We start from the raw sequence: 58,668 nt of genomic DNA, 5'->3' as shown, positions 1-58,668 counted from the left end.
CAGTGTCGCAGTGTCTCCTTTGTGCATGTGTGCCCATCGAAGACAGGATCGGGTTCAGTTGTTATGCCCTCCCACAGCGGAATATCCAGCCACCATTCACTGTCTGTGCTTACACATAAAATAAGCCCACTAGACAGGGCATTGGGTAGCAACTGGCACCCTTGAAACTGTACCCTGGTAAGAGTCAGCACCTTAAGGAGAGAAATGGCTAACGAGCAGGGATGGGTTTGGGAGTGCTCAGAATTGAACACCCATGGGAGCGTAGAGACAGGGGCAGCAAGGTGAGGGATGGATGATATTCCTCGTGAAAGTGACATTTTCACAAACTTTCTGTCCCTGCCTGGAATATTTCACTTTGGTTTTCAGCTATTAACCGTAAAGGTAGCCCTGCTCTCCCTCTCTGGCACATCTCCATACCACTTGCAGCACTGTGCCAAGAACGAAAATGTCCCCACAGCCGAGTGATGAGTGTGTGGCTACAAACTGTGAATCAGCTCTCTGAATCAGGCAGATATTCAATAGGAACTGGAGTGGGCCATTCAGCCCACGAGAGCCTGTTCCATCATTTTCTTAGCCATGGCAGCTCTTCACCTTTTTAATACCAGTTCCCTGTCCTCTCTCCATATCCCTCAATCCACTTACTTCCCAAATAAGTATCTATCTCTCTTTTAAATACTTTGATTGATTCTGCATCTATGGCCTTCTAGAGCAGTGTTTTATACAACCCTTCGTATGAAGAAATTATCCCTGATTTCGCTTTTAACCAGCTGAGTTTTAATTTTAAGTTCATATCCCCTTCTTCTGGATTCTTCTAATCCAGGGAAGAATCATTCTCTAACTGCCCCGTCAATCCCCTGATATTCAGGAACACAACACCTAAACCGACCGAGGAACTGGGTCCCAGTAACTATTTATAGTCTGTGAAATCATACTTAACAAACTTGGATTTTTATTGCATTCCACCAGATGTTCAGTGTTCTTCAAATCTTTTGTGCAGCATCACTGAGCTGGTCAGAGCATCTCATCCAGGAAATAACAGCCCAACGCCTCCATGAGAATGGGCTTTTCCATTTTCCAAATTATCCCTAATTGTGTTGTGATTGCTCTCAACCTGGAATCTCTGGTATGTGATTTTTTTTTCCCCCTCCATTTTCTACACCAGCCATCTTTGTTTGCCTTTCTAAGTGAGGTTGTCAATTAGTACTGAATTATGGGCATGTTCGAGCTGTGGACTCACATGCTTTGGAATTGGATTAAGACTACCCAACCCATTTTATGTAGGGCCCTTGTAATGGCAGATAGAAGAGATTAGAACTAGTCTGTGCTGGCTTCAAATCCAGTTCTCAGAGGTGGAGGTATGAATGAGTTTGTATATTGCCCTGCGATGTAGGGTCCCAGTTGCCATACCAACCCACAACCAATTATTACTATTTTTACTCTTGGTTATTACCAACCATTGTTACAGACAATGACACATCCAAATTTACAGTAAATAGAAGAAACTGTAAACTGGATTGTCTGACCAGCTAGGAGGGAGAGGCAATTCAAAGCCTTGAGTCCCAACCAGGAGGGAGAGGCGGTATGGAGCACAGACCTGTCCATGGAGCCCCAACCAGAGAGAAATCAATTTATTTTTTATATTCGTTCACGGGATGTGGACGTCGCTGGCAAGGCCAGCATTTATTGCCCATCCCTAATTTGGAAAATATTGGAGGGGGCAGTGTAATTAAGGCAAACCCTTAATGGTTATTTAAAAGACTACAAAAATAGAAAAAGCACAAAGAAGGAAAGCGATTTGTAGGTAGTCCAAAAATAAAAATGTTTACCAGGAAGGGGAATATTTGAGGGATGGAGGGATGAAGCTATGGTTTATAATAGGAAACTGGACAACCAGGAACACTACAGACGGTTATCCGCAGATCCGACCAAAGAACACACCCACCAGCTCAACAAACTGATCAAGACCTTCGATCCAGACCTTCAAAGCATCCTACGCACTTTCATCCCACGTACTCCCCGCGTGGGAGACTTCTACTGCCTCCCAAAGGTACACAAAGCCGACACACCCGGACGTCCCATCGTATCAGGCAATGGAACCCTGTGTGAGAACCTCTCTGGATACATCGAGGGCATCCTGAAACCCATCGTACAGGAAACCCCCAGCTTCTGTCGGGACACTACAGACTTCCTACAAAAACTCAGCACCCACGGACCAGTTGAACCAGGAACACTTCTCACCACGATGGACGTCTCGGCACTCTACACCAGTATCCCCCACGATGACGGCATCGCTGCGACAGCATCAATACTCAACACCAACAACAGCCAATCTCCAGACGCCATCCTACAACTCATCCGCTTCATCCTGGATCACAATGTCTTCACCTTCGATAACCAGTTCTTTACCCAAACACACGGAACAGCCATGGGGACCAAATTCGCACCCCAATACGCCAACATTTTCATACACAAGTTCGAGCAGGACTTCTTCACTGCACAGGACCTCCAACCAACACTATACACCAGATACATCGACGACATTTTCTTTCTATGGACCCACGGCGAGGAATAACTAAAGAGACTACACGATAACATCAACAAGTTCCATCCCACCATCAAGCTCACCATGGACTACTCCTCAGAATCAGTTTCTTTCTTGGACACACGAATCTCCATCAAAGACGGGCACCTCAGCACCTCACTCTACCGCAAGCCCACGGACAACCTCACGATGCTCCACTTTTCCAGCTTCCACCCTAACCACGTCAAAGAGGCCATCCCCTATGGACAGGCCCTGCGAATACACAGGGTCTGCTCAGACGAGGAGGAACGCGATGGACACCTACAGACGCTGAAAGACGCCCTAGTAAGAACGGGATATGACGCTCGACTCATCGATCGACAGTTCCGACGGGCCACAGCAAAAAATCGCATAGACCTCCTCAGGAGACTAACACGGGACGCAACCAACAGAGTACCCTTTGTCGTCCAGTACTTCCCCGGAGCGGAGAAACTACGCCATGTTCTCCGCAGCCTTCAACATGTCATCAATGACGACGAACACCTCGCTATGGCCATCCTCACACCTCCACTACTCGCCTTTAAACAGCCACCCAACCTCAAACAGACCATCGTTCGCAGCAAATTACCTAGCTTTCAAGAGAACAGCGTCCACGACACCACACAACCCTGCCACGGTAACCTCTGCAAGATATGCCAGATCATCGACACAGATACCACCATCACACGAGAGGACACCACCCACCAGGTGCATGGTTCATACTCCTGTGACTCGGCCAACGTTGTCTACCTCATACGTTGCAGGAAAGGATGCCCCAGAGCATGGTACATTGGCGAGACCATGCAGACGCTACGACAACGGATGAACGGACACCGCGCAACAATCACCAAACAGGAGGGTTCCCTCCCAGTCGGGGAACACTTCAGCAGTCAAGGACATTCAGCCACCGACCTTCGGGTAAGCGTACTCCAAGGCGGCCTTCGAGACACACGACAGCGCAAAATCGTCGAGCAGAAATTGATAGCCAAGTTCCGCACCCATGAGGACGGCCTCAACCGGGATCTTGGGTTCATGTCACGCTACACGTTACCCCACCAGCGAACAAATGTTATCTGTTTTTAATATAACGGGTCAGTTGCTGTCTTTTCTATGTTTCTACCTCTCTATCTCTGTTTTTTTGGGGGTTTTTTTGGTGATTTGTATATTCGGAGACCTTGCAGGTAACACCTGTCTGTCTGCACACTGATTGCCTTGGCAACGGGCAGTTGAAAAAACTGTCTGTAATCATCAAGCATTGTTCTGTGATTTATAAATGCGATTTCATTTCGAGGATTTCATTTCCAACAACGTTCACCTGAGGAAGGAGGAAGCCTCCGAAAGCTTGTGAATTTAAAATAAAATTGCTGGACTATAACTTGGTGTTTTAAAATTGTTTACAATTGTCAACCCCAGTCCATCACCGGCATCTCCACATCATGTTTATAATAGGGCCAGACTTTAGAATGGTGCCAGGATTTAGAATGGAGCCTGAGTTAAGAATGGGTCCAGAGTTTAGAATATGACCAAATTTAGAAAGTGCCAAGGGTTCAGGATGGAGCAAGACTTTAGGTTACAGCCAGGATTTAGGATAAGGCCATACTTCAGAATCATCCCAGAGTTTATAATGGGGCAGAAATTGTTCGGAGCAGCGAACCAACAGTGCTCACTGCTCCATAAATTTATACTAACCCATTAACTTATCGCTGTCTTTACTTCGGACACTGCCTCGAATAGGAAGTGGAGAAGAGCCCAGCGTCAGTTCAGCCGAAGCTAGGACCCATGGGAGAAGCGAGAGGATCGCACTCTCCCCTCAACCAATCAGATTTTTGCAGGCTTTGAACGTGAAAACGAGGAAGTGAAAGGTACAACATTAAAATCATTGTAAAAACAATTATAGACAGCGGGAAAAAAAAGAGAGGGTAAGAAATAATTAAATTAAACAAAAGAGACAGAAGGAAAAAGTTTTTTAAAATTTTACAATTTTTTAATTTAATTTTTTTTTAATGACCAAGAACTATTAAAATAAGGAGTAATAAGATTCCACATTTTTTAAAGTTAATTTTTATTTGTTTAGCAGTCATTAAAACTTGGTTTAGACCCTGGTATTTTTAGCGTGCCTGTTACTTTCCAGCTGTACAGATGAGCAAGTTGGCGCTTTTTCAATGATTTCACTGATTGCAGCCGGCGATATACCTTTAATTCAAAACTGTCATATCGCCAGCGAAGCAGCAGCAACAAGTTCCAGATTTCCACGTTTCACTGCGCATGTGCGGATGCCGGAACTTGCTCCTCCATTTCACCACTAACAACAGTGAGCGTTGTTGAGCTCACCGTTATTTTGAAAGCAATTTCTGCCCCCATGTGTCTAGAATTCAGAATGGTGCCACAGTTTAGAATGGGTGCAGGGTTTAGAATAGGACCAAATTAGAATGGGTATAGAGTTCAGAATGGAGCCATAAATTAGAATAGTGTCAGGGTTTGGAATGTGCCCTGTGTTTAGAAGGGGTTCAGGGTTTAGCTGCTATTTTTCCCAGGCACAGAATAAAACATGATCACCAGAGCAGCACAAAGCTGTGAGTGTTCATGTTTTGCAGGCCAAATAATGCTCTCACTTCATCTACTGTAAATGTGGCTGAGATTACACCTGGAGCTTTTATTTAACCAATAAAGAGACAACTGACCTTTAGTCAAATTGACACAAAGACAAACCAACAAGGGAAATAGTTGGATGGAGCATAGATAGAGAAGGACACACAGATAGAGAGACAAGGTACATATGGATAGAGAGATGAAGACACAGAGATAGAGAGTGACACAGACAGAGGGATAGATAGATAATGATAATGGCATTTCACATCATGTGTGTACAATGCACAAGATCCCAGTCGTTCTCTGACCTTTGAACTTCCTGTTTGTGCAATGAAAAACAACATTTCTGGGATGTGGAGCAGCCTTGCTCCGTCAAACAAACACGACGGCTATAGAGAAACAGCTGCCTCAGCGCATCTCAGGATTTTGCTGCCACCAATGAGAGCATAGGGCCTAGGCAGGAATGTTCCATTGAAACTCTTCCAACACAAAGCTTAACACTTTCATTACTAATGAGAGAAATGGCAGGCTGACAGTTTCTCACTCAGCGTAAGCATTATACATCGGCAACAATTGGAAATACCGCATCAATAGCAAATGGTGCACTGGTATGGAAAAATCACAAAATTCACAAAATCCAGTATATAAGAAGGGGGTCATTCAACCCATCTACCTCATCCTCCCTTAGACCTACAATCCCCCATCACAACACCTAATTGCTTTTTGAATGACTCCAGAGATTGTGCCTCCATTAGCCTACCTGGAGACCATTCCAGGTTTTGTGTGAACCTGACATCAGTCCTGAGCTTGTGCTTTATCAGAGTGCAGCTTGGGATGCTTCTTCTGTCTTGCTGTTTCACTTGACGGTGACTTGGCTCATGGTGATACTCGACTGACCAGGCAGCCGCAAATTCTGACAGGGAGCATTTGAATTTACCACCAGAGGTAAATTAGACACACAGTCAGAAGTTAGTTGGAATTCTTGAACTCTGCTCCTTGAATGAATATTAGGCCCCTTCTGCCAGTTCCATTGGTTCTGGTGCATGTTCAAAATCCCATGACTCCATTCAAAAAAAGAACAGGAAGATCTCCCGATGTCCTGGCCAACATTTTCTCCTTCCTCCAACACTATCAAGAACAGATTAACAGGACTTCATCTCATTGTTGTTTGTGGGAACTTATGTGCCAAATGGCTGTTGTGTTTTCCTAGAGAATAACAATCACTGCACTTCAAAGTAATTCATTGAGTGAAGCATTTTGAGATGGTTCTGAGGGTTATGATAGGGTGCTATATAAATAGAAATCTCTCTTTAATACTCACTGTCCTCCAGATATCAGGAACAGCTTTTGTATTTATGGAACTTTTAAAAATATTTCAGACTCTCTCTGATTTTGTCGTCCATTTCCTTCGGATTTCGAGGGTGTATGCCGTCTAGTCCAGGTCCTCTGTATACCTTCAGTTCCTTGTATTTGCTCTTAACACATTTTACTGATGTCTACCAATATTATAGGTTGCAAGATGCGGGATTTCTCTAGTCTAGAAAACTGACGTGGCAGATTTCTTGGTCCTCTTTAATATTGCTACTCCACATATTCATTAATGGAAGTATGTAGACAAACCCATTCACTCTCGTGGTATAGAATGCAATGAAGCAAATAATTTCCCATTCAGTCGCATTATGCATGATTTATTAGCTGGGTACAATTTTTGAATGCAGGATAATCTGAGGATCTAAGTGATCCTGACAATTGCCTGTATCCATGCCTTCTTGTGAAAGATCTTCTGCATTAACAGTTGTGATTAAAATTAAGTTGACTATTGTTTATTCAGGAGGATTCTTATAAGTGATTAAAGTTAACAAGCCATAGGTACTGACTTGTCTTGTCAGATTACCTCAGTATTTTAATACTTGGAATTATTGTACCGAGGGGGGAAAAAAAAAATTGGATATGGCCTATTATTGGGCGGGGGTAGTGCGATCCGCTATTACCCCACGCCCAATGGCCCGTGTGCAGGCAGGACAAGACTTTCGTGAGGCCTGAGGACTTACCTGCAATCTGCATGGGAAATCAGCGTTGAACGAGGATTCCATGCATTTTGCACTTTCCACTAGCAGGGGGAGCCCCAATCTCTTAAAGTCAGACTGTCTCTTAAAAATCTCTTAAAGGTAGCTGGTACCTGTTATTTGCTGAAAATAACAGTCTGCTGACTGCACCGAATCTGAACGGAGATCAGACATCGCAGACGTAAAACACAGATGCAGGTCCCATGCCTATGTTTACAAATTAATGAGTTATGTTAAAACGTAGAATAAAGGTTGCGCACTACTAAATCCCACATCCTCCAATCTGCATGCCAGACCTCACCAATCTGCCAATCTGAGTTTGTACCAGGCCTGCGAGAGTGCGTGCACCGAGGTTCTCTACTGATGCATAGAGGCCTTGGTGCAAGAGGTGGACAGAAGGAGGAACAGCCTATATCCACAGGGGGAGGGGGGGGCGGGCAAGAGGCCCTCCAGACATATACCCAAAAGGGAGGCAGCGAGGGACGAAGTCAATGTCAGGCACACAGCATCATCAACATGGATGCAGTGCAGGAAGAGGTTCAATGCTTTGACACGAGTGGTTAAGGTGAGTGAGGTCAACTGTCAAATGGCGTCACCTACTAATTACACCACCAGCCACATCCACTGCTCCACGCACTACACCCCCATCAACCACATACCAACAAACTCTTTCCATCAGTACTCAACTCTTCCAACCAGATGCTTCCTCTCACCCCCACATTGCCACTGTTGCAAGCTGCCCACCCACAACTCACCGGCCACACACTGGCAGCTATTCAACCATGACAGGCACATCACCCAGACACACGTCCTGCTTTCTTGCAGGAGAAGGTGGCGCATATCAGGAGACAGCAAGTGGCAGTGACATTTAGCCCCTCGAGCCTGTTCCACCATTCAATGAGATCATGGTGGACCTTTGACCTAACTCCATATACCCGCCTTAGCCCCATATCCCTTAATACCCTTGGTTCACAGAAATCTATCAATCTCAGATTTAGAATTCACAATTGAGCTAGCATCAACTGCCGTTTGCAGAAGAGCGTTCCAAACTTCTTCCACCCTTTGCGTGTAGAAGCATTTCCTAACTTCACTCCTGCACGTCCTGGCTCTAAATGTTAGGCTATATCCCCGTGTCCTACTATTCAAGTATAGGAGACCTCCAAATGTTACAAATGTCTAGGCAGCCAGAAGCAATAATCCAGCCACTAATCTGTAAATCCTGCATGGTCCCTTTAAATACCGCCGGTGGGGGTCCTCCAGGCACTCTTGGACACGTTCAGATGATCGGGTTAAGACTGTGCGTTGAGTTGAGCGTTAAGTCCCAAAATGGTGTCTAAGACTTTAAATCAGTGTTGCACATTGATTGTATCCATTTTCTCCTTACTTTACATGCTTCTGGCGTTCAAACAACGGGCTCTACAGGGCCCAATTTAGCGCCCTGAGTCACTGGGTTAATTACCCATTTCAGGCCAAGAAATTTATCAGTTGAGAGAAGCACAGTGGAGAGGAGTAGATGACAAAGACACCTTTGTTTCAATGATCACAGCCATTATTAGATTGGATATAATTGTTATGAATCCACTTAGGTAACAAAGCCTTTCTGTTGGAACTAAAGCATATCATTATTACCGAGACATTGTGGGATCATTGCAGCTGAGGTAAAGTTGGAATTATCATAAGATCTGCTTAACTGCTCACACTGAATGGAGGGTGTTCCTGATCATTACCAAATAATGACTGTTATTATTTAAGTAAACATGTCTTGCCAATTAGTCTGCCTTAATGTTTCAACATGACTTTTGTACCATTTGGCAATGTTCATTGGCTCACAGATTTGCTGTGGTATTCAGTAATTGTTAATTAATGCCTTTCATTCCTCAGCGTGGGACTGACTGAGTGTGAGATCTGTTTAAACAATGAGCTGATCTGTACCATGGATTTATGGACACTGTTTAAACAAGTGTGTTATCTTCTAAACTGGGTTTTTTTCCCTCCAATTTTCTCCTTTATCTGAAGGTGCTAAGTTATGCCAGAATTCAGGCCCACTAGCATCTGCAGCCAAGTGGCCATTCCCCACATGAGCCTGGACAGTGAGTGTCCATGGATTACTTGAGCAGGGGAGGCGTCACAACTGAGTCTGATCCTGTTCTCACCCAATGTCCATATACTTTCCCATTGCAGCAATTCTTTAAACAGAGATTAAGGATGATTTTGTGTACCTAGACTCTAAATCAGCACAGACCAGGGATCAAATCTGGGACATAAGGCCCATTGCGCATCCTATGCCAATTTGTTAGCCATGGCAGCTCTTTATTTTTTTAATCCCAATCCCAGGTGGTGCATTTATCCACTGAGTGAACTCCTAAACCAGAAATGATAAAATATGCCTCTTAATGTGAAACTGGTATAATGTCCTGGTCAGACCACACCTTGGGTATTGTGTCATGTTCTGGTCCCTGAGACATGGGGTAGACATTCAAGCACTGGAAGCAGTGCAGGGAAGAGCCAAGAGGCTAATCTCTACCTTTAGAGATACGACTTTTGAGGAAAGACTCAAGGTCATTTCCACCTGGTAAGGAGGCATCTGAGAGAGGACCTTTTACAGATGTATATAAATAGTAAACAACATGGAAAACTTAAATTCAAAAAATCACCTTAAACTAAACTTAAACTAAATTGTGATATAGGACAAGGATACACAGGTTCAAACTAATACAAAGCAAATTTAGGACTGATATCAGAAATTCTTCACACAAAGAGTGATCATTGGACCATGAGATTGAGCAGTGGAGACAAAAACCATGGAATCGTTCAAGAAATAATTCCATGCTGTAATTAATGGAGGACCTTTAGGGTCTTTCTGAGTGGATAAACAAAAATAGACCAAATGACCTTCCTCATCCATAATTATTTTGTGATCATAGGATCTAGCGAACAGGGTGTGGATCTGTTTAAATAGTACAGGGCTCTGAGCAGCATCTCTCAAGTAAAGCGAAGGAGCAGTGAGTCCGCACAGTATTCTGTTTCCTAAAGGGACTGAGAGTTTGGGGTGAGTATAACAGGCTGCTGAGGGAAGTGGTTAATAAAGATGAGGAAACAAATTTCCTGCCTCAACAATAATGTGTGAAAATCTCCTTTCTAATAAATCTGAGTAAGATGCTTGCGACAGGGTGATCTGCTTAACTCACACCTCTATCCTCTGCGAGTTCACTGTTTCCCTTGTCAAGATGAGAAAGGAATCTTCTTGTGGAGAATGAAGGAATGGCAGACATATTAAAATTAAAGTGGGCAGACACTCCAATGCAGTACTGAGGAACTGCTCAAAGTGCCTTTCAAAGATTAAAGTACATGACTGGAAAAGAGCCAATTTAAAAGAGATAAGAAGCAAAATGGCCCAGATAAACTGGAAAGAAAAAGCCGCATAAAAGACAGTGCACAAACAATGGGAAACATTCAAACAGGAGATGATTAGGGTACAGACTAGACATACTCCCACGAGAAGTAAAGATTGTGCAGCAAAAGCAAAAGTTCCTTAGATAAGTAGAGAAATTAAAATTAAAATAAAACTTAGAAAAGAAGCATATGACAAATCTGGAGTGATAATACAAAAGAAAACCAAGTTGAATATAGAAAATATAAAAGGGAAGCAAAAAAGACTAGAGGAAGTGTGAAGAAAGACTCGCAGGTGAGATAAAGGGAAAAGATTTTATAATAAAGTAAAAGAATAGTTAAAGACGAGAAAGGAATCTTCTTGTGGAGAATGAAGGAATGGCAGACATATTAAATTAGTACTTTGCCTCGGGTTTACACAGAAGTGTGATAGTGGGAATGGAAGGGTACACTATGGAGGGGGGGTGAAGCAATTAGATAGGATAACTATAGATAAGGAAGTAGTACTGAAAAAATTGGTGGAACTCAATGTGAGAAATGCACCAGTCCTGATGATATACATCTGAAAATGTTGAGGGACGTCAGAGATGAAATAGCAGAGACTCTGACCACAATCTTTCAAACATCCTTGGATATGGAAGTTGTGTCAGAGGACTTGTTGTGTCGGAGGGTTGCCAATGTATTACCTCTGTTCAAAAATGGAGAAAAGGATATAGACCAGTCAGCCTATGGTCAATAGTGGGTAAGCTTCTAGAGGCTAAAAATATGGGATAAAATTAATACTCACCTGGAAAATGTGGGTTAATTAAGGACAGCCAACATGGATCTGTGAAAAGCAAGTCATGTCTGACAAATTTAATGGAGTTCTTTGAGGAAGTAACACAGTGTATTGAATAAAGAAGTGCCATAGATGCGATGTATATGGATTTTAATAAGGTGCAACATAGGAGGCTTGTTGCTAAAATTAAGGCATATGGTACTAAAGGGAGAGTGGAAGCATAGTTAGGAAGTAGACAAAAAATAGAGAGTAGTGGTTAATGGATATTTTTTAGACTGGAGGGATGTATATAGTGGTGTCCCCCAGGGATCATTGTTGGGACCATTGCTCTTCTCGATATGTATAAATGATTTGGACTTGGATATATGGGACACAATATAAAAATTTGCAGAATGCACAAGAATAACTGTGAAGAGGACTATAAGCAACCTTCTGAGAACATAGACAGGTTAGTAATTTGGGCAGATAGAGGTTAGATGAAATTTAATGCAGAGAAATGTGATGCGATACATTTTGGGAGGATGAATAAAGGGAGGACATATACACTAAATGGTCAAACTTTAAAGGGAGTAGAGGAGCAGAGAGACTTAGGGATTCAGATGCACTAATCTTTAAAAGTGGGAGGACAATTTGATAAAGCTGTTAAAAAAGCAAATGTTTATTATGTTTTTATTAAAGGGGTATGAAAGCAAAGAGATAATGCTAAATGTATACAAACCATTGGTTAGGCCACAATTAAAATATTGGGCTGGATTTCTCTTTAATTTACCGACTGTGTTGGGGCAGTAGTAATGGATTTTTCCTCAAATAAAAACTGCACCAGAATTCTCCTCTGAACATCATTTCACTTTAATCCCCTTTGGAAGGCCTTTCCAACATACTTGAATGGGCTCAAGTAGTCTGTCACAAATCCGTCACAAATTATTACCGCTACTATATAAGGGAGGGATCTGAGCTGAGGAATGATATCCCTGAGGCGGATATAGCATCGAGGAGGCCATTTTGTTTGCTACAGATGAATGTTGGTTCTATTTTGCCTTAATGTTGATTTTTAATTATTTGGTGCTCCGAAGGTCTGTCAGGGCTTTTTAGCCCTGTTCAGTCAGCTCTGCAGAAAATACTGTGGGAATCCCTCTATTCCTATGTTGAGGATGAGGAGATTGAAGAGTTGAATTGGAAGCTCCTAGAATGAGACATTGTGGAAGTTGTCTCCTCCCTACAGGCGAATACCTATTCACCAGTCTTTACAGACCAAGATGATCACACTGAAGTTCAGTGCCTCAGAAGACTGTGCTTTCCCCTGGAGGCTATGTGGGGAGAAATGTCAACTGCTGGCTGAAGCCCATTTCCACTAGGGAAACAGTGTTGTCTGTACCAATCAAAGTCACCACTGCCTTGATTTTCTTTTGTGACTGGATCCTTCCAGGCAGCATCAGGTGACCTTTGTCACATTAGTCAGGAAGCAGCTCATTACTGCATCAAGAAGGTGACTGATGCTCTATTCAGGAGGGCTGTGCAATTTATACCCTTCCCAATGGAACCAGAGAAACAAAGAGAATGAGATATCCACTTCTAAAGACTGGCAGGGTGCAAGGAGCAATAGATGGAATATATGCGTCAGTTAAAGCCCCATATGAGAACTCTCTCAATTTTATGAACAGAAAAGGCTTTCATTCTATTAATGTGCAGCTAATGTGTGATGCCAGTTTTGGGCACCTTACTTTAAGAGAGATGTCAACATCATAGAGAAGGTGCAGAAGAGATTATTAAGATGATACCAGGGATGAAAGTCTTTGGTTATGAGGAGGGACTGGAGAAAGTGAAGGTTATTTCTTTAGAACTAAAAAGGTTAAGAGAAAATCTGATAAAGGTGTTCAAAATTGAGAGGGGCTTTGACAATGTAAATCAGGAAAGACTATATCCACTGGCCCATGAGTTGGTAACTAGAGGGCATAAATTTAGCATTATCACCAAAGGAACAAAAGGAGAGGTGAAGACAACTTATATTACGCAGAGGGGTTAGAATGCCCTGCTAGAAACAATGGTGGAAGCAGAATCCATAATAGCTTTTAAAAGGGAAGTGGATAAATATTTGAAAAAGAACATTTTTAAAGAGTATGGACAGGGGAGGGGACTAAATGGATGACTCTGTCACAGAACCAGTACAGGCAGGCTAGACTGAACATCCTCTTTCTGTGCTGGATGATTCTAAGAGTAGGAAAGTCTCCTGATACCCTGGCCAACATTCCTCCCTTAACCAATACCACCAAAAAAACAGATTAACTGGTCAGTTATCTTATTTGTGGTTTTTGGGACCTTGCTGAGTGCAAATTGGCTGCTGCATTTGGCAACATATCAACAGTGACTGCACTTCAAAAAGTAATCAATTGGTTGTGGAGCACTTTGGGATATCCTGAGGATGTGATAAGGCGCTATATAAATGCAAATGTTACATTTAAGGATTTCTTTACTCTTTTGTTACACTAGGTACTTTTTGCTTCCATGTCTCAGACTATCCTTGTAGGTGAGCCCTAGCTCTCTATATCCCAGAGAGAGGGTTTTCATTTGCCCAGATATCTAGGTAAATTCATAATGTGCCCCAGGAACAAACAGAGAACCCTCTTCAGTTTATTTCAGCTACTGGTTTTATCCCAAGCTTTCACACAATCTTCCTTCAAAAGCAAAATACTGTGGATGCTGGAAATCTGAAATTAAAACAGAAAATGCTGGAAATACTCTGCAAGTGAGGCAGCATCTGTGGAGAAAGAGACAGAGTTAACGTTTCAGGATGATGCCCTTTCATCAGAACTGGAAGGAGTTAAAGATTGAACAGTTTTTAAGCAAGTACAGAGCCAGGCAAACAACCTTCCTTGTTTTGGGAAGGTGGCAGATTAAGATTTAGACTTTAACTATCACCAAATTTATTAAACAGTAAAAAAACAAGTGAATACAACTTAGATTTTCACAGTAGCTGTTAAGCTTCGCTCATTGCGAAGTAAAAAAAATAATAGTTTGCAGCGGTTGTTCTAAACTGTTTATTCTTATGTAGCAGTTGTCTTCCCTTTCCCACCATCTAGGAAAGCAATCTAGCCTGACTATCTCTCTTCGCAAACTACAGACTCCCTCATTTGAAAAAAACAGGCTAATAAATACCTCCAGAAAAGTAATCAGCACCAAAATTAAATAACTATCTGTTAAATTCTAAAACGCTGCCTATCACACACTTTCTTGAACAAATCCCAAAAATATTGTATCAGAATTGAGTGGCCTGGTCTCTCCCTTAAACATCTGTCTCAGGAACGGATGCGTTATTGGGTTCTGAATTTCCTTTGTGAAGTTTCTGTGATTCTCTCATCTACAGGTGATGAAGCCTCACTGGTGTCCACACACAGACATAAACATTGCCAGCAGGGAATGCTGGTTAGCAACGAGAAGTAGAAGCTCTGTAAATTTATCTTCCCTCCTCCCCATTTCTAATAGAATACCTGTGTCCACCATTAGACATTTACCAAAAGCAGCTGTGAAAGTAAAATGGAAGAAGTCATGCCAGCGATGACAGGCAATGAATGCAGTGTGAACACAGGAATCAATGGGGCATCTTCATTTCAGTGATAACTATGGTAAGCACTCTTCAATGAAGTAGGGATGGGAGGAGGCTATGCATTCTGAAATACATGGAACAATCTGGAGAGCACATTCAAACTCAGCAGACATGTGACTCTGATGGAATCTGCTGGATTGGCAGTGTGGTAACTGACTGCATGACTGGCAATCAGAATATGCCAAGGCCAAACTCATGGGTCCCTTCTGATTTGAGTGAGTTTTATCTTTAAATTTAAAAAAAACCCAGAAGGGCTAAGGACGTCAGTGAGGATGGAGAGAATAAAACAGACAATGAGGTAAATCAGGAAGTGGTGATGCCAAGCTTGGGTTTTAAAAGCCTGCAGGTTGTAAGAGGAATTAATGTGTTGCCCTTAGCCATTCAATTAAGTATTACAGATTGGGAAAATTAGCACTATTGTGCAATGAGACAGGGGAATTGGTACCATCAGGGTGTGAAGCGGATAGACTCCTACACTGCATTCGGTGACATAGACTCAGAGGCAGCTCGTTATTAATGAAATGTTACAGGGGAAATCAGGAGATAAACGGGGATTAAAGTTTAGTTTGCCAAAATCAGGTTTCAAATCAGGCGTCTCTGCCGGTAGAGCCTGATAAAGGAACATTTAATGTTAGCTGCGTTGTTCGGGCGGCTGCTGTGACCCCTCCTATTGAGTCGGATCGGCGTTTACCTCCTTATCTCGGGACTTCACACCATCTGCGGCTGAAGCGATTTGTGGCAGCAGCTTCTAGCCGATTAATCGGAGATTGTGGCCAGGTATCGGGTGAGCCGTCTGGTTGAAGCTGAGGTTGGGGAGGTGTGACCCAGTCTGAGCTGGAGGGGATTGAAGGATTTGGGGTCCTTCCCACTAAAAAACAGCTTGTAGGAATCTTTAGGCTCAAAACCTCTTCCTATTCCCTCCCTGCTCAGTTGCTTTGGGCTGGGTGACCCTCACTGGACACTGCCCTGTTAGGGAGGGGTCTGGACCATTGTTTCCAACAGTTCAGTTTGCTTTATACTGATTTCTCCAGGTTACTGCATGTACACCTTTTTGAATTAGATGGGGTTTAGTTCTCAATTTGAAGGAGGTGAAGCCAATGTCGTGTTTGTGTTTATAGAACTTGGAAGGTCCCTATTGGAAAAAGGGAAATGTCTGAAAAAATCGAGGAGCTGCAGAAAAGGGAATCCAAGTACATCCTAACCCGTAAGTGGACCAAGGCAGTTTGTTCGAGGTTATTGGGAAGGTCTGAGATTCAATCTCTGGTGTAGCTAAATTGGATCATCTCAGCACAGAAGGTGTTACAGTTTGTCTTGAATATCCTTTGTAGTGTTCCCAACGCTCCAGGATTGACCTGGAGTCTCCAAAAATTGAAAATTTATCTCCAGGACAGGACTGTGAGCAAGCAGTGAGAAAAATCATTGGGACATTAAGTATTTTTTCCTTTTTTCTTTAAACACTTTTTCACTTATTAGTTATAAAAATATTGGGGGGGAGAGGCTGTTTAACTGAGAATCAAGAATCATCCAATCCAGTAACAAAGTCTGTTTGTTTGTTTGCTTTCCAATTGGTGTGGGAAGGGGGGGGCACTGTGAGGATTGACATGTTGGGTGACCAATGGTGGGAGTGTGGGGGTGGAGTGGTTGGAGGCAAGAGGTCATGTGAAAACCTCCAGGAAAAAGTCCAACCAGAGTTGACAACTCTAATTCTCAGGCTGGGAAAGAAAGATTCTGTAATTCCTATGCTTAATGACTGTCTAGGGAATGCATATCTGTGGATGCACTTTCATGTATCAGTGCTGGGTGAGTTCTCTGATGTACTAATAACTGGCCAGCCTGGGCTGCATTTGAACCTAGGTCAAAGGCCAGTGCTCTAACTGAATGCAACCCCTGGGGAATCATTTGATAGTTGTGTGCTTTTTTTAAAAAAAAGTGGCTAATGAGCATTATCCCAGTATTTTTCTGGTAAACTGGGGGAAAAGGAGATTTAATGGATATTCATAAAGCTATGAAGGGTCCTCGGGCTGGGGAGTTAGTGATGAGAGCCCATCAATTTAAAATCTTCACCAACAGAGGGAGGAGGGAGGTTAGGAGAAAGTTCTTTATGCAGAGTTATTGGAGCGTTGAATACTTTGCCACTGGGAGTAGTTGAAATAGGCTATCATATCTTTCAAGGGAAAAGTGGATAAACACATGAAGCAGAGGAAGGTATTGGTGCGTGGGGAGAGAGCAGGGCAGTGGGATTAACTTTGTACCAATTCTTTGCTAAAGCAATCCAATCACAAAGGACTGAATGGCCTCTTCCATTTATGGTCCTATGGATTCCCTAGTAGTAAAGTTGGATTGTGTGTGAACAAGTTCTCATGTGTGTGTGTGTGTCTATAATTGATGCCTTCAGAACCACTTTACCAGAATTACTGGCTCCAGTCTATCCAAGGAGCCCCAACAAAGCCCGGGAAAGGCTCTTCTGTGGTGGATACAACACTGTCCCTCGCCGGCCTTGTCGCTTCCTCCATTCTGAACTCTTCTTCCTCCCAGTTTTCTCCCAAAGACTCCAGTTTCATCTTCTGGCATGAGATCCCTGAAGTGAAGCAGAGTGGCCTGTTGGGTGTAGTTACTGCCCAGGAGCTCAAGGTGCAGGAGGTGAGTGTAAAACCAAGTGAGGGGTGGGGATGAAGGTGGGGATGGGGAGAGCGGAAGGGGTTGGGGACAAGGGATGGTCCAGCAGCTATGAATTAACTGCTGGATGTATATGGTCCTTTTAGTCGCTAAGGAAATGGAGTTCCTTTGTAAGTTTGTGTTTTAGGATTGGCACCGTAGTCAAGGGAAAAGACACCATTGTTGCTTTGATGCTCGAAATAATCAGGTTGATGGAATGATAACATCTTTGAGGCATTTACTTGAACATAAAAGAAAACATCCTTATAACCCAGAAACCTTTGTGTTCGAGTTTTTATTCATCGTGCTGCCACACAGGATGAGGGTGAATCGAACTTCATGAACAGACCTTGTGCATGAGACTATCTTTCCAAGAGCTTGCTGAGAAAAATTTGGAAGGAATATTTTAAAATGGTTAACTGAGTTTGTACGTTGTGTAAATTTGATTTTCATGCACAGAATCTCTCTTTGCTTCTAGATTAATTTACCAAGTAAAATGATACATAGAACAAGTGTTTAGCCTGAATCAACTGCAACCACCACAACCATTTTACATAGTGCCTTTAACCTAAAAGAAATATCCCAATGAGTTTTCACAGATAGGTGTACAGGAAAAGGAAAGATTGGGAAAGGTGGCTGAAAATTTATTCAATGAATTAGGCTTTGAGGAAGTTTTTAAAGGAGGAAAGAAATATTTAGGGAAGGTATTCTCGAGAGTAGGACCAAGAGGCTGAAGGCCCTGCCACCAATGGTGGGTTGAAGGCATAAAGGTCAGAGGAACACGGCATTCAGGGGAGGTGGAATGTAGAGATGAGCCATGGATGGATTAAGGATGAGAATTTTAAATCAAGGTGGATGGGAAGCCAATATAATTGTGTGTGTGGTGTGTATATTTGGCCAAGTTGGAGTTTATGGAGGGTTTATTCCCACACTAATGGTTTGATAGTTTCTGCTATTCAGATTGGCAGCAGATGTGGACATCCAAGGTATTCTCTAGTTAACAATCTGCTGTGATTGAGGTTGACTGTTAAGACCTAGGCTACAAAAACCCAAACACAGAAAAGGAGCAGTTTTCGAGTCTTGAATAAAAGTTTTTACAGGGGTAGAACGTGAACTGTAACAGTTGGATCCGTATGAATTCAGTTACTGGTCCAGACCGTCCCTGAAATGAACTAAATTTGAGGAAAAAATAAATTCTGATTTGTGATTCTGTTCCTACAATGTGTAGCTGAGTGGCACTGATGTCATTCAGCAAGGCTGGGGTCCATGAAACTCTACTAAATGATGCTGTCTACGCTGTTTCATCTCTTCAGGCAATGTTTGAAGTTATTACCTCGGAGGCATCTTACCTGCGCAGTTTGACGGTGGCTGTCAATCATTTCAGTAAATGTCCTGAGCTGTTGGACACGCTGACTCTCACAGACAGGCACACGCTGTTCTCCAACGTGCTGGAGGTGAAGGATGCAAGTGAAAGGTGTGTGCAGCACAGCTTACTAGATCCTAGTTAATCCTCCAGAAACCACATTTGAAAACGATTTTGCAATGAATGAAAAGGTGTCTGCCAGAACCAAGCAAAATAAACTTAATTGAAACACAGGCCACCATCTCCCTGGTAGTTCAGAGGGTAAAGGCCTCAACATTGTGTAGTCCTACACCGTGCAGACCAACAGGTTCAACTCCTGGTCTGTACAGAGTTAGCTGGGCAGTGGTAAGGGTTCCACAGTCCACCGCAGTGCCCCTCGGCACTTCAGTGATCCCCTCCCCGCACCGAAGTGCATGTGTTGGGAAGGGATCTTGCTGGGCTGTGATACCCTCCGCAGTTGAATAGTCCACCAACATTCCCTGTTTCAGTTCAAACATCACTGGTCACTTGCGTGAGGTTACGAAAGTCTGCAGGCACCCTTGGAACTGGATCCTAGCAAGAGTCTGTGCCTTTAGGAGAGGGGAAGAATTGATGGAATAATGGATTTAAATACCAGTAAGGGGAGAGCTGACTGGCCAGCCAGCGTATTTTGGTTATGAGGAAATTCTTCACAAACCATTGTTACTGGGTTTCCTCATTCACGCAGTAAATGGTGTTGCCTGTAGTATGCTGCTTGGTGCATGTGCTGCATATTTATCTGCACGCTTAGTCTGCTGGCTAAACTTGCTATAATTTGTTGTTGGACAGGTTTCTGTTGGACCTAGAGGCACGTCTGGAGGAGAACATCTTTTTAAGAGACATCAGTGATGTTGTGCTGCGGCATTGCACCGATTTTCGCAGAGTCTACATCCCATACGTCACCAATCAGATGTACCAGGAGAAGGTGATGCAGCAGCTCATGTGAGTGAACCTCACTCGCAATATTCTGCTCTGAGCTTTTCCATTAATTTAATGGACCCTGAGAACAGACACCCCCCACCCTTCGGGCCATGTGCACTGCAAGAGTCTAGTCTAAAGCTCTAAAGCTACTAAGTTGTGTCAGAGCTCAGAAGCAGGTCAGACTTGCTCTTCTCCTGTTATGTTTAAAAAATGCCCAGCCACTTCTGTACTGTCCACATACACGCAAACTCTTAACAAGTAACTAAATTCTGCACTGCCCTTCTTCTCTTACCCTCTCTTTCCCCCCTCCCCAAGTTGCACCACACAACCCTCTGGATCTCCTCCTTCTCCTCCCCCACACACTTTCACTTGTGTTGCGTGACTGACCATTCAACAGACCGAGTTCTAGTCTCTCAGTCCCAAGACCATCAGGTTTCAAACTGAATGAGGAGATTTCAGTGTAATGTGCTATGGGCAAAAGTGGCAAGTGAATATCTGATAAAGCCACTAACCAACTGGTCAGTGAATGCCAGATAGTTAGACAAGTCTAAAATCAGGTAGAATTGCTGTTTCAAAATATGCTGCATTCTGATATAGTGAGTGTAATCCAGTGTGTTGCCCTTGCCCCTCTGCTTGTTTCCCTGACAGGCAGAATGTGGAATTTGTCCAGGTCCTAAAGAAACTGGAGGAACAGCCAGTGTGTCAGCGGCAGCTGCTGAAATCCTTCCTGATCCTGCCGTTCCAACGAATCACACGGCTGAAGATCCTGCTTGAGGTAACAGCCAATGATCTTCAGTAGCATTTTGTGCCCCCCCCCCACCAAAAACTTTCAGGGTGCAACACCTGATTTTCACCTCATAGTTCCTGTACTCACTGGCACTTCAATTTTAATTGGCTGTATGTTTTAAAGTGCTTGAGTTCGGCATCAATCCACCTAGGCGTGAAGAACGTTTCCAGTTGGGCACTGCAAAGGCTGCTCGTTCTGTCAGCACATGGTCCACTTACCTCAATCTATGGCGAACAACCAGTGAGCAAAGTGTGTGGACTGTATTAGCAGCTGCTCATAAACGAGTTGGAAACTTCCTTCTATCTTGGGGTGGGTGGGGGGGGGGTTGAGGCAAAATTCTGAAGTTTACTGCTAACTTGAAAGTCCCTGTGAGGGAGAAAAACTGATTCGGATTGTGAGAAAAGTACACCTTGGTGATTTAAGATTTTTAGCCCATTTCTCTTGGCAATTTTTTGATATCCCATCATTTGCTTTAACTATAGAGTAATGAGTAGGTTAGGGATAGAGTTGGTTTCACTGCTTTTATGTTGGATTTCTGCTTAAAACATTTCAAAGTCTTGAGGCTTTTTTCTCCCCTCCCTGGAGTGTTGGACTTGCACTGAATTCTGTGTCTACTCCATCAATATTTAAATAAGTAGTTGCTGAGATGAACCATGCGAGTCGGCTGCTGTTATCTGCAGTGGAGACATTTGCCACTATTTAATGCAAGTCAAATCTTTGGGCTGCATATAATTCTATTCCTGGCCAGAATGGCGATTCCCTCCAACCTGTTGGCTGAGATAGTGGTGTCAATCCTCACTTAAAATCTTTGGTCTACGCTGGAGGGAGGGGAATTGGTAGAACCCAACCTGTATTGGCCTTCCACTAATCAATCATTTTTGGTTTCTTCCAGAATATCTTAATGTTGACTTCACCAGAGTGTCCAATAACAGAATCAGTCGGGCAAGCTGTGGAAGCGATCAGGGAGGTGAGGCTCGTTGGTTTTTGTTTGGAGATCCCTCAGGCAATAGGACAATCCCAACTGGTCTCTTGCGAACTGAGACTCAAATGTTCTTGTAGGTCCTGCTGCCAAAGAGACTGGAAGCAATGTTGTTATGTCATTTGCAGTGGCCAGATGATCACGAGCAAAGGCCTGCATCATGATCTCGGCAATCACTTGAGGTCATGATGCCCAAAATCCCCAAATCATGCTACACGGGTGACTGAAAGCTCAAATGTTACTACAGCAACACACTTGATACTGTAGCATCCGATTTACTGAAGCCATTTGAAAATGGCTGTATTATAAAATCTGGTATTTTTAGTTTGACCTTGCCACTGGGTACATGAGACCCATGGATCGGGCATTTGTGTTTCACAAGACCGTGCGCAGTGTCGGAATACTGAAGCTAAGCTACTTTGAAACCTCCCTGTAGCCAGATGTTGATGTTTTTAAGGTTGTCAGGAGAGTGACTACTTCATGAGCAAGGTAACCCTGTGGGGTAGGAGGGATTGGTGGATGTAATGCTCCAACCATGGGAGGTGGTAATGTGGCTGGGGTTGTTTATTTTTATTCGTTCATGGGATGTGGGCGTCGCTGGCAAGGCCAGCATTTATTGCCCATCCCTAATTGCCCTTGAGAAGGTGGTGGTGAGCCGCCTTCTTGAACCGCTGCAGTCCATGTGGTGAAGGTTCTCCCACAGTGCTGTTAGGTAGGGATTTCCAGGATTTTGACCCAGCGACGATGAAGGAACGGTGATATATTTCCAAGTCTGGATGGTGTGTGACTTGGAGGAGACTGTGCAGGTGGTGGTGTTCCTATGTGCCTGCTGCCCTTGTCCTTCTATGTGGTGGCGGTGCTGTTGAAGAAGCCTTGGCGAGTTGCTGCAGTACGTCCCATGGATGGTACACACTGCAGCCACGATGTGCCGATGGTGAAGGAGTGAATGTTTAGGGTGGTGGATTGGGGTGCCAATCAAGCGGGCTGCTTTGTCCTGGATGGTGTTGAGCTTGTGGGTTGGAGGAAGGTAACATTCTTCTGTTTCTCCTGCAGATAGTGCATGAATGTAACGAAAATATAAAGATGATGAGACAGATTGAGGAGCTGGTCTCTCTGGAGAAGCAGCTGGAATTTGCCAGTACCAAGGTGTGCATTAGCAGAGTGCAGTGTGATATGAAATGAACTGAGGGAGCTGCTTGGCATTTCTAATATATTGTGTCGACAAAGCTTTGATATCCAATTAATTGCAACCTGTAGACAATAAATACATGACACAAGGAAGCCCGTTAACAAAATGCATTGATTCCTCTCTGTCATCTTAAAATCTTGTTGAAAAGGGTGGGGAATATTTGGTTACAAAACAGTAGATGCTGGAGATACTTAGCAAGTCAGGCACAGCATTTGTGGAGAGAAGCAATGATCCAGGCAATTGTCATTTATCAGAACCCATATTTGGTTCTTGACTTTTGCAGTCTTTTTAAAAGAAAATTGGCATCTTTATTACTGAGCCACAGTGAGTGAGGTTTGAGTTGAGGTCACTCCCTCCTGACTACTGTGCATCCAACACTGATCAGAAGAAACTTAAACTAACTTTTTTTTTTAAAAAACAATTCCCGATAGCCATATTGGATCATAACCTTTGGGGATTGTGAAGGGTTGATATCAAAGGTGACTCCATTTGAATTGGTTAATTCCTGACCAACCTGAAAGATGTGACCTGCCATTTATGTACACCAAGGCACAACAGTCCAAATTTTGAGGTTGGAGGGAAGTGGGGACAGTAGGAATGAAGGTAGGGGCTATGTTCAGTGTTGAAATGATGAGATGTCAACAATGGTGACCAAAATGAATTCCTTTCTCGAAATTAATCCAAATGACCCTGAGTTGCCTGGGTGAGACGAGCCCAGAGTGTATGGGGTGGGGAATGTGTAGAGAATTGAGATGTTTAGTTTTTCAGGTTTCATACAGTTACCGGTAATGAGTCACTCCTTCTCCTACCCTCCAGTCTCTTGCTCTTATCTCCCGAACACGCTTCCTGGTCAAAGAAGGTGAACTCGATGAGATATTTGGCCCTGAATCTGGACACAAAACTGGAAATGCAGCCAAATCTATTTATCTTCATCTGTTTAATGATCTCTTGTTGCTGTCTAGAAAAGAGTAAGTGTCTAAATACTTTTCTATTTTACATTTGCTTCTTCGTGACTATATTCACCTTTTCATTTCTGCATTTTGTCCAAAGTATATTAGGAAATGTTATGTTGGGAATATCACTGTTGTGACTTCCTAGTGTTGCTTATGTTTGGTATTGGAATACGGGGTACAGCTTTATCAACCCAAGCTGAAAGGTAATTCCTTGGAGATTCCTGAAAGTGTTTAAGGTACAAAGTGAATCTACTCCCGCTTGGCTCAATTTTTAAAAATTAATTCTCTGGATATGGGTGTCCAGCAGGACCAGGACCCCTGGCTGATAGCTATCCAGTGACTCCTGCTGGAAATATGCATTGGAGTTACTTGAGGACAGAATGAAGCTTGGCAATGATGTTGCCCATTGTTGAAAGCCTGCTGGCACTCTGAGGATTACACATAAACGGTCACTGAAACCGGACCCCAGCAGAAGTCAATACCTCCCAGTAGGGGAAAAAGTTAGAGGGAAAAATTGGTGAGGGGGGCAGTGTGTGGTGGGGGGGGGGGTAGCATTTGCAGTTCAGGGGTAAGTTAGATGCAAAATAAACACCTTCTATTCTGCCCAGTCTCAACCGTGCTCTCAACTGTACTAGTGACCTTCCCATTTCTCTCTCCAGCTGTATTTGTGGCATCTGAGACCGGCATTGAAGAATCGTTTGGAGTTTGTGCTCCTGGCATGGAGTCTTACCTGATGCAAATGGGGAATTCAGGCGTGTGTGCTCTGTGATTTCTCCATCCAATTGGAACTTGTAAAGTTACCCATTTAGTATCACATTAGGAGCAGTTTTGTGCTGTAGGCCCATATTCTCCTGTAACTGGTTTGAGACTTCCAACAGGCAGTAGATTTATTACAACAGCAGCTTATTTTCATCCATCATTCAGTCCTGGATTTGAGTCCAGTTTGTGGATTTTGGGCAGTGTAATAAACCAGTCCCCCAAGAACAGTCCATTTTTCCCTAAGTTGGGCATTTGCTTTGATTCTAAACTTTTAGATGCAGGTTTTGATGCTGTTGAAATTTAATTCAAATAAATTAGATCTATTGGGATGGTGAGGCAGGTTACTGAGGGCTACAATCTCTGACAGAAATCAACTGTGGGTGAGGAGCTAGGCCTTGCCTTGTTACCAGATCCACATACAGACAGTCTGCTAGTAAAACCATTTGAAATCTTCCTGAACTCAGTGGGTTTCTGTAAAGTTTTTTTGAAGTTAATGCCATTAATGAGGTCATTTTTTTATTGAAGTGGAAATGATTATTGGATTTTAAACCTCCACCACCTCTCATTAACTCAAGATTTGTATTCCCCAGTGATGGTAGATTTTCTGTACTGGACTATGCTAGGACCTCGAAGGTGAGAGCTGACTGCTTCGAGGCAAAGTCACTGGTCTTTGTTCTCTTCCTGTCTGAGAATCACAAAGGAATTAGCAGGAAGTTTATCGTGGGAGCAGGAAATGAGTAAGTATTTATGGATAAACAATATAGATAAAGATTCCAAGATCAAAGTACTGGAAATGTACAGCAGGTTGTGTGTGTGTGTGATGGGACAGGTTGACATTTTGGGTATCATTCAAATGTTGACTGAACTGACTCATCATGCTTTCTCTTTCTTTCTCTTGTTTTTCTTTTTCTCTCTCTCTTTCTCTCGCTGGGTTTCTATGTCCTCTCCAGGGGAAATTCAGGGTCCAAGTCTAGATCCTGAAAACAGTCAGTGATCCCGAGCACCTCTGGTGACTTGTTTTTATTCCATTTGTGTGAGTATACTTATGTGCCAGTCTGAGTGGGATGAATTGTGGCCTTGCCCTTTACTATATCTCCTCTGTTTCAATTGTGCAGATATGAAATGCAGGAGTGGGTTGCAGCCATTTCTACTCTGCAAAGAGCTGAGTGTGAACCACCAAACAAGGGTGAGTAGACTTGCAGTACCATCTGGGAGAATTAGTCCATAAAATAAAGCATGGAGTGAAGAAAGGCCAATCATTCATCAAAGCCAATCCTCCCAGACACCGTCCGGTCGACCTGATCATTGACTCTACCCCACCCATTTAATTGCATTCAGTCACCGCTCCCCATCATGACAAAGCATCCTGAGATGTTTCTTTATGGTTAAAGGTGCTGTTTAACTGCAAGTTGTTGCTGCAGCATAGCCCATGTGGACTCTACCCCACCTATTTAATCTAAGGGAAAGTTCTAAACAAATATCCCTCCTCCCCAGTGGCAATGTAGGACTACTCCAGAATATTAATCCATCCTCACATTTCTACTGGTCTGTACCTGTCCCAACAATCTCCAATCCTGCTTTCAACCGAATATTATCCAGATTGTTTTTTTGAAGGAGTTAAGTGACTTGGCATCAATTGCTTTTGCTGGGACTCTCTTCCACATCACTGCTTGGGAAGAGTGAGTGAGTGGATTCCTTTCTTCATGAGGTTTCAATTTTAAATCCAATATATATTTGTTCTTGGGATGAGGGTGACACTGGCAAGGCTGCATTTATTGCCTATCCCTAGTTGCCCTGGAGCGGTAATGATTAGCTTCTAACAACCATCTTCCTTTGTACCCGATATGACCCCAGCCATTGGAGGGGTTCCCTTTTTTTTGACCCATATCGACCTCTGATTGCATCTACACTATCTATGTCTTTTAGAATTGCAGAGATGGCCTCACATCTCCCTCAATCCTTTTTCTTTTTGCCGCTGGGACATCCACCTTTTTTTGTCTTTTAACTTTGCTCCTCCCCTGGTTTTTCTTGGGAATCCCAGGAAATGCTGAGCACTGACCTGAGTCAGTATCTGGAAGAAATGAAGTGGACCCAATGTCGGAGCTATCTGTCTCTCCCACCCATCCTTCAGATATGGTGTTTGCTGTTGAAACAATGATTATGAAAAGAGGGAGAACCGTTGGGTTTGGAAACTCCTACTTTATTGTTTTATTCTCCTAAATATTTGTGAAGTTGTGAGACTTGTGTAGTTTGCACGACAGAAGTGACCTGCTGCGATGGTCACCATGACTGCTCCGCTGGGCTGTTAGTCTCACTGGAGCATTAATGCACCACAAACTAATCCCTTGTACATGAAGATGAAGGAACAATAACTAACTAACTTGTTTTAAATTGTACAGCAACTTGGTGTGTAGAAATGAGCGAATCTGATCATTCCACAGTCTGCAAATTCAGTGACAGTGAGGCCTGACTAAAAGAACTGATTGGATAGCCTCTTGGGTGCTTGAAGAGATTGCAATTGGAGAGTGAGTGATCTGAGATCAATGGATGGCCACTATTCTAAACTGGCATCGAGGATTCTGACTCTACAGAACTGAAGGATTCTGTGCAGTGTTTCTCTTTTGATTCAGGATGAGCTGCACCTGTTAAAGACATAGAATTGTCATGTGTTGTTACTCAACCAAAGAAATCAATTTATAGCCTGCAGAGTTCTATTCCTTATTTTCCCTGGTCAATTCTAGCCCCGAAATTTGGACTTGTAGGACATGTACTGATTGCGCCAGATGGTAAGTGCAGACCTCTTGGTCCTGGCTCAGACAGAATTACTGTTTACTGCGGGCCCCCTCCAGTTTTAGACTTCTGCTGGGGCAGGAGCCACACCTCATGTTGAATCAGTTGGAGCCGGTCCTTGAACTGAATGTTTTATGGGCACTTGTTTTAGAAGATGTAAAATTTGCCAACTGCTACAAACAGCTTTTTATGCTTGTGTATCTTTTTCTTTCTACGCAGAGAGCTAATAAAGATTTTAAGTGTTTACTAAACTGCTTCCAAATCCTTTGTTTTTCCAAGTCTGTACCCTCCAGTTTAACTGGTCAGAGTTTGGAACTCAATAGTAGTGTGAGCTGTTGCGGCCAGTAAGGAGTTTTCTTTGCCCATTCCTGGATCCCAATGCCTAGTGGGAGTGACTCAAGGCTCAATTTGGTTCTTGATTAAAGGCAAGTCATGACTCAGGGCGGGATGGAGGGGCTTCTCACTTGGGGTACCTGCATCAAAGTAGGGGCTCTGCTGTTGGGTAATGGGAGATCATCCTGAAAGATTGCAGGGGAGGAACAGGCGGCTTGTTTGACCCAAGTTATGGGAATGAGCTGGGGCAAGGGGCTGTTAGTTGGAGTAACTCTTAATACTTTAGTTGTGGAGATGGGACAGACATACACTAGTCCAAGTCCAACAAAGTGATCTTTTTTTAAATGGTTTATTTAAACCAAATATAGGAGGTGTAAACAATAGAGCCGACATTGTACTGACGTACTCTGACTCAGTCTCTTGCTGTTAAATGCAGCTGAAGATCTAAATTGCTTCACTGGATATGGATTTTCCCTCCCTCACTGTCTTGTCTCCATTTCCTTCATCTATCTCTTGATGCTAGCAGCAATTTGGTGACGTTTCCTTCCCTCATCTATCCCAATAATCTACCTCAGCTATTTACAGTGGGCAGGTACACAGCAGCCACGAATCAGTGCGGCTGCAACTTCCATTTCCAAAAAGCTTTTTCAGCCCTTGCTCGAACAGTAAATGAAAAGAACGTTGGTGTCTGGGGTCCATGTGTGCCATTTCCATCTCCTTCCTCTGCTATGTTGAGAATCTGACTTAACCTATCTTCAGCACAAGTCCTTTTGCACTGTGCTGGGGTGGCAGCTTGTTCCAAAACTGGGAGGAATAATGTCTTCACATTTAAGTTGTATTCAGTTTGAGGTCCCATGCTTCTGCACAAAATCCCCCCTCCCCATTGCTGATTGTCTTAACTTGGCTCATCTCTTTTCCCACCTATATTTAGCAATAACTGCCAGAATCCCCCTCTGGCACTGTCCTCTAAAACTTGAACCATCTTTGTTCCTGTTCCTTGCATCTCTAAGCTGGAGGCTCTGGTTACTGCTGTTGCCCAGCAGTCTGTGTGCAATTTGTGCTTCTCTTCCTACTGCTCTGTTTATAAACTGATTTTTATAATTAACCTCACCCAAGTCATTGGTTCCGAGCTGTGGTAGTGAGCTGCACAGCCAAAAGACCCCAGGGCTGATTCTCAGGGTGTGCGGAACTGGCACCTATAGGCCATGAGAGGATTAAAAATGAGCCAGGGTTCCTGCTTCTCTCTGCTCTGCAGTGAAACCTGCTGGAGTGTGTGTGTGGAAGTTGGGTGAGGAACGTGCTTTGATTGTGGTAACTGTCATGATCACCTAGCCTGCCCCCACTCACTGTAGGGAATGTACTGGAGGATGGCAGGTTCTTATACAACTGTAAGCCCAGAAGGAGATAGGGGGAAAAGAGAGAAAATTAGTAAAATAAATAATTGCACTCATCTGATCACATGACAGCAATCATGGATGTCTTTATTGCACCAAAGTAGAAATGTTACACGAGAGAATAAATCAACTGGATATTTGATCCAAGCATCAAATCTTTGTGCTCAGAAATTCTCCAACGATGGTGAGTACACGGCCCGCGTACACCAACTGTGCACAGCAGCGCAGCTGTCTTTTTTCCTACTTACAAAGTGCCTGTACAAGTGCTCCCCCAATGGGAGCGCTGGTTTAAGTTGGCAGTGATGAAATTAGAGATATATATATAAAAAATTACTTAACCGTCACTGAGAAACCTTTTCAATAACGCAATGAATTTCATTCAATAGATGCCACACGTCACGAGTGACACATTGGGTTTAGGTGCAGGTTGTAGTGATGCTAAAGGTGAGGATATGGCATAGGCACTCAACACCCAAGTGATGGCCTCAGAGGCTTCTTTGTTTGACCAGGGTCAAGTGTAGAGGAATGGCTCTCTCAGCACCTTCCCCCTCAGTACAACTTCTCTGTCTGCACCAGGCAGACTTGTTTGTGTCTTATGGCCTCTTTTTTTTTTCTCTTAGAAACATTCAAGTTTGCATATGTTTTTTAACAAATCACACCTGCATCCCTCCAGGGCTCATTCAATCCTGGATCCCAAAGGTGAAAGGTCAGTGATTCGTCACATCCTCTCACCAATTAGTGTAAACTTACATTTTCCTGGTTAAATGTACATAGAGCAGGACTGAGTCAGTATCAAAATTATAACAAGTATTTATATAATGAACAGCTTCCAAATCTTGAGAATTTCAGAACAATAACTTAGCACCTTAGCAGAAATGGTAGTGTAACCATGGTTACCAGCACTAGGTGCACGCATCTCATGTCTATCTTGGAGGCACATTCTGGTCATGATTAACACTCAGTACATGAGTGTACAGAACTGTAGTATTACAGTGAGCAGGTTCGGGGGCTGCTGCAATGATAGCAGTGAGCATGTTCAGGGGCTGCTGCAATGATAACAGTGAGCAGGTTCAGGGGCTGCTGTAGTGATACAGTGAGCAGGTTCGGGGGCTGCTGTAGTGATACAGTGAGCAGGTTCAGGGGCTGCTGTAGTGATACAGTGAGCAGGTTCGGGGGCTGCTGTAGTGATAACAGTGAGCAGGTTCAGGGGCTGCTGCAATGATAACAGTGAGCAGGTTCAGGGGCTGCTGCAATGGTAACAGTGAGCAGGTTCAGGGGCTGCTGCAATGATAACAGTGAGCAGGTTCAGGGGCTGCTGCAATGATAACAGTGAGCAGGTTCAGGGGCTGCTGCAATGATAACAGTGAGCAGGTTCAGGGGCTGCAGCAGTGATACAGTGAGCAGGTTCGGGGGCTGCTGTAGTGATACAGTGAGCAGGTTCGGGGGCTGCTGTAGTGATGCAGTGAGCAGGTTCGGGGGCTGCTGCAATGATACAGTGAGCAGGTTCAGGGGCTGCTGCAATGATAACAGTGAGCAGGTTCAGGGGCTGCTGCAATGGTAACAGTGAGCAGGTTCAGGGGCTGCTGCAATGATAACAGTGAGCAGGTTCAGGGGCTGCTGCAATGATAACAGTGAGCAGGTTCAGGGGCTGCTGCAATGATAACAGTGAGCAGGTTCAGGGGCTGCAGCAGTGATACAGTGAGCAGGTTCGGGGGCTGCTGTAGTGATACAGTGAGCAGGTTCGGGGGCTGCTGTAGTGATGCAGTGAGCAGGTTCGGGGGCTGCTGCAATGATACAGTGAGCAGGTTCGGGGGCTGCAGCAGTGATACAGTGAGCAGGTTCGGGGGCTGCTGTAGTGATACAGTGAGCAGGTTCAGGGGCTGCTGTAGTGATACAGTGAGCAGGTTCGGGGGCTGCTGTAGTGATACAGTGAGCAGGTACCAACTCTGTAGACTTACCTTTTTGTTGTTGGGATGTGGTAATCCTGGCAAGGCCGCATTTATTGTCCCTCAGTTGCCCTTGGAAGGAGGGTGATGATTGTACTGGTAGACCACTTCAGATGGCATTGAGTCAACCACAGATTGGGGATGTGGGGCAGACCAGGTAGGGTTGGCAGGTTCCTTTCCCTGAAAAATGTTGTGATGTGGAGATGCCGGTGATGGACTGGGGTTGACAATTGTAAACAATTTTACAACACCAAGTTATAGTCCAGCAATTTTATTTTAAATTCACAAGCTTTCGGAGACTTCCTCCTTCCTCAGGTAAACATTTACCTGAGGAAGGAGGAAGTCTCCGAAAGCTTGTGAATTTAAAATAAAATTGCTGGACTATAACTTGGTGTTGTAAAATTGTTTACAACTGAAAAATGTTGACAAACCAGTTGGGTTGTCACGAGTTTTTGTGTCATTTTTTCCTGGTGCCAGATTTATTGAATTCAATCTCTCGACTTGCCATGGTGGGATTTGAAGTCACAACCTCTGGATTACGACAGTAGTGCCATGACCTCTATGCTACTGGCTCCTATGGCTACTTGGGTAAGGGACCAGACGGCGGTTGGCACCTGTGCAAGCGCAGAAGTGATGGAGAGAAGATTGTCCAAAACAAAAACTGGAGGTTCATCATATCACTCTCATCACACTGGCACGATGTATGATAAAACACCCGAGTCCTGCACCCCTTCTCAGGCACCGTTGATGGTTTTAGCTTCTCCCACGGTTTACGTGAGCCCCAGGCTGAAGTTCCCACCTGTTCCCGGAACTCTGTCAGAAGTCTGGAAGGTTCCGTGGTGAAACGAGGCAATTGGATCGAGCAACTGTAACTGATTGCTGACTCCGCAAACCCCTCTTAACAGGTGTTTTAGACCCTCCAGGTCTGGCAGTGATGAAGGGACCCAAAGGGACCAGTCTTATTTACAAAGGGAATTGGTGACTGGTTTACTTTTTATGAGTTTGGGCCTTGGTCAGGGAGTTAGACCGATGTGCCAGGGAGGCTGGGAACTTAGCACTCAGAAACAGGAGGTCATTGGCTGCAGGGGACCATAGCAACACATGGCTGCTTGCACCCGGTCGTGACGATTTGAAAGGCTGCTTATAAACTGTGACCACGAGCACGTGGTCCCGCTGACTCCAGAACTGCTGCTCATCGGCCCAAGGGAACCTCTGCCTGGCTGAACATTGGATATTTTATGGTTTGTTACTGAGCAGGTTTCAAGGGGTGTATCACTGGGTCGCACTGAAACCCTGGTGCTGCCAAAAATGAGCAGGAATGAAAACTTTGCAACTGTGATTGGCTCCTCCCGTTTACCTATGTATGGAATCCCAATAACTTTGTGCAATTTCCCTACTCACACTTCCTGAGTGCTAGATAGAAAAAATTCACCAGTTCTTGGGGAAGACTTTGACACTGAAGACAGTCATTTTAAGGTTAATTTTGAATTGTTGCCAATAAATAGGAAATGGGATAATGTCGGACTGTCCTGTTCAGGCAGAGTGAGGAAGAAAATGAGGGCTCTCCTGCTTAACCGCGTCAGAAATCATTTCCTCCCTCCCCTCGATTTCCGCTGCATGCTGGTTCCCCCGGGCTACAAGCCTCGTGAATCAGATACAAAGGGAGTTGGCTCTTTGCCACTCAGAGCTGCCATCGCAGCAGCTCAAAGGGTCAAAGCCCCTGTAGCCTTTTCCTCTCCCCCCGCCCCTCCGGAATTCCGCTGAAGAGACACCTGAACACCAGTTGGTGTCTCCTTGAAAGCTGTGAAGGGGACTCTAGCCTGCGACACACCATAGCATTCCTGCTACAGCACCTGCAGGCACCAGAAATCGAACTCACTCACTGGGGAACGTAGTCAGGACTTGTCACTCAGGGACTCCACACACTCGGTGTGTTGTTTACCCATAAAATCTGGGATGTGTTCAGTGTCCACACCCCCACATATTGTCTCAAACACAACACCGCCACTCGTTACTGACATTCTTCCTGGAGTTTCTGGGTTGCGTGTTTAATCCGATTCTTTTCCCGAAGATTTCGTATCCTGGCATTCTTGTTTGTTATCTCCTCCACGTGACTCACTGGAAACCATCCTTTCTCTCCATCTGACAACCGGATCCCCTCGATCCAGCCTGGAAGGAGATTCAGAAAGCGGTGCCAATTAGAGGAATGGGTCAGCACAGGATCAGCTGCAGGAAACACTCGATCTGATCTCATCCAACCTTTCACACAAACCCCCGAAAACCTCAGGAGCTTTTACATGTTTAAGTTCCTCTATTCTTTTGAGTCACTTCTGCTCCCCTGAGCTGTTCATTGCAGAATGATCCCAGGGCTTAGGGAGTTAAATCATGAGGACAGGTTGCATAAACTTGGCTTATATTCCCTTGTGTTTCGGAGATTGTGGGGGTGATCTGATCGAGGTGTTTAAACTGTTAAAAGGATTTGATAGGGTAGATAAGGAGAAACTATTTCCTCTGGGGGGGGCGGGAATCCAGAACAAGGGGACATAATCTTAAAATTAGAGCTAGGCCACTGAGGAGCGAAATCAGGAAGCACTTTTTCACACAAAGGGTAGTGGAAATCTGGAACGCTCCCTCCAAAAGATTGTGGATTCTGGGTCAATTGGAGCTTTCAAGACTGAGATTGATAGATTTTTGTTGGGTAAGGGTATCAGGGGATTTGGAGCAAAGGAGGGTAAATGGAGTTGAGGTACAAATCAGCCATGATTTGAGTGAATGGCAGAGCAGGCCTGAGGGGCTGAATGGCCTCCTCCTGTTCCTAGGTTCTGATGCTCAAAGTTTCTGCATTCCCCGGGTACCCTCTGATGCCCGTTTATGCTGCAGTCTGAGGCCTCAAGCAATGTTTCTCTCACCATCTTTAGTTCTTGTTTTCACTTCAAGGACGTCGGCCTTCTCCAGCGCCAGCTCATCAGCTTCCTGGGGCTTGTAGGTCTTGACACACTGAACCTGCGGAAAGTCTGGATGGAAAGTAAAACGTCAGCTGCTGGTCAGGTGGTTCACGGTTCTCAAACAGAGTTTTCTATTTTAACTTAAAAACATTTCTTGTTCGACGTTTGTAGAACCGTAACTCTGTAGAGCAGTTCCCACCTCCCAACCTGTGCTGAGTTGGCTGGTCTCAGCCAGAGCTCAAGCTGGGACACTGTATTAGGGCACTGTGTACCTGGGTTAGTGAGTGGGAAAATCAGCTGTAGTTGCCACTCCTGATCACTATCCAGTGACCCATGCTGGAGGAAAGAAACAACTTGCATTTATATAGCGCCTTTCACGACCTCAGGATGTCCCAAGCACTTTACAGCCAATAAAGTACTGTTGTAGGAAACATGGCAGCCAATTTGCACACAGCAAGATCCCACCAACAATAATTAGATCATCAGTTTTTTTAGTGATGTTAGTTGAGGGATAATTATTAGCCAGGACACTGGGGAGAACTTCGCTGCTCTTCTTCAAGATAGTGCTACGGGATCTTTTACGCCCACCTGAGAGGGGAGACAAGGCCTCGGTTTAACGTCTCATCTGAAAGACATTACCTCCGACTGGGCAGCACTCCCTCAGTGTCAGCCTAGATTATGTGTTCAAGTCTCTGGAGTGGGACTTGAACCCACGACCTTCTGACTCAGGGGCGAGAGTGAAACCAACTAAGCCAAGGCTGACACCCAGTGTATGTGTATCTGTGTGGATGCTGAGTGAGGACAGGATAGGGACCAGCTCCGATCCCCTCTGTGGTTGTATATCTTGCCAACACTCACCAGGTGGGCCCCCAGTTGGGTGAGGTACTGGAGAGTGGAACGGTACCTGAGCCAGGCTCAGGAAAGGAGGAGAGAACATATCCAGGAAAAAAACAAAAAAGAAATTATCGGAGCAAGATGTGCTGATATTATATTACAGACGGTGTAACAAGCAGGAAGGCTGAAAACAAAAGGAAAATGTTTCATGGGCTCAGACTCTATTTCAAGAAGCAGTTCACAGTGTCTGTAAACACTGACGTTATCCCATCAGGTCCCATGCTCATCCGATATGTTTTTCACAACTTCTATCCAAGCTAATCATTGGGATGTCGCCCAGTACCTCAAACAGATGTGAAGTCACCCCCCATAGTCAGCATGTGCAATCTTCACCCCCGAGCTCAGCTTCTGACCACAGATCCTCTCCAATGTAAAGACCGCCTGCTTATATCTTCGTAACATCTCCCACCTCCACCCGTACCTCAGCCCATCCGCTGCTGAAGCCCTCACACATGCCAATGTTTCCACAACTGGTTACTCCATGCCTCCCACCCTCCACCCTCCGTAAACTCCAACTCATCCAAAACTCTGCTGCTCACATCGTACCCTGCACCCTTGTCCTCATTGACCTCCATTGGTACCCAGTCCCCCAATGCCTCCAATTTAACATTCTTGCACAGCCTCACCCTCCCCTTACTCTCTGTAACCTCTTCCAGCCCTACAACCCTCCCCTTACTCTCCATTCATCTGACTCCAGCCTCTTGTACATCCCGCCTTCCTTTGCCCCACTGTTGGCAGTTGTGCCTTCGTCCACCTATCTGGAAATCTCTTCCTAAACCCCTTCACCTTCCTCCAGACCCTCCTTAAAACCCACCTCTTTAACTAAGCTTTTGGTTCAATGTCAGTTTTCCTCACACCTCAGAAGTGCCTTGAGATATTTTTCTACATTAAAGGCGTTTTATAAATGCAAGATTACCTGTTGTTGTTTATCTCTTGTGTAGTTCCATTGACTGAACCTGTGCCCAGACTGCACAAAAGAGTAAAACAGCCTCAGGGATCAATTAAAACACCTGATTTAAGACTGAACGCTCCTGTGAAGCACCTTAGGACGTTTTAATACGTCAAAGGCGTTATATAAATACAAGTTGTTGTTGTTGTTGTTGAAGTCGAGCAAACCAGCGGGGAACCTCATCTGTGTAGAGGCAGACTCAGCTACCAGCAGAGCCTCACCTATGGGTGGTGGAGCCTCAGTCACTGGTGGGGAGCTGGGCTACCGGCAGAGCCTCACCTACTAGCTGCATGTATCGAGAAATTACTGGCGGACACCCCTCAGTTTTCCTTTCATTTATCGTAGGCAGTGTGCCAGTCATGTCCTGATACGCACGGAGAGCCAGCAAGGCTTCCCGCCATTAGCGCAAACTCAGAAAATGGCCCTCTAAGTGTTGTGTGAGAATCTCACCGTCCTTCTCCAGCTCCATCTGATCTGTCTGCGTCTCTTGGTCCGTGAGCAGCATGGCCGTTATCCAACGCTGTTTCTCACTCCTGAGGAAAGAGATGAAAAAAGACACAATGGAGTCTGTACATGAGCAACACCAGGTACATGGGCTCTGTACATGAGCAACACCGGGTACATGGGCTCTGTACATGAGCAACACTGGGTTCGTGATCTCTGTATGTGAGCAGCATTGGATTTCTCGCTACAGATACTGACTGACCGCTGTGTCTTTCCCATGTTTTCTGCCCACCGGCCCCACTTCCGACTGCCCTTCCCCCAGCGCCTTCCCATGCAACCATAATGGATGTATCACCTCTCCATTTACCTCTTCCCACACCATTGTCCAGAGCCCCAAACACCCCTTCTATGTGAAACAGCAATTTACATGCACGTCCTCCAATCTATTATACTCTATTCACTGTTCACCGTGCGATCTACTCCACAACAGGGAGAGCAAATGCAGATTCGGTAACCACGGTACTAAGTATCTACGTTCTGACCTCCCTGAACTCCCCCTCCCATTCCCACTCTGGCCTCCCACAGTGTTCTAGACAGGTTCAACACAAAGTCCAGCACGATTACTTTCTCCTGGGCACTCTGCAGCCCTCTGGTCTGACTATATTGACTTTAAAACTTCAGACCGTAGCTATATCCTTCAAATCATTGCTAGGATGGGTCTGTTGGTTTCCAGGGTTGAATTTCAGGCGTCGTGCTGGGGGGGAGGGAGGAGGCTGCTTACGGTGTTGTTTTGGGACCGACAGTCTCATTATTTCTCCCCCCAGCATTTTCTGTTTCTGTTTCAGACCTGCTGCATTTGCATTTCTCCTCTTCACTTTACCCCATTTTCTCATCTGTTTCTTTGTGTGGGCCTCGCCCATTGCTTTTCACCCTCTTAACTATTTGCACATTCTTTTAATAGCTTTCCTTTGCCTCGGCAAGAACATTGTTTATAGCGTCGTAACAGTTTTCTATTGAGCAGTTTGCAGGTTATTCAACACATTAAAGTCCCTCTCTTTAATTGGAGGATCTGTCGTTCCCCCCCACCCCCCAATCTCTCTTTAGTTCCGACAAAGGGAGACACCCAAAACATTGATCTGCCTTTTTCCTTTACTGATCTTTGGAGTTTGGTGCCACCTGCTGGTTGACTGGGTATGTGTACTGCCTGGAGCGATGATGAGCCACTTCAGACCTGAAGGTCCCAGGTTCAATCCCTGGTATGTGTCAAGTTAGCTGATCTCAGCCAGCGGATCAGGTGGGGTACTACAGTAGGTCTCAGTGCCCCAGGTTACACCTGTCCAAGTTCCTGATCGCTATCCAGTCACTCCTGCTGTAAAATGTGAGCTTGTGGAAATCGGGTGAGAACAGGATGGGAGCTCGGTTTGATGCCGCATAGTCAAATAACCTGCTGAGACTCATTGCTCATGCACAGAAATGAAGAACTGCTAATTGGGTGATGGCAGTCAGCACCTGTAGAACTGTACCCCAGCCCTGAGTTTCTGCCTCGAAGTGTCTGGCCTCGAATTTGTGTCCCTTGGCGTTTCCCCCTTGGCAAAGGGTGTCTATCCATGAGTGTTAGCCCACAGATACTTATTGCTGAGTATTTATCCCAAATGTCTGTCTCCAGGTGCCTACATGGATTCACTCTATGGAGAAGCTCCTGAAGATCAGTGTCTCTGTCTTTCACTGTCCAGGCGAGAATCTAATGAGCTTCGGCCTCGTCACTTATAAGAGTAAAGTGGCCTTGTGGATAATTGTGGGATGAATTCAGGGAAGGACAGACTCCCAACAGAGACACTGAGATATTCACACAGGACATGACTGAAGTGTTAAATTAGTTAAAATTATTTAACAGAGAGAAAGGAAACATCTCACATGCCTTTGGGTCTTGTCAGATTGGTGGAACAGGCTCGAGGGGCTGAATGGCCTACTCCTGTTCCTATGTTCCTAGATCCTATAATTAATGATCACTGATCACAAGCAAACTCGTCAATCAGATCTTCGTTGGTTCACGTCAATTAGTTTGCTTTTTAAGAAAAAATGATCTGTCCAATAATCGAATGGATTAAAAGACCCTGTTTATCGAGAGTTTGTGCTCACGGGGCCATAACCAGCACCAGACGTTGCTCTGTGCTGAAATGATGCTCCCTGTTACAATCCCACAGCAATCGCTGTGCCCAATTATTGCTCAGCCGCACCAATGCCGGGTCACTCACTCAGTGCGGGCTCGCAACAGGATCTGCTGCTTCACTTGATGCTTCTCGAGGAGCTGCAGGTGGAAAACGTGCCCTGGGATCCCGTGCACCTTCACGTTCAGGTCCTTCGCTCTCAGCTCCTGGGTTTTGGCGTGGACGAACACAGCGAACTTCCCTGTACTGAGAGAGAAAGGATTTCAGTCAGCAGTCAGCAGCCACATTGTAACCAACTCGTTCACATTACTTTGAACTTCTGAGAATGTGGAAACATCCCTTTCGTCCCTTACACAGAGGGTTGATGGACCAGGGAATACTTTGCCACAGGGAACGGTTAAGATGGAGACTATTGTATCTTTTGAGGGAAATTTGGATAAATATTTGAAACAGAGGGAAATACAGGTCTTTGGGAAGAGAGCAGAGCAGTGGGATTTGGAGCAGTTTGGATTGCTCTGGTCAGGAGCTGGCACAAACACGATGGGCCAAATGGTGTAAAGTTATATGAATCACCTTGCCTTTGGTTGAAAAGTTGGAATTCAGACCAGTGCCTGGACCAGGAAAGCAATTTTCTGTAGATTCAGTAAGAAAAGAAAGAACTTGTATTCATAAAGCACCTTTCATGACCTCAGGACGCCCCCAAAGCACTTTCCAGCCAATGAAGTACTTTTTAAGTGTAGTCACTGTTATAATGTAGGAAACGCAGCAGCCAATTTGCACACAGCAAGATCCCACAAACAGCAATGTGGTAATGACAAGATAATCTGTTTTACTGATGTTGGTTAAGGAATAAATATTAGCTTGGACACCAGGGAGAACTCCCCTGCTCTTCTTCGAAATAATGCCATAGGATCTTTTACATCCACCTGAGAGGGCTGACGGAGGCTTTACTTTTTCTAGAGATGGATATTAAACACGATTGAGAGGGGAATACAACTGGTCATTCTCTCTCTCTCTCTGTCTTTCTGGTCTCTCTCTCTCTCTCTCTCTCTCTGTCTTTGTGATTTGACCCCTTGTATATTCAGTATTCTTGGATGTAATGTTTCCCTGACTAACCTGTCTGAACACCATTCACTCCTTTGATTGCTGTGATTATCTCTCTGCCGAGGTGTGATAAAGGGCAGTTAGAAAGATTATCTGTAATCACCAGACATTGTTCTCTGACTATATATGCTGTGCCTTTACGCAACTCTTCACTCACCTGACGAAGGAGCAAAGCTCCGAAAGCTTGTGATTTCAAATAAAGCTGTTGGACTATAACCTGGTGTTGTGCGACTCCTTACAGATATTAAAGAGGCACAGGGAGGTGAGGCTAGTGGGGCATTAAACAGGTGTGGGAGGGATATAGCTGCACCGCATTGTGATGATCTGTTTCTTCACAGAATGCAATGTTTGCAATATTAAAAAAGAACAGATCTCCCGATGGCTCACTGCCCTGGTACGTTATTGAGCTGAGTAGATCAGCAAGATCCCAGGTTCTGTCTCAGCTAGAACTGTGCTTGAGGCACTACAATTGGTGTCAGAGCCTCTGAGCTAGAAAGAGAAAAAATTAAGCAAGGCTCCTTTTCCTCATCACTAAGCAGTGGCCAACTGGGAGTTGTATGCATGTGTGAGGATTTGGCTAATACCCTGCAGACACTCACAATCTACATTCACAGATGAAAACTGTAATCTTGTACAGTACCTGTGGAACTGGACCACAGCGAGAGTCAGTGGCTTCAGGAGAGGGGCGGGCGAAACTGGATGAAATATTTAGACTTACGCTGGAAGATCTTGTCTGCTTCCTGTTAGTAAAATAATCGCCAGTGATCTAAACCTGTTTGAGTCTTTTAAACATGACCAGGTGCTGTTGCATTGCCATCTAGTGGCACGAACGAGGAATAAAGCCATTGCCCCCAGACAGGTTCAGGCGAGTGAGTTTTGTCAGTGCACTGGAGCAAAGAGGAGCCTTAAAAAGCATAGAATTAGAAAATTGGAAATAACGACAGAAGTTACAGCAGCGATTAGTAATGAGGGAGACAATGTGGTAACCAAGCACGCACTTACTCCTTCTTCCGGGAGAGCAGGAGGCAATCGTTGAAGAGATGCAGGTATATCGGCCTTGTGGAAAGCTTGAATTTTGACCCTGTCATATTATTGATCTGTGAGTCCACTTCAGTTAGCTCACCGTGCTTCACCAGCCAGCGGGACTGTGAGATCAGCGGGAAAATCTGGGGAGAGAGGCCGCCAAACTCAGAAATTCGTGACTGGAGTTTGAGAATTCCAAATTAATCCTTATCCACTTCCTGCCGTTGGACTCAGAATCCTGACACATCCACATTTCTTCCTACTCATTGGGATAAGGAGTGGGAGTGAAACCATACCGTACTCTTCATCCCAGAACGTGGGTGAGGATTCTGGAAATGAGATATTGTCGGACATTTTCCTTTCACATCTGGGAACTGAGTGTGAATCCAGTCCAGACTGATGGGGTGAATTCCCCTCTGTTAATGGCTGTAAGGGTTCTCTGTGGAACGAGCTGGGCAGTTTCAGCCCAGTTCCACGTGGATGTGGTCACACAGCACCTAAAACCACTTTCTAATTCGCCACTAAATTGGCGACTCGCTCAGAAAGGCCGCAGGACGGCCGATGTTGAAATTAGAACAAAGGTCACAGCGGTGAAGTGGAAGATCATCTTCTGAGGTTAGGGCTGAGGTGCATTGTTGAGCGAGTTTTACTCTGCACCAAATATGCACAGTGCCTAACCTGGGAGTGCTTAATGCTGACAGTTAGTCACTCACTCTTTCTCACAGAGCCCAGCCAACAAGTCTTGCCTCAACTTGTATCCAGCTGGTGGCAGTCACCTGGAAGCGTGCTTGAAAGCTCTTGTCTTGTGGTTGCCCTCACATCCGGCCCCTGGTGGCTCTTTTAACAAAGCTTTGCACTCACCTCTCCCAGTGACAGCACCGTGCAATGGGAGCTACCTGAGGGTGGCCCTGAGTAACTCCCATCTGGCTCTTCCCGCCCTCCCTGCGAGAACGCTCCAGGCCTCTTCCCACAGCGGCACAGCTAACACGAGGAACCGAATTTGTGGGAGAATCGCGATACTTGGTACATTGTAGCTTACCTTACTTTCAAAATGGATTTTGTTGTTCAAGTGAATAAGTTCCTCCGTCCTCTTCATTGACTGTACACTGGAATTACACTCCTGTGTGAGCTGAGAGAGAAAGAAGTGAGTCATTAGACCTCCAGCAATCTCTTGGGTTGGGTCGATCTGTGATATGTTTAAAGCTCCCGGATTAAAAAATAACTATTGAATTCTTCCTCACCCAATCCATGCTGGAACCCCAAAACCTGTCTGAACTCCCAAGCCTGCCTGAAACTGCCATGCAGCCCGAAACCCCCAAAACTCTGGGTGTACCTTCAAATCCTGCTTGAACCCACAAGCCGGGCCTGAACCTCACCCAAGCTTCACCTGCACTCTCAAACCCTCTACTCCCTGTCCTGTGCCTCTTTTAAGTAGGTCAGAAATTCGAAGCCTTTCACCTTCTTGAGTTTGTCGAAGGCCTTTGTAGCTGTCTCTTCATCCTGGGAGCCCTGTTTGGTGCGTTTCAGTATATTCTGTAAGACAGACGGTTCAACTTGTTACTGGATGTTTACTCCTTGTGAGCTGCAAATGATTCGATACTTAATCCTTCACTTCATAAAACTACAATTTTAGTCAATGCTTTTAAAATTACAGCTTTGTGTGAAAACAGAACATGTAGGAAATACACAGCAGGTCTGACATCATCAAAGAGAAAAGACGTGTTATGGTTTTGGGAGGGGGTGGCGGGACCCTTCGTCAGAATTGGTACAGTCAGGTAGGGGAAGCCCCTTAATAGGACTGATTGATGCAAAAGGGATCGGTAACATGTTGAAATATGCTGATTATTATTACAGGGTAGCAACCAAGGGGTTTAACAAAGATTTTAATTGGACTTCAGTTAAATCGAGAGACTAGAGAATACAGATTGTTCTCCTTAGAGCAGAGAAGGTTGAAAGGAGATTTAATGTGGTGTTCAAAATTATGAGGGGTTTTAATAAAGTAAATAAGGAGAAACTGTTTCCACCGGCAGGAGGGTCGGTAACCAGAGGACACAGATTTAAGGTAATTGGCAAAAGAACCAGAGGGGAGATGAGGAGAATTTCTTTTATGCGGCGAGTTGTTATGATCAGGAATGTACTGCCTGAAAGGGCGATGGAAGCAGATACAATAGTAACTTTCAAAAGGGAATTGGATATATGCTTGAAAAGGAAAAATTTGCAGGACGATGGGGAAAGGGCAGGTGAGTGGGACTAATTGGATAGCTGTTTCAAGGAGCCAGCACAGACACAATGGGCTGAATGGCCTCCTTCTGTGCTATAAGATTTCATGATTTGCAAATTTGCGATTTCCAGATTTGTGATTTGCAGATTTGTGATTTGCAGGTTTTGTGTTTTGCAAATTTGTGATTTGCAGGTTTGCGATTTGCAGATTTGTGATTTGCAGGTTTTGTGTTTTGCAAATTTGTGATTTGCAGGTTTGTGATTTGCAGATTTGTGATTTGCAGATTTATGATTTGTAGGATTTGTGATTTGCAGATTTATGATTTGCAGGTTTTGTGATTTGCAGATTTGTGATTTGCAGATTTGTGATTTGCAGGTTTTGTGATTTGCAGGTTTGTGATTTGCAGGTTTGTGATTTGCAGGTTTTGTGTTTTGCAAATTTGTGATTTGCAGGTTTTGTGATTTGCAGATTTGTGATTTGCAGATTTATGATTTGCAGGTTTGTGATTTGCAGGTTTTGTGATTTACAGATTTGTGATTTGCAGATTTTACCTCCACCAGCATCTTCAGTCGCATTATCCTCTGGAACGGCAGGATTAGGAATGAGGCGAGGGGCAGCCGCTGACAAATCTGATCCTCCTCGAGCCTGGCCAAGAAACCGGGAAACCTGGGATTCTCCTGACTGGAAAGGTGATCCAAAGAATATCTCTTGTCATCAAATATATTCACATAATAGAAAATAACCTATCAAATCGACTCCAAAACACACATCCAGTTTCCAACTGGAGTCACTGGATAATGTTCAGGAGTAGGAACTCCTGCTGATTTCCCCCCTTCCTGACCTGGGGCACTAAGGACACTGCTTCTGAGATCAGCGAAATCAGCACAGGCAGGAGATTGAACCTGGGACCTCCTGGCCTCTATATATGGTATCACACCAGGTGGTGCGTTTAATCACTGAGCCATCCAGATCTCCCATTATTTTCTATAATTAGATGTTGTAAAAGTGAAGACGGAGGTGCTCGCTCACTGCTGTCAGTGGTGAATCTCACTTTAACTCGGCAAAAGAAGTGTTCACACGTACAGCAGCCGCTGATAGGTCTGTTCCTGGTACGCCTGGTTGGTGACATAAGGCAGATAGACTCTCCTGAAGGCGGGGCAGTGAGCCAGAACAATATCGCACACATCAAAGTTTAAGACATCCTTCTCCAGCCTCTCCTCCAACTGCTGCAGGAACCTGAGAACAACAGATTAGAAATCACTGAGCTAGGGCACAAACCAGCAACAAGGAACAAAGCAACCAACATTTAGCAAACTGGTCACAACTATTATTTTATAAAGAGGAAACCAACCAGTATATGGAACATAAATATATAGGAACCTGCCCAACAAGCATGGTTGAACCCCACCTATTCTCATGAGATCCTCTAATCCCACATAACCACCTTTTCACCCTATCCCTCAATCCCACCTTCTCACCATATTTCCCCCAATCCACCTACCCACCTTCTCAACATATCCCCTCCTTCTCACTAGATTCCCCAATCCCACCTTCTCATATCTCTCAACCCCACCTAACTACCTTCAATCTCTCTTCATAGGACAACCCTCTCACCCCAGGAATCAATCTAGTGAACCTTTGATGCACTGCCTCTAAGGCAAGTATATCCTTCCTTAGATAAGGAGACTAAAACTGTACTCCAGGTATGGTTTCACTAAAGCCCTGTATAATTGCAGCAAGACTTCTTTGCTTTTGTACTCCAACCCCCTTGCAATAAAGGTCAACATAGCATTCACCTTCCTAATTGTACCTGCATGTTAACTTTCTGTGATGCGTGTACAAGGACACCCAAATCCCTCTGAACACCAACATTTAATAGTTTCTCACCATTTAAGAAATATTCTATTTTTCTATTCTTCCTACCAAACTGAATAACTTCACATTTCCCCACATTCTACTCCATCTGCCACCTTCTTGCCCATTCACTTAACCTGTCTATATCCCTTTGCAGACTCTCTGTGTCCTCCTCACAGCTTACTTTCCCACCTAGTTTTGTATCATCAGCAAACTTGGATACACTACACTTGGTCCCTTCATCTAAGTCATTAATATAGATTGTAAATAGCTGAGGCCCAAGCACTGATCCTTGCAGTACCCCACTAGTTACAGGCTGCCAACCTGAAAATGACCCATTTATTCCTAATTTCTGTTTTCTGTCCGTTAACCAATCCTCTATCCATTCTAATATATTACCCCGAACCCTAGGAGCCCTTATCTTGTGTAACAACTTTTTATGTGGCACCTTATCGAATGCTTTTGAAAATCCAAATATACGCCATCCACAGGTTCCCCTTTATCTACCCTGCTAGTTACAACCTCAAAAAACTCTTAATAGATTTGTCAAACACGATTTCCCTTTCATAAAACCATATTGACTCTACCTAATCATATCACTCTAGTTCCTTCCTCTGATTGCTGCAATACCTACTTTTCACTGACTTCCTTGACGTCAGGCAGTTTTGAGAAAAGCCACTGCTTTTCCTGGGTGTTGAGACATTCTTGGAGCTCCCTGGAGTTCTGGAAATGTTCGACTGCGATGGTGAGGCTCCGAAGGTAGGATCCTTCTGAAGTGACCAGTTCAAACTTGGCCTAATGGATACAGAGATTGCAACTAAGGTGGAGCTTCAACGGAGACTACACACAGCAGCAGGAATTCAATCCAGGAGTAGAACTACTCAGGAAAATGGAAGAAACGTGGCAAAGGAAACACTCAAAAGGAGTTGGACAATAAGCACTGCACAGTACATCCTTTACCAGGTATCAGTTGTGGGCAGTGTTAGCAACATGAAGATCAGCAGAGTAACACAGCCTGAGCCTGAAGGGAGGGCTGGCCTTGGGACTTGGCAGCAGTAATAATTAGGGCTATTAACAATTAAGATGCTCACAATGCTTCTAATGCTTCCAAATTCTCCTGCTTCGATCCCCAATGAATCTAGTGGGTGAGTCCAATCTCTCAAACACGAATAGAGACTCTAATTACTGGACAGTTGGAGACATGTCCTTCCTCTTCTGCACTGTCAGAGATTAGACTCTCCACTAGTCTCCCAGTGATTGTATGTACCAAAAAGAAGAAATGAAAGACTTGCATTTATATAGCGCCTTTCACGACCTCAGGACGTCCCAAAGTGCTTTACGATCAAATAAATAGGAAAATAGAACAAATTACCAATAGGACACAGGTTGAAACTCACAAAGGCAGTACAGTAATTCTCAATCTCAGCTGTGCAATGTAGAAAACCCCAGGGAGAGGCCAAGCACTTCCTGGAAAGATTGAAAACTGGTGGACAAGTCACTTGTGCAGCTCCCAGCGGCTTGTTCATGTGCCTCAGGCTAGTCTATTTCACAATCAGGGAACGAAGCAGATACAGGAAGAGTAAGGCAATAAATTGAAATAGAAATGAAACAGAAAGAGTAAAAAAAGAACAGACTCCGGCTTTTCTGAATCGTTAGGTTGTATCGGTGCCACGTGATAACTGCCGACCTTGTTACTACAGGAGAGGACTGCAAGGTTGCTGTGTTGCAGTGCGAGGTTGCAACGGTCCAGCAGCGTTTAACATTGAGAGCTCGCTCACCTCCTGCAGCTTCCGTTGCTCGTTGCCCATTCTGTCCAGTAACCCACTGCTCCGCACATCTGGAATATCCTGCCAAAGAGCGAAAGCATTCCCTCGGGCTGATCGCTGTGACCAGAACGAGTTCTGTGGTAATGAGCTGTACTTGCTGGCTAGGATGACATCATCGTCCTCGATGACCGTGTCTGCCCGTTTCTGCCTTTGGATTTCACGGTCACTCGCCACGTTGCTGTAATCCTGGTACAGGATTGCTGTGAAAACAGAGTCAGTAAAATTATTAATACTAGGGGTGTGCAGTGGAGGTTACTTTTGGTCTACTAGTACCAGGAACCAAGGCTAATCAGGCAAACTTGTACCAGAGAAAGGCATATGGAGAACCAGCTAGGGTGCAACTCCCAAGGGCCTGGTACTGCCTTGACTGCCCAATAAAATCTCCTCTAGAATGTCCCAGACATTCCTTTGAATTGGATGACACCTCAACTTGTTTGCACCACATTTGCGATTGTCCACTTTGTAGTTAACCTTCCCTTAATCTCTGAATGATTGTGAACATGCTCCCTGATGGGTCAGTGAGTAACTGCGCTGCCCAGTGTAGTACTGAGGCATACAGACCAGAAGGGTTCCTTGTTTGATCTCTGGCCTGTGCTGAGTTAGCTAATCTCAGTCAGGTTGACAGTAGAGCACAACAGTTGGCCTCAGTGCCCCAATGTTAGGGAGGGATGAATGCTGCTGGTGGGAAGTGTGTGTGTGGACATTGGGTGAGGACACGATTGGACTTGGTTCTTCTCCTTTCCATGCCAACACCACTTGTCTTAGCTCACACATGAAGAATGGTAACTTAGTGGAGTTAATAGATGACGAGGGGCAGCAGTGAACCCACACCACAGAAAGAGTCAGCATCTTTTGAAGAGGAGGGAAAAAATTGGGAGGGGGGCAGGAATGATAGGGACTCAAAATAGAAGGATCCAGGGCTGGAATACCACTGAGCTCCAACTGTTGACAATGCTAAGATCAAGTGTCATGTGATCAGATGTCACATGGTCAGATGTCACGTGATCAAACCTCAAGAAATACGTCCATCGAGAATTGGCAACCCTAACCGTCACCAAGGTCATTAGATAAGTTTTTCAGTGGTGTTTGTGTACGAGACATGACCAGTTTAAGCCCGGGTGTAATTTCTGTCACCAATCAATAAAATTCATCTTTTTTTCTTTTAAAAATTATTTTGCTGAATTTTGTGCTTTTCAAGGATTGGGAATGGAATATTTTCCATTTTAGGTGCCAAGTGTCAGCAGCAAGCACTCCCAGGTCAGCTAAGATACAGAATAAAGCCCCCTCTACACTGCCCCACCAGGGAGTAAATGCATTATATTCTGTATCATTGAGTCATACCGATCAAGGAGGTCCCAGGTTCAGTCTCTAGTCTGTGCTGTTAGTTGATCACAACAGGAGCAACAGTTTGGATTATACAGTTGGCCTCCACACCCCTGAGTTAATGAGGAGGCTCCAGCTTCTGATCAGTGTCCAGTCACTCCTGTTGGAAAGTGCTTGATGTTGGGTGAGGATAGGATCAGACTTGGCTGAGTTGCCCCCCCCACCCCATGATAGAATAACCCGCTGGCACTGTCTAGGCCCAAAAATGACAAATGGCCACTCGGGTGAGACATTGAACATCTCCTGGTGCCCTCGGATCACTGACACAGTATGAGTCAGAACTTTCAGGTCAGGAGGGAGGAACAATTAATTTATTTTTACTCACGGTTCAGTAGAAACCTGGAGCGTCTCCTTTCTCTCTGTTGTTTTGCACTTAATTCCTCTTCTGATCCTACCCTCCTGAGCAACAGAAGTAGAAATAGATCCAGGTTACATTTAACTCCATTCTTTCTCTAACACACAGTGTCACTTTGATTTCTTTACAGTTTGGGATTTTACAGAGTTTCCTGTGGATCTGTAAAATTGACATTTCTATTGTTGATATTAGTGTCAGAGTACGTGTTAGTGACTGCATGCGTGACCCTGCATGAGTGCAAGTGTGTTTATAAGAGAGAGTGCGAGCGTGTGTGACTGCAAGTGTGAATGTGGTGTGTGTGTGAGAATATGTCTAGTTGAGTGTATATGTAAGTGAGTGATTCTCTATGCGAGTGTGTGTGTATTTGTGTAAGAGTGTGTGTGTTGTCACAAAGTGATACCTCCATGTCCCAATCCCAAGTGTAAATGTAAAACCACTCCCGGGTGTTGGGTATAAACCAGTCCCAAATGTTACCTTGGAAGGTTGCTTGCTTTCCACGAGTTGGGTGGAGGACTGTCAAAGATGAGACCACCCCTTTGTGGCTTTGGAGACACATTGCTGTTGATTGAAATCAGAGATTTACTCTTTTCCTTTGCGTTCCGTCTACCTGAGAACAAAATGTAAGAAGTGAAACAATGAGATACCCAGAATATCAAGTGGCCTTGTCATAACCCAGGGAGAGGGCTGGCATTACACACACAAAGCCCAGGAGATACCAAGCAGAGACAGTATATGTAGGTGCTAAACTACGCCTGTGCAAATATTGGACGCTGTCACACCCTTCAAGAGATGATTGGACTTTATATCCAGGGACAATGTGGTCAGCCTGTTTGTGAGGGAGGTTCCCACCCTTTTTTCTAGCTACCGTGACTTCACATCACAAAGAAAGCCTATAATCCATTTTACTGAAAAGATGAGTTGAAGGATCAAGTCCTACAGTGAGGTACACCACTGAGAATGAAGAGTAAAAACCCTAGCATTAAGTGGGACCAAATGTGCAGCATTTCTAAGACAGCAAACAAGGATGACGCAAAATAAAAAGAAAAAAAATTGCAAATACCGGAAATCTGAAGCAGAAACAGAAAATAAACACAGCGGATATATTAGCATCTGAAAGAGGAAATATTCAGTGAATGATTCAGGTGGAGACTCTTTGTAAGAACTCAAGGTTGACAGTTGTGAAAAACTGAAGATGCTCCACTAATGCAGTTGGGGACACTCTTCTGACACTGGAGTTAAAGCATATCATGGGGCAAAAGCCACTACAATCTGTGTCTGACTCGCGCTGCACCTGAATTACACGCCATCAATGGATGCACAAAACAGAAAAAGGTTCCATTCCCACGTGGAACTGTCAATGTTTATAGCACAGGAGGAGACCACTTGGCCCATCACATCTCTGCCAGCCCTTTGCTAGAGCAATGCAAAACTAATTCCACTGTCCCATTCTCTCCTCATAGCCTGTATCTTCTTCTGCTTCAAATATTTTTCCTCAAAAGATGCAATGATCTCTGCCTCAACTATTCCCTGTGGCAAAGCGCTCCATGCTCGTAACAACTCTGCATAAAGGAATTGCTTCTAACCTCTCTCCCCACTCACTTAGTGACAGTTTTAAATTGACGATCTCTTGTCACTGACTATCCAACCAGAGGAAATAGTCTTTTTCTCTTTACCCTATCAAACCCATCATAATTATAAAACCTGTATTCAATCTCTTCTTAGCCTTCTCTGTTCCCGAGGAAATAGCCCCAGTATCACAAATCTCTCCTCATAATTATAGTTTCCCAATCCTGGCATTATCCTGGTTAATCTACTATGGTTTTAATGTGTAGTGGTAATAGTAAGGTCACTTTCAGCTATGTTAGGAGTCAGAGGACCATTAAGGACAGTACAGGGCCATTGAAGGATTCCACAAGGCAGATTCGGATGGAGTCCTAGAATATGGCAGAGGTTTTAAATGAAGATGATGATGATACTGAGTTAACAATAGTACAACGTAGGGTTGATGCTGAAGTTGAACATGTTAAGTTGGATGCGGCGATAGTCCTTACTAGAATTAGAGCTCTTAAATTGAGCTGTTGGCCCTGATGGAATTCACCTTCGGGTGCTCAAAGAAATGTGGGCTGTGTAGGTGGGCCACTTGCTCATATATTTAATAGTTCGCTGAGGACTGGAATTGTCCTCATGAGCTGGAGAGAGGCCCATGTGATGCTAATATTCAAAAAGGGCAGTGAGTCAGAAGTGGGAAACTATAGGCCCATTAGTTTGACTCCAGCTATAGGCAAGTTGCTGGAAAGATCATTCGAGATGCACTGTACGATCAGATTGAAAGAGAAGGCATTATTAGGGAATCTCAACATGGCTTCTGCAAAGGAAGGTCCTGTCTTGCCAACCTGGTTGAGTTTTTTTGAGGAAGTTAGAAAGATGGTGGATAATGGTAGCTCATTCGATACTGGGGTATCTAAACTTTCAAAAGGCCTTTGATAAAAAGCGCCACACAACTGATGTTGGACTAACTGGTCCACATCCAGTTTCTCTCCCTTCTTAAACAGGGGTGTTACACCAGCTGCCCTCCAGTCTACAGCACAATTTGCATATCCAAGAAAGATTGAGAAATTGTTATCAGAACCTCTGCTATCTCCTCTCGTGAACCCTGTTCCTCTGTACATTCTGAGCTTGGGTCAGTTGGTAGGATTCTGGCCTCCGAGTCAAAAGATGAGTGGGTTCAAGCTTCAAGAAGACTTGAGCGCACAATCTGGGGGGATACTTAGAATCGTAGAAGTACAGCACAGAAGGATGTGGCTGTGTCAGCATTTGAGTGCAGTCCTGAGGGAGTGCTGCATTGCCACAGGTACTATCCTTTGTATCCTTAACAGCCCCATCTGTCTGTTCTGCTCTTTCAGGTGGATGTTAAAGATCCCATGGCACTATTCACAGCTGTCTTGGCCAACATTCCTCCCTCAATATCATCAAAAAAAAGATTAGTTGGTCATTCATCTCATTTACAGTTTGTAGAACCTTGCTGTATGCAAAATGGCTGACATTTTCCTACATAACTGCATTTCAAAAAATAAATCATTGGATTTGAGATGTTTTGAGAGTAGTGATAATGTGCCATAGAAACACAAGTTATTTCTTTCTATCCCATCTTCTAGTCCAGAAATATGCAGACCTTCTCCCGTTCCACAATTAAACCTTACCTTCGAGGGAGAAGGTGGATACCAGCTTCTCTCTAGATGTAGACCTTCCTGACAGGGACTTGCTGAGTTTTAGAGCTTGTGCTACTCTCTTCTGAGAGAGATGCAGCCTGTTTATCAGTTCTGATGCTGAGAAGCGCCGTTTCTCCTGCTCCGTGCAGGTGGCGATGCTTGGCAGCTGTCTCAAGCTGCCTGTGGCAGGTAAGTCACTTTTCATCTCTGGATCAGGCTCCAGCCCAGGCAGTGAATCCAGTGGAAGCTCAACAGAGGCAGAGTCTAAAATTACAACTTCATCCTCCAGTGAGAAGCTGCTGTTTAGGAAATCATTGTCTTTCAGGTCATTGTCGAACAGGGTCCCTGTAAACATGGACTCACAGTCCAGGCTCCCACTGCTGAAGGACTCATCACTTGGACTATCCGTAGAGTACACTCTCATCTTTCTCCCTGGAAAATAACAAGACTTTGTCAACAAAAACGCAACATGCAATTTTCAACCTGATGTCAAATGTACTTGAGGAATTTTAAAACCTGGGAAGTTACAACTCCCACATCTGGGGAGGTTCTGATAATTTGTCTCACACTCTTGGACAAGATACAAGGAATAGTTTGTCTCTCACATTTAGCCTCCAACCTCTCTCTCTACCACAACCTTTCATGTTTGTCACCATTTTACCTGCACTGCTTTGGACAGTTTTGCCATGGACTTTCCTCCCTTGTTCCTTCTGCTCTAAGTATGCCACCTACACACTCTTCCTCTTCCCTACATCCATATTGTGTTCAAATTGAGAGTCATCTCACAGCCTCCTACTCTTATTCATTACAGCTAACCAATTTACATGTGGTCAATGCTCTGCTAACCATGTTGACAAACAAGAAACTATTTTCTAGTTTTCTCTCCTCCCCTCTGCTCCTCAACCTTCCCAGCGATGCACTGTCTAAACGATGCACAGACCAATCTGCATGGGTCATTTTGTTGTGATGACAATAGATACAAACATACGAACAATGACGGACAGGAAAAGACCCTCTGGTCCATCCAGCCTGTCTCACACAATCATATATACACTCCCCACCCCACACCAAGTGATCTCATGGGAGAGGCGAAAAACCAGACAAAACCCCCGGCCAATTTGGATAGGAAAATGTAGACGAGCCCTTACTAATCCAGCCTGAGACTAGGTGTCTCAGTGTGTTAGTGTCTCACTAACCTTTTGATGAGGCTACAATCCCAATCAGTGTGCTGCTCAAGGGTCACTCTCAGGAATAATAGGACAGAGGCCAGTGCCTGTAGCTCACTGATACACTGAGTTCCTGACTTAAGTCATGCTGCTGTGGGCAGTCATCAAGTGAAGGCCGGGCTCTTCCACACAGGAAGGAAGAAAACCTACCAGCCCAATAGTTCCATTAAATATTTCTACTTTAATGGGGCCCTTTCACTTGCTATATGGAAGCTGGGATAACTCTGTCTTGCTTTCCTAGAAGAATAGAATTGAAAAGCAGGGAAGTTATGTTAAACTTGTATAGAACCTTGGATAGACCACACTTAGAGTACTGTGCATACTTCTGGTCTACATATTACAAAAAGGACATAGAGGCATTGGAGAAGGTGCAAAGAGGATTTACAAGGATGATACCAGAACAGAGAGGTTATAACTATCAGGAAAGGCTGAACAGGCTGGGGCTCTTTTCTCTAGTAAAGAGAAGGCTGAGGGGTGACCTAATAGAGGTCTTTAAAATTAAGAAGGGGTTCGATAAAGTAGACGTAGAGAAGATGTTTCCATTTGTGATGGAGACCAGAACCAGGAGCCATAAATATAAGAGAATCACTAATAAATCCAATAAAGAATTCAGAAGAAACTTCTTTATCCAGAGAGTGGTGAGAATGTGGAACTTGCTACCACATGGAGTAGTTGAGGTGAATAGCATATATGCCTTTAAGGGGAAGCTAGATAAATACATGAGGGAGAAAGGAATAGAAGGATAAGCAAATAGGGTAAGATGAAGTAGGGTAGGAGGATGCTCATGCGGAGCATAAACACTGGCTTGGACCTGTTGGGCCGAATGGCCTGTTTCTGTGCTGTTAATTCTACGTAATTCCTACATAGGAGAGGAATAAAACGAAAGGGTGCAACACTGCCGTCGGCCAACACCTGGTAGTCGGGCAGAGTGTGACTGGAGGTCCAGAGGCATATGAAGAAGCAAATCTGCTGAGGACCAAAGGGCCAAAGCTAAAGTAGAAATGAGCTGACTGGAGGGGTGGGGGGCACAGACACAGGGGAGCTGGGCTGTATTAAAGGTTCTTAACATAAGTCCACATCACTCGTTGTCAGGTTCACCCTTAGTGGAAACCTGTCCCTGGCCCACAGGTAGCCATCCGGCCTCTGAGTAAGGGGCACTGGATAGTTTAACAAGTACTACAGGTCAATCCCATCACGTACAGCAAGGTCTCAGAGTAATCTGAAGAAAGTATGGGTGGGTATTGTCCTGTTACTATGGCAACAGTCAGGCTGCCAAAAAATCTGTTATCTTAGGAAATGTTCAAAATGTAAATAAATACGGGCGGGTTCATCCAAAAATTGTTCTGTTCCTATAGCAACAGTCAGGAGGTCATGCCTGGCGTCTGTTGGAACGGCGTAAAGAATCTTTGGCTAAAAATAGTAGCTGTTGAATATCACCAAAAATAGAGATGCACACATGCAACACCTCATAACTCACACTCACTCCTCCTCACACACACACACACACACACACACACAGTCACAACCTCAGGCCTTATGCACACAGCAACAATCACACGTTCAAGCTTTGCACACTAATACACCCACACACACTCATTTCTCACACATACACTCACCTCCTTGTGCACTCAGTAATAACCTCATTCACACTCACATATATGCACTCACACATTCTCATTCACTATCATTTTTTTCACACTTCCACACACAGACTCGCATGCGCACACACATACTTTCACTCATGATTAGGGATGGGCAATAAATGCTGTCCTTGCCAGTGACGCCCACATCCCATGAACAAATAAAAAAAATGCACAAATAATCCTGTGCACACAGTCATGCACACACATACTTATGCACATATGCACTCACATACAAACTTGCACTACATACTGGCATACACATACACTAGTGCACAACTCACTGATGGAAGTTGTGCATATATCTGCTGGATTACACATACACTGAAGCACACATACACCCACACAAACATAGACTGGTGCACGCATACACTCACACAAACATACATTGGTGCACACATACACTCACAAACATACACTCGTGCACACATACACTAGTACACAAATACACTCACAAACATACACTCATGCACACATACACTGGTGCACACACTCACAGAAACATGTACTTATGGACTCATACATGTGTGCACATACAAACTTGCACTGCATACTGGTGCATACATATACTGGTACACATATACATTGGTGCAAACATACATTGGTGCATACATACACTGGTACACACATATACTGGAACACATACATTTGCACAGACAGAACACTGGTGGAAACACACACTTGTGCACATATACACTAGTATAATGCACTTGCACAAATGTACTCGCACACAGTCAGGTACACATACACTTGTGGAAACATATATTGCATACATACACTTGCATGCACATACATTTGTGTAAACATGCATCCATGCATGCATACACTGGTGCATGCATACATGTGTGTGCACGGACACTTTCAGAAACATACAGGGGTACTTGCAAACACCTGGGCACAAATATATTCGCATACATATAGTCATGTCAACATACAGTCACAAACCTACACCTGTGCATTCGTTCACAAATACACACACTCAAGTACACATGCATACACACACGCAATTTCTCTCTCCTGATCACGTTATGCAAGATAATTCACTAGAGCAGGAGCAGGTGCATGTAGCTTTATTCCAGTGAAGAGTTTTAAACCTACTTGCTGGTAAAAACATTGTACTAATGTAGCAGCACAGGGCAGAGACTCTTGTGATCCTCGTTACAGAGATACCAGCAACAGACCCCCAGGTCCATAACCGGATGTGTATGGATTTCACTCAGTGATTAAATACTCCAAAGAACTTGATAGTCCCTGTACTGCTGGGGCTGAGGGAAAATGTTGTCTGGTGAGGATAGCAGGCCAGGGTTGAATCGTGGAGAATCATAGAATCATAGAAGTTACAACATGGAAACAGGCCCTTTGGCCCAACATGTCCATGTCGCCCAGTTTATACCACTAAGCTAGTCCCAATTGCCTGCACTTGGCCCATATCCCTCTATACCCATCTTACCCATGTAACTGTCCAAATGCTTTTTAAAAGACAAAATTGTACCCGCCTCTACTACTGCCTCTGGCAGCTCGTTCCAGACACTCACCACCCTTTGAGTGAAAAAATTGCCCCTCTGGACCCTTTTGTATCTCTCCCCTCTCACCTTAAATCTATGCCCCCTCGTTATAGACTCCCCTACCTTTGGGAAAAGATTTTGACTATCTACCTTATCTATGCCCCTCATTATTTTATAGACTTCTATAAGATCACCCCTTAACCTCCTACTCTCCAGGGAAAAAAGTCCCAGTCTGTCTAACCTCTCCCTGTAAGTCAAACCATCAAGTCCCGGTAGCATCCTAGTAAATCTTTTCTGCACTCTTTCTAGTTTAATAATATCCTTTAATAATAAAGTGAAGTTAGATGAATATCCTACAGTTTTGTTTGGTAATCTTTAGAGATCAAGCAAGTATTTATGCAGAATTTTCCCTCAGGAGGATTCAGATAAAGTCCATGATAGGACTGTGGGAAGGGATTAAATGGTTCAGATAGAGTCCATGGTCTATGGGGCATGGGAGGAGTGGGTTTGATTAGCCTGTTCTCACTCTGTACATTGATCTCCCCTCCGCAGATGCCAGGTGCCTGCTGGTACATTGCCCAAGTGGCCATTTTTTCATGTGTGAGCCTTGACAGTGAGTGTTAGGGTATCATAGCTAATTCCAATCCTATCCTCATCCAATATCCACATATGAACACACATTCCTGCAGGGCTGGCTTCAGAGTGATCAGGAGCAGCTCTCTGGCTGATTTTTCCCTCCCCTAATGAAGAGATCCTGAAACCAATTGTAGTGGCTCAAACAACTCCCTGAGATTGATTAACAGGAACTCGCTGAATAAACTCACAGAGCCATCGGGAGAAGCTCTGTAGTTCTTAAAAATTCTGCCATCCTGCAGCACCCTGCTCCATGGTTTAACACCACTGAGCTCTGTAATTCTTTCAACTGAGCTCCAAATTCAGGTACAGGAATGAAAGGCCTGAAGCAGTACAGCACACACACAATACACAATACACACAAACAGCCAGGAGCAGCTGAATAAGGAATAATTTGTGCTCCCACTGTGAGTTGGGGTATTACATCTCTTCCGGGGAGGAAGGGTTGGAGATTTCCACTTCTCCCAGACCTTCTCCAGCCATTAATGGATCTCTCTCAGTGGGCATTCATTGTACCCCTCCCACAGATGGCGGGGATGGTTTATATCAGCAGTTTACATCTTCATGCTCCTGTTTTTGGGATATAAGGGGAGGGAGAGAACTGAATAAAGAACCAGACATCCACTTGTTCTATTTCCAGTGAGTGAATCACAGTGACTGAATTTTGATTTGAGATATTCCACTGTAGAGCAGTGGATGCTCTTAGAACAACTTTATTAAAAAAATTAATAAAAGGGAGATGTTTATAAATGTAACCAACTTGGGGTGGGGGGAGGTTTTGAAAACAAATAAACAAGTGCAGTACGATTGGGAGGGGGAAGAATTGCTTTGGCTGCTATGGGGAGTGACATTGTAAATGTGTTTGTGAAGATTTCCTCCGCTCGGTATTTCATGTTCCCCGTTTATGATTTGCTGACACACAGCAGTCAGAGCAATATTCACTGTCCCATGTCACAGATCACATTTTGCCAGTGACTCTGGGCTCCATCTCAACCCTGGAAGGTGGGGGAGAGAGGTGAATCAGAAATAACTTCACTTATTTGAATTAACTTTTTAATTCGGCAGATGGAATATCTGGATAGAATAAAGGCAGAGTAATGAGAAATACTTACTTGCTGTTTTCTCCTGCTCCGACCCCTGCGAGGGACGCCTTTGCAGACCACTCGAATCGCCTCTCTCAGACTCCGCCAGCAGCGTATTGAGGGAAAAGTCACTCTTTGAAGAAGCTGTGAAGTTCTTCTCGGTGGCCAGGCTCTGGTGCGGCCAACTATCCGCCTTCCCCACCACCTGCCTGCCCGAGGGGGGACAGGTTCCCGCAGTCCCTTTTGCAGGTCCCCTGTCCTCACCGGCATCGTACAGCGTTAAGCTCTCCGCCGATCCCCGCACTGCAATGCGTTCTGACTGCGAAGCTTTGAATCGGAGCTGAGTATCGGCGTTACAGTTACTGAGCGGCAGGGCAAGCTGTCTCTTCAGCTCTGCTGTGGGTCTCAACCCTAGCTGCCTGCAGAGAGTGTGACCTGAGTTTTTCTGTTCAGCTGGGTCCTGCTCATCCTTTGGTTTCCCTTCTTCTCGGTTTGGCCTCTCTATCACATCAGCACTGATCCTCCTTTGACCATTCAGCATAAGTTCTGGCAGCACATTAAAGGAGACGCTCTCCTCTTTGCAAATGGCAATATGGTTTTTCAAACAGGGTCTGTCCTTCAGGCTGTCCTTGAGGGGTTCCATCTCTTCGCCATTGGAAATATGCATCTCTGCAGGGCATCAAGGTGAAAATCTATTTGGAACCAACAGAAAGGCAGGTACAGAACACAAACCAAAAACCGCGTCAGAACTGAATGAGAGAAAAATCCACTGAAACAGTCTAATTATTTGTGATCACAACACTCAATAAACTACCCCAATATCTCAGTCGCTAAGTGCACTGTCTCATGTGGAGCTGAACACCACACTGCAGAAAGTCCCAGGGTTGATTGTGCTCAGTTAGCTTACCCCAGCTTGAACAGCAGTCAGGGCCATACAGCTGGTCTCAGCACCTTGGAGTTAGGGATGGGAAAAATCAGACAGAGCTCCCCCTCCTGATTACTATCCAGGGACCCTGTTCGAAAGTGCACATGTGTGGACGTCAAGTGAGGACCCAGCGCAGTTGAATAGCTGCTGGACTCACTATCTAGGGTTCACACATCAAGAATGACCACTTGGACAAGGACGCATGGGCAGC

The 58,668-nt window shown here is 44.5% G+C and overlaps 2 protein-coding genes across 4 annotated transcripts; one reads left to right on the top strand and one right to left on the bottom strand.

The window, feature by feature from the left end:
* The first annotated feature begins 15,248 nt into the window (after positions 1-15,248).
* si:ch73-15b2.5 (rho guanine nucleotide exchange factor 19) lies at positions 15,249-27,620 on the top strand. 3 transcript variants are annotated; one of them, XM_067970103.1, is made up of 12 exons: positions 15,249-15,282; positions 16,103-16,188; positions 17,380-17,624; positions 18,953-19,113; positions 19,810-19,962; positions 20,590-20,716; positions 21,621-21,695; positions 22,761-22,853; positions 23,713-23,864; positions 25,199-25,345; positions 25,724-25,794; positions 27,008-27,620. In XM_067970103.1, exons 1-12 carry the CDS (start codon positions 15,257-15,259, stop codon positions 27,076-27,078), a joined length of 1,407 nt encoding a protein of 468 aa, XP_067826204.1. In that variant the 5' UTR covers positions 15,249-15,256; the 3' UTR covers positions 27,079-27,620. The 3 variants fall into 3 exon arrangements, with proteins under 3 accessions (XP_067826204.1, XP_067826205.1, XP_067826206.1); XM_067970104.1 differs by lacking the exon at positions 15,249-15,282 and adding an exon at positions 15,485-15,761; XM_067970105.1 differs by lacking the exon at positions 15,249-15,282 and adding an exon at positions 15,485-15,768.
* Positions 27,621-31,466: 3,846 nt separating this feature from the next.
* Positions 31,467-58,199, bottom strand: arhgef19 (Rho guanine nucleotide exchange factor (GEF) 19). Its single transcript, XM_067970102.1, has 15 exons — positions 57,563-58,199; positions 51,438-51,878; positions 48,712-48,844; positions 48,208-48,281; positions 46,452-46,699; positions 45,308-45,468; positions 43,903-44,055; positions 43,371-43,500; positions 42,057-42,131; positions 41,638-41,727; positions 40,578-40,741; positions 38,559-38,717; positions 36,310-36,392; positions 33,981-34,085; positions 31,467-33,240 (listed from the first exon to the last, which is right to left on the bottom strand). The coding sequence occupies exons 1-15, from the start codon at positions 58,197-58,199 to the stop codon at positions 33,083-33,085; spliced, it is 2,811 nt and encodes a 936-aa protein (XP_067826203.1). The 3' UTR covers positions 31,467-33,082.
* Positions 58,200-58,668: the final 469 nt, after the last annotated feature.

This window comes from Heptranchias perlo, chromosome 32 (assembly GCF_035084215.1).
Source record: "Heptranchias perlo isolate sHepPer1 chromosome 32, sHepPer1.hap1, whole genome shotgun sequence".
NCBI lineage: Eukaryota > Metazoa > Chordata > Chondrichthyes > Hexanchiformes > Hexanchidae > Heptranchias > Heptranchias perlo.
The sequence above is the reverse complement of the archived record's forward strand: the minus strand, read 5'-3'. Positions and strand labels throughout refer to the sequence as shown.

Coding starts and splice junctions, on each gene's coding strand:
- arhgef19 (XM_067970102.1), bottom strand. CDS start 58,199: ATGCATATTTCCAATGGCGAAGAGATGGAACCCCTCAAGGACAGCCTG. Junction 48,282..48,711: donor AAAGCAAGCAACCTTCCAAG/GTAACATTTGGG, acceptor TCTGTTGCTCAG/GAGGGTAGGATCAGAAGAGG. Junction 40,742..41,637: donor AAATCCATTTTGAAAGTAAG/GTAAGCTACAAT, acceptor CTCTCTCCCCAG/ATTTTCCCGCTGATCTCACA.
- si:ch73-15b2.5 (XM_067970103.1), top strand. CDS start 15,257: ATGGAGAGAATAAAACAGACAATGAG. Junction 20,717..21,620: donor GGCTGAAGATCCTGCTTGAG/GTAACAGCCAAT, acceptor GGTTTCTTCCAG/AATATCTTAATGTTGACTTC. Junction 25,795..27,007: donor GTGTGAACCACCAAACAAGG/GTGAGTAGACTT, acceptor TAAATTGTACAG/CAACTTGGTGTGTAGAAATG.